The sequence below is a fragment of the Arachis stenosperma genome, chromosome 7 (genome assembly GCF_014773155.1).
Source record: "Arachis stenosperma cultivar V10309 chromosome 7, arast.V10309.gnm1.PFL2, whole genome shotgun sequence".
NCBI classification, from domain to species: Eukaryota; Viridiplantae; Streptophyta; class Magnoliopsida; order Fabales; family Fabaceae; genus Arachis; species Arachis stenosperma.
The window spans coordinates 79,693,839-79,765,927 of record NC_080383.1 but is presented as its reverse complement, the minus strand read 5'-3'; the positions used below and the strand labels follow the sequence as shown (position 1 = coordinate 79,765,927).

At 36.7% G+C, this 72,089-nt stretch overlaps 1 protein-coding gene and 1 non-coding gene across 2 annotated transcripts; one reads left to right on the top strand and one right to left on the bottom strand.

The window, feature by feature from the left end:
• Positions 1–25,071: 25,071 nt before the first annotated feature.
• Positions 25,072–41,301, bottom strand: LOC130939980 (uncharacterized). The gene is made up of 6 exons (XM_057868042.1): positions 40,653–41,301; positions 26,515–26,756; positions 26,218–26,421; positions 25,810–25,917; positions 25,242–25,583; positions 25,072–25,107 (listed from the first exon to the last, which is right to left on the bottom strand). Exons 1-6 carry the CDS (start codon positions 41,299–41,301, stop codon positions 25,072–25,074), a joined length of 1,581 nt encoding a protein of 526 aa, XP_057724025.1.
• Positions 41,302–48,208: 6,907 nt separating this feature from the next.
• On the top strand, positions 48,209–48,312 carry LOC130943081 (small nucleolar RNA R71). Its single transcript, XR_009071616.1, has one exon. It is a non-coding gene; the product is annotated as a small nucleolar RNA R71 (small nucleolar RNA).
• Positions 48,313–72,089: the final 23,777 nt, after the last annotated feature.

Below are 72,089 nucleotides of genomic sequence, written 5' to 3'. Positions count from 1 at the left end.
TTATTATCGATTTAGTGCGAGAGGGTCAGGCTAGACAACTTTAACAGTTCCTTCAAGTTCTTGTATTCCTTCCACTTTGCATGCTTCCTTTCCATCCTCTAAGCCATTCCTGCCCTGTAGTCTCTGAAAATACTTAACACACATATCAAGGTATCGAATGGTAATAAGAGATGATTAAAATACACAAATAAAAAATTCTAGGAAGCAAGTTTTCAATCATAGAATAAATTCTACGAAGGAATTGTAAAACCATGCAAATAGTATGAATAAGTGTGCAAAGGTTTGATAAAAACCACTCAATTAAACACAATATAAACCATGAAATAGTGGTTTATCAGTTTCATAAATGGTTATGGAAACACAAAAAGCAATGCTTTTTCCACACCAAACTTAAAAGGTTTGCTCGTCCTCAAGCAAAAGAAGAAAGAAGGACGAAGAAGAAGAAGAAATGGAGGAGATGGAGAGTTGGGAGTAGTTCGGCCAAGGGGGAGAAGAAGTGTTTGTGATTTGTGAATTTGAAGGATGGATGAGGGGTTTATATAGGAGTGGAAAGAGAGGGTAGGATTCGTGTATTAGAGGTTGGGTTTGGGAGGGAAAAGGTTTGAATTTGAATGGTGAGGTGGGTGGGGATTTTTTGGGGAAGAGTGGGTAGAGGTGATTGGTGAAGAGGTGATGGGGAAGAGAAATGGAGGTGATTGGTGAGGGGTATTTGGGGAAGGGTGTTATGGGAAGGTGTAAAGAAGAGAGAGAGTGAGTTAAGGTAGGTGGGGATCCTGTGGGGTCCACAGATCCTGAGGTGTCAAGGGTTTCGCATCCCTGCACCGTTTTGGCGTGTAAACGCCTATTTGAGTGCCAATCCTGGCGTTAAACGCCAGGTTACTGCCCATTTATGGGGTTTAACGCCAACTTTTCTTCCATTTCTAGCGTTAAACGCCAGCTTGGTGCCCTTTTCTGGCGTTAAACGCCAGTCTGGTGCCCTTTCTGACATTAACGCCCAGAATGGTGCTAGACTGGGCGTTTAACGCACATTCTTCTACCCTTACTGGGGTTTAAACGCCAGTAAGCTCATCCTCTAAGGTGTGCTATTTTAATGCTGTTTTTGATTTTTGCTTTTGTTTTTGTGACTCCACATGATCATCATCCTAAAGAAAACATAAAATAACAATGGAAAATAGAAATTCAACATAGATAAGTAAAAATTGGGTTGCCTCCCAACAAGCGCTTCTTTAATGTCAATAGCTTGATAGTGAGCTCTCATGGAGCCTCACAGATAATCAGAGCATGATGAGGGCCTTTCAACACCAAACTTAGAGTTTGAATGTGGGGGCTCTGTTTGACTCTGTATTAAGAGAAGCTTTTCATGCTTCTTCTCCATGTGTACAGAAGGAGATCTTTGAGCCTTAAACACAAGGGAGTCCTCATTCACTTGAAGGACCAACTCTCCTCTGTCAACATCAATCACAGCTTTTGCTGTGGCTAGGAAGGGTCTGCCAAGGATGATGGATTCATCCTTATTCTTCCCAATGTCCAGGATTATGAAGTCAATAGGGATGTAAAGGCCCTCAACCTTCACTAAAACATCCTCTACAAGTCCATAAGCCTGTTTCATGGATTTGTCTGCTATCTCTAGTGAGATTCTTGCAGCTTGTACCTCAAAGATTCCCAATTTCTCCATTACAGAGAGTGGCATAAGGTTTATGCCTAACCCCAGGTCACACAGAGCCTTCTCAAAGGTCATGGTGCCTATGGTACAGGGTATTAAGAATTTTTCGGGATCCGATTTCTTCAGAGGTAATGTCTGCCTAATCAAGTCATTCAGTTCATTGGTGAGCAAGGGGGGTTTATCCTCCCAAGTCTCATTACCAAATAACTTGGCATTCAGCTTTATGATTGCTCCAAGGTACTTAGCAACTTGCTCTTCAGTAATATCTTCATCCTCTTCAGAGGAAGAATACTCATCAGAGCTCATGAATGGCAAAAGTAGGTTTAATAGAATCTCTATGGTCTCTAGATGAGCCTCAGATTCCTTTGGTTCCTCAATAGGGAACTCCTTAATGGTAAGTAGACGTCCCTTGAGGTCTTCCTCATTGGGAATCACTGCCTTTTCACTCTCTCCGGGTTCGGCCAAGTTGGACGTGTAGATGGCCTTGCACTCTCTTTTTGGGTTCTCTTCTGTATTGCTTGGGATAGTGCTAGGAGGAGTTTCAGTAACTCTTTTACTCAGCTGACCCACTTGTCCCTCCAAATTTCTGATGGAGGACCATGTTTCAGTCATGAAACTGAGAGTGGCCTTAGATAGATCAGAGACTATATTTGCTAAGTCAAAGGGGCTCTGCTCAGAATTCTCTGTCTGTTGCTGAGAGGATGATGGAAAAGGCTTGCTATTGATAAACCTATTTCTTCCACCATTATTATTGTTGAAGCCTTGTTGAGGCTTCTGATGGTCCTTCTATGAGAGATTTGGATGATTTCTCTATGAAGGATTATAGGTGTTTTCATAGGGTTCTCCCATGTAATTCACCTCTTCCATTGTAGGGTTCTCAGGATCATAAACTTCTTCTTCAGAAGATACTTCTTTATTACTGCTGGATGCAGCTTGCAATCCAGTCAGATTCTGAAAAATCATATTGACTTGCTGAGTCAATAATTTGTTCTGAGCCAAAATGGCATTCGAAGTATCAATCCCAAGAACTTCTTTCTTCTGAGTTGTCCCATTGTTCACATAATTTCTTTCAGAAGTGTACATGAACTGGTTATTTACAACCATTTCAATGAGTTCCTGGGCTTCTGCATGCGTTTTCTTCAGATGAATAGATCCGCTTGCAGAATGGTCCAATGACATCTTGGATAACTCAGACAGACCATCATAGAAGATACCTATGATGTTCCATTCTGAAAGCATGTCAGAAGGACACCTTTTGATCAATTGGTTATATCTTTTCCAAGCTTCATAGAGGAATTCACCTTCCTTCTGTTTGAAGGTTTGAACTTCCACTCTAAGCTTACTCATTTTTTGAGGTGGAAAGAATTTAGCTAAGAAGGCATTGACCAGCTTTTTCCAAGAGTTTAGGCTGTCTCTAGGTTGTGATTTCAACCATATACTAGCTATGTCTCTTACAGCAAAAGGGAAAAGCATAAGTCTGTAGACCTCGGGATAAACTCCATTGGTCTTAACAATGTCACAGATTTGCAAAAATTCAGCCAAGAACTGATGAGGATCTTCCAATGAAAGTCCATGAAACATGCAATTCTGCTATATCAGAGAAACTAATTGAGGCTTAAGCTCAAAGTTGTTTGCTCTAATGGCAGGAATAGAGATGCTTCTCCCATAGAAGTTGAGAGTAGGTGCAGTAAAGTCACTGAGCACCTTCCTTGCATTGTTGTTGTTGGGTTCGGCCATGGCTATTTTGTTTGCTTGCTTTTCGAAATTTTCTGTCAGGTCCTCTTCAGAGTGTTGTGCTTTAGCTGCTCTTAGCTTCCTCTTCAAGGTCCTTTCAGGTTCAGGATCAGCTTCAACAAGAATGCCTTTGTCCTTGTTCCTGTTCATATGAAAGAGAAGAGAACAAGAAGGTATGGAATCCTCTATGTCACAGTATAGAGATTCCTTTAGGTGTCAGAGGAAAATAGGAATAGAGGGATGAGGTAGATAGAGAAGATTTCAAACATATAAAGAAGGATAGAGTCTGAATTGCTAATTGAGGAGAATTGTTAGTCCTTAAATAGAAGGAGGTGGGAGGGGGGATTTTCGAAAACAAATTAAAAAAAAAACTAAAAAAAATTTAAAATAATTAAAAAGAATTTTGAAGAAGTGGTTGATGGTTTTTCGAAAATTAAAAGAGAGAAAGTGGTTAGGTGGTTTTGAAAAAGATTTTGAAATAGTAAATTTTGAAAAGATAAGAAGTTAGAAAGAGATTTTGAAATTAGAATTTAAAAAGATGTGATTTGAAAAAGATATGTTTGAAAATATATGATTGAAAACCAATTTAAAAAAGATTTGATTTTTAAAATTGATGACTTGACTAACAAGAAATTAAAAGATATGACTCTAAAATTCAAATATTGAACCTTTCTTTAAAAGAAAGTAACAAACTTGAAATTTTTGAATCACAACATTAATTGTTAGCAAGGATTTTTGAAAATATTAAAAGAAAAATGAAGAAGATTTGATTTTGAAAAAGATATGATTGATAAGAGAGGATATGAAAAAGATAAGATTTTTAAAAATTAGTTTTAAAACTTGAAAAATTGAAAAAGATTTGAATTGAAAACAAAATTACCTCACTGGTGTTATCCTGGCGTTAAACTCATAGAATGGTATCTATTCTGGTGTTTAACACCCACTTGGCTACCTCCTTGGGCGTTAAACGCCCAGCCAGGTACCCTGACTGGCGTTTAAACGCCAGAAATCCTTCTTTACTGGGCGTTTTGAACGCCCAGCTTTTTCTCTGTGATTCCTCTGCTGTATGTTCTGAATCTTCAATTCTCTGTATTATTGACTTGAAAAGACATAATTTTGAATTTTTTTTTAATTTTTAATGATGAGAGAGAAAAATAACAAAATGAAATTAATCATGAAAAACTAAGATCAAAACAAAGAATGCATGCAAGAACACTTTGAATGTCAAGATGAACATCAAGAACACTAAGAAGATCATGATGAACATCAAGAACATATCTTTGAAAAATTTTTAAGAAAAGAAAGACATGCAAGACACCAAACATAGAAATTTTCATACTAGAGACACTAATAATTTGAGAATGCACATGAGAAACAACAAAAGACACAAAACAAGAGAATTTGAAGATCAGACAAAGAAAATCATCAAGAACAACTTGAAGATCAATGAAGAACACAAGAACACACTTTCGAAAAATGCAAGAAGAATAAAAATATGCAATTGACACCAAACTCAAGAATTGACACTAGAATCAAACAAGAAATATAAAATATTAATTTTTTTTGTTTTATGATTTTATAAATTTTTTTTGTATTTTTTCGAAAATTATTTTGAAAAAGAAAATAAGAAACTCAAAATTTTTAATAAGAATTCCAGGAATCATGCAATGTTAGTCTAAAGCTTCAGTCTAAAAAGATTAGACATGGCTAGCCAAGCTTTAGCAGAGCATTACATACAACAGCCAATTTGATGGGAATAAAAAAGGCTCCTATGATGATAAAAGCATCATTTGAAACTCTAGAATTCATTCTTAAAATTCTGAAGAAAAAAACATAAAAAAGAAAAATACCTAATCTAAGCAACAAGATGAACCGTCAGTTGTCCAAACTCGAACAATCCCCAGCAATGGTGCCAAAAACTTGGAGCACGAAATTCGGATCACACTTTTCACAACTCCGCACAACTAACCAGCAAGTGCACTGGGTCGTCCAAGTAATACCTTACATGAGTAAGGGTCGATCCCACGAAGATTGTCGGCTTGAAGCAAGCTATGGTCGTCTTGTAAATCTCAGTCAAGTGGATTCAAATGGTTATGAGGTTTTGATAATTAAAAGAGAAATAAAACATAAAATAAGATAGAGATACTTATGCAATTCATTGGTGGGAATTTCAGATAAGCGTATAGAGATGCTTTGTTCCCTCTGAGCCTCTACTTTCCCATTGTCCGCATCCAATCATGCTTACTCCCTTCCATGGCAAGCTGTATGTTGGTGGATCACCATTGTCAATGGCTACCATCCGTCCTCTCAGTGAAAACATGTCCGCTACGGTTTTCCGCATGGCTAATCAGCTGTTGATTCTCGATTGGGTCGGAATAAGATCCATCGATCCTTTTTCACACTGTCACTGCGCCAACAGTCACGAGTTTGAAGTGCGTCACAGTCATCCCATCCCAGATCCTACTCGGAATATCACAGACAAGGTTTAGACTTTCCGGATCTCAAGAATGCTGCCAATTGATTCTAGCTTATACCACGAAGACTTTGATCTCACAGAATGGAAGGCTCTGTTGTCAGGAGAGAAAACCATGTGTTGTGAACCAGGAGGCCAAGAGATACACACTCAAGCTCTTGCAGATAGAACGAAGGTGGTTGTCAGGCACGCGTTCATAGGGGAGGATGATGATGAGTGTCACGGATCATCACATCCATCAGGTTGAAGTACGAGTGAATATCTTAGAATAAGAATAAGCGTGAATTGAATAGAGAAACAATAGTACTTTGCATTAATTCATGAGGAACAGCAGAGCTCCACACCTTAATCTCTGAGGTGTAGAAACTCCACCGTTGAAAATACATAAGTGATGAAGGTCCAAGCATGGATGAATGGCCAGCCCCCTAAGCGTGATCAAGAGATCAACAGTGATACAAAGATAGTCTCAAAAATGATCTAAAGATCTCTCTATGTAAATACAATAGCAAAAGGTCCTATTTATAATGAACTAGTAACCTAGGGTTTATAGAAATAAGTAAATGATGCAGAAATCGACTTCTGGGGCCCACTTGGTGTGAGCTTAGGCTGAGAATTGAAGCTTTCACGTGCATAGGCTTTTCTTGGAGTTAAATGCCAGCTCTGGTGCCAGTTTGGGCATTTAACTCCAGCTTTTATGCCAGTTCTGGCGTTTAACGCCAGAAAAGGGTAGAAAGTTGGCATTAAAACGCCAGTTTGCATTATCAAAACTAGTGCAAAGTATAAACTATTATATATTGATGGAAAGCCCAAGATGTCTATGTTCCAACGCAATTGAGAGCGCACCAATTGGGCTTTTGTAGCTACAGAAAATCCATTTCGAGTGCAGGGAGGTCAGAATCCAACAGCATCTGCAGTCCTTTTTCAGCCTCTGAATCAAATTTTGCTCAGGTCCCTTAATTTCAGCCAGAAAATACCTGAAATCACAGAAAAACACACAAACTTATAGTAAAGTCTAGAAATGTTATTTTTGCATAAAAACTAATAATTATATACTAAAAACTAACTAAATCATACTAAAAACTACCTAAAAACAATGCCAAAAAGTGTATAAATTATCCGCTCATCAGCGTGGCACGCTAATAATGATTTCCAGAAAGGATCCTGAAAGTTTTTACATGGGCGTGGCACGCCAGTATCGTTTTCCAGTGAGCAATGTTGAAGGTCACAAAAGGGGCATGGCATGCCAAGTTTTGCGTGGCACGCCAATTCCATCACAACCACTTGGGCGTGCCACTTGTTATCGAAGGAGTGGCACGCCAGCTCTAACCCATCACTTGGGCATGCCACTTGAAGACCCAGGCGTGGCACACCAAGCTAAAAGAACCACCTTAAGGTGGGCGTGCTACTTGAGCATCAAGGCATGGCACGCCAGTTCAAGTTTCCAGAAGAGAGATTGAAGACCCATACACTTTGGGCGTGCCACTTGATGTCGAAGGCTTGGTATGCCAACTCTAATCCAACACTTGGGTGTGCCACTTGTGGACCCAAGCGTGGCATGCCTAGCTTGAAGGGACACACCAATATGGGCGTGCCACTTGAATGCTAGGGCATGGCACGCCTGTACAAGAAGAAGGCCATGGGCGTGCCACTTGAGTTTTGGGCATGGCACACCAATGAAGGAACCAAGCACACGTAATGGGTGTGGCACGCCAGACCCTGGGCATGGCACGCTAGTTCAACTTTCCAGAGAAGAGAAGAAGAAGGAAAAAGCCTGGGCGTGCCACTTGGGCTCGAAGGCATGGCACGCTAGGGAGTTTAGCACATGGAGCGTGCCACTTGGGGAGCTGGGCGTGGCACACCAAGCCAAAACCAGTGGCTAGGCGTGGCACGCCACTCAAGCGCCAGTTACACGCCAAGCCTAGAGTGTCACGTTTTTGGAGTTTCTCTTTCCCTCCAGTTGTAATTTTCTTTTCACTTTTGTATATTTTTAATTCTAGTGCTAGGAGTAGTATAAATAACCCCTGAAAGTACTGAAAAGTGGTTATTGAGTAGTAGTTTTGTTGAAGCATAGTCAGATTTACTTTTCACATCATCTCTTCCATCTCTCGGACTTTTCTCTTAAGCTATGAGTAGCTAAATTCCTTCTCATTGAAGAGAGAGCTCTGTTGTACTTGATGGATTAATGATAGTGAATTTCTTCTTTTCTTCATCTTCTCTTTGATTTTCTAGAAGGAATTTCGTTTTAATTTTAGTGTTCAATCATCTTGGGAAAGAGGTTGAATGCAAAATGGGTTTCATGGGAACCTTGGAAAAGCAAACATGAAACCATGCTTGAAATCCCTTCTCACACTTGAGTAGAATCTGGGTTTTGGTGATTGGATATGGTGACATATAATCCACCCACTATTTGGATCTATGAGGATGTGTGGTATAATCAAGAACCAAGCATGGTGAGAATTTCAGATAAGCGTTTGGAGATGCTTTGTTGCCTCTGAACCTCTTCTTTCCTACTGTCCTCATCCAATCATGCCTACTCCCTTCCATGGCAAGCTGTATGTTGGTGGATCACCGTTGTCAATGGCTACCATCCGTCCTCTCAGTGAAAACATGTCCTCTACGGTTTCTCTCATGGCTAATCAGCTGTCAATTCTCGACCGTGTCGGAATAGAATACATTTATTCTTTTGCACACTGTCACTGCACCCAACAGTCCTGAGTTTAAAACTCGTCACAGTCATCCCATCCTAAATCATACTCGGAATACCACAGACAAAGTTTAGACTTTTCGGATCTCAAGAATGCTACCAATTGGTTCTAGCTTATACCACGAAGGTTCTAACGTCATGGATTCGAATGCTCTGTTGTCTGGAGAGGTGATTCAAATCCGTGGGTCAGAGACCAAAGAGAATATACTCCAGCTGTCATCCAATGACTACGTTGAACATCATGTAGACTGCTTTGTGGTTGTCAGGCACGCAGATCTTGGCTAAGTGAGTAACGAAGATTGAGTGATTGTCACGGGTCACCCCTTTATTCTGACTTAACTAAATTATGTACAAGATTATATCTTGGAGGAGTAGGCGTGAATTGAATAGAAAAATAATAATACTTGCATTAATACTCGAGGAACAGCAGAGCTCCTCACCTTAATCTATGAGGTGTAAAAACTCCACCGTTGAAAATACATAAGAACAAAAGGTTTAGGCATGGCCGAATGGCTAGCCTCCAAAAAGGGTTCGAAGAACTCCCAAAAGGTCAAAAGACTCCAATACAATAGTAAAAGGTGCTATTTATACTAAACTAGTAAAGTAGGTTTACAGAAAATGAGTAGATAGTGCAAAAATCCACTTCCAGAGCCCACTTGGTGTGTGTTTGGGCTGAGCCTTGAAGCTTTCACGTGTATAGGCCATCCTTGGAGTTAAATGCCAGCTTTGGTGCCAGTTCTGGCATTTTACTCCATAAAATAGTCTCTGGTGGGCGTTTTGATGCCAGTTTGGGCCATCAAATCTCGGGCAAAGTATGGACTATTATACATTTCTGAAAAGCCCAAGATGTCTACCTTCTAACGCAATTGAGTGCGCGCCAATTGGGCTTCTGTAGCCCCAGAAAATCTACTTCTAGTGTAGGGAGGTCAGAATCCAACAGCATCTGCAGTCCTTTTTCAACCTCTGAATCAGATTTTTGCTCAGGTCCCTCAATTTCAGCCAGAAAATACCTGAAATCACAGAAAAAATAACAAACTCATAGTAAAGTCTAGAAATGTGATTTTTGCATAAAAACTAATAAAAATATATTAAAAAGTAACTAAAACATACTAAAAACTACCTAAAAACAATCTAAAAAGCATATAAATTATCCGCTCATCACCTATCTATCTATCTATAGTTTCCTATGAATTTGGTGAAAACAAACAATCAAATTTCCAAGCAAGAGTATAGACATATAGGCCTAAGCAAAGAAAGAATCCAACGTAATCAAAATCTAGAGAATTGATTAAAGTTTCGCAATGAAGCAACTTGCAAGAATGCATGATAAGAGAGGTGGAGACATAGAATTGAGTGATCGAACCCTCACTAGATGTGTATACACTCTCATCACTCGGTGTTTAGGGTTTAATCAATCAAGTCTCCTCTAATCATGTTTTCAAGGATTTTCTTTTCATCTAACAATCAACAAGTATTTGATGCACGTATGTAAGTATCATAAAGTCTTTAGAAGGTTGTAACGGGGTTGGGGCAATGGTAAGATGAATATATGGCTAAGTGGACTAATCATGCTTTAGTTAGTTTCTAGAGTGAGAAGCTCTCTTTTCTCTCTAGAATTAGGATTAGGTTTAGATCTAGATCTACTTTTTCTACTTCTTCTCTTTTGCTTTAATTTTCCTTTTTCATCTTTAATTGTTCTCTTGTAGGTGTAGCATTCTACTCCTCTTGTAATTCTCTTGTATTATTAGTTGTAGTTTATGAATTCTTTTGTACATCTACATTTCCTTTCAATGCAATTTATTGTTTTCATGTTTTCTAATGCTTACTTTAGTTTTCTATTGTTGATCTCTTGCCTTGATTAGTTGTAATTCCTTTAATTCTTGCAATTTATGATGTTTTCCTTTATTGCCTTTTATGTGTTTGATGAAATACTTCTTTTAGTTATGAGTTGGGTTTTTCTTCCCTTGGCCTAGGTTAAGTAATTGGAGGCACTTGAATTTTCAAACTCTCTTGTTGATTGATAATTGGAAGTTGCTATTTGACTTGAATTATCAGTAAAGCTAGTCTTTCATCATGATTAGACTAGAACTTGTGGTCTCAAGTTGATATCCACTTGAATTTCCTTCATTGTTAGAGGTTAACTAAGTGGAGCAATGGACAATTATTCTTGTCACACTTGAAGATGATAATTAGGATAGGATTTCTAATTCTCATACCTTGCCAAGAGCTTTCTCAATTGTTAGTTCGTTTCCTTTGCCATTTACATTTCTTGTCTCTTACCAGAAAAACCCCAAAATATACTTCATAGCCAATAACAAGAACATCTTATTGCAATTCCTAGGGAGAACGACTTGAGGTTTGAATACTTCGGTTATTTTATTGGGATTTGTTACTTGTGACAACCAAATTTTTTTATGAGAGGATTGTTTGTTGGTTTAGAAACTATACTTGGAATGAGAATTTATTGTGAAATTCTAAACCATCAATTTTTCCCTCATCAAAATGGCGCTGTTGCCGGGGAACTTGCAATTGTGTGCCTTGTTATTGGTTATTGTATATATGTGAATATTGTGAATAGGTTTGCCTTTTGTTTATTTGTTAATCCTTGTTAGCCTTAGGACTTTGTTAGTTTTGTTTTTGATTTCACTATGAATTCTCACCCTTTTGGCTATGAGTTTGGTTCAAAGCGTGTTGTAGAAAATGTGAACACTAATGACAACATGTACCAAGAATGGAACAATCAAAGATTGGAGGAGACTCAAGGAATTGATCACTCCTCTTAGCAACAACCTCCGGTTACTTATATGTATAATCCCCATCCTAATGCATGTCAATTCAATGGCTATGGTGAACCCCCTTGTGACTATCAACAACCACCATCATATGCCTATGAATTTCATCCTCAACATAACCCTCAACCATACTCTAAGCCCCTTTTTACCAAATACCTTCCTATAATTCATATTCATCATATAACCAATCACCCATACCATATCCTTGTGACATTATGAGCAAGAACCTTTAGAACCACCACAATCCCATCATGATTACTACCAAGAATCACCTCAATACACACCATCTCCATATCCATACCAAGAAGAACCACCTTCCTACTATGAACCCTTTCTCCAAAATGATGAACTCTCCTATCTATCCCAAGCCCCATTGGATGATTCTCTCACTTTGCTACTTCAAGGGCAAGCGGATATGCAAAGGAATACACTAGAGTTTGTGACTAACATGACCAAGGTAGTTCACACTTTAGCCTACCAATGCTTGAGCACTCAAGGTACTTCCATAGCCACATGTGAAGGATCAAAAGAAGAGTAAAGCATGAAGGAGAAATTGAAAAGTCCGGTGGAAAAGGAGGATTCGGGTTTTGTATTGGAACAATTAGAGAAACCTATGATCATTGAAGAAAAGGAAGAAGTGGTTGAAGATTTGGAAAATGCGTAACCACCATGCGAGTCTCAACAACCCCCGAAGCATAGCATAATTGAAGACTTTGAAAAGGTTCATCAAGAGATGGATTCAATCATCAATGACTTCTTATCAAAAATTGAATCCTCTCCCATTGGGTGTGAAACTGAAGTTATTGAAGACAACTTCACATCAAGTAACATTGATGACCTTGTTGAAGACTCTTCCAATGAATATGAAGTTGATGTTGAAGTAGACTTCACACAACCTCCAAAGTTTGAATTGATTGATGAAGAAGAGGATTTGGAAAAAGTCAACAAGCAAGGAAGAGTTGAATAAAGTTGTCAAGAGGTGGAAATAGCCAAGAAAGAGCATATGGGAGTAGACCTCGCATTGTCTAAGTGTGGGGAAGTTCCCCTTCCTAAGTCACCATCCAACATATCATTCAAGTGGGTAAAATTCTTAACCGTAAGCTTCATTATTCCCCTTGAATATGTTTGATTGAAACGGATGGGCAACTTAGAGCTCTTTGTGAAGTTAAGAGTAAAATGGAGTTGTGTAGTGGTTGGAAGTTTGATATTGCGCTCATTAAGGTCGAAGCTTCAAGGCGTAGGGACCATGATTGGATGAATTCTACTTTGTGTGGGTTTAGGAGGAGAATTTGGGGTGCTAAAGAGAATTCTATGTGTTAACCATCCGGATGGAAGAATTATGATGATCAACTTGAAGACAGGTCCGAAAATAAGATATAGGATCCCGGATCGCAGCATGAAGGCCAACTTTGGGACCTCATATCTTAGGTGGAACTCCACCCAAGTTTGGTGAAGACGGTTAGAATTTTTGACAACCATTTGCGCAGCAAGGATCCTTGGAGATTCCAGGATGAGTACAAGCATAAGCCACCTTGATGAGGAGTCTCCCAAATGTCCAACTTAAGGACAATAAATAAAAGTGCTAGGTGGGAGATACCCCACCATGGTAAACTCTTTCCATTCTCTTGTAGATATAATCAATAAATGAATTGGGTTGCCATTGTTAGGTAGTTTTCTTATTTTTATACTTTAGCATATTTTGCTTTGAAGGCTAGGTTGCTTATTAGATTTATGTTTTGATTAGAATAGTTGTTTTTGCATTGTATTTTGCTTGTAGTGCAAGTTTTGTTTGTTTTGTCTATGAAAATTTTCCAAAAACTTAAAGATTTTTGTTAAATTTGAATTTTGGTTGTTTTAGAGTGTTTATAGGTTAGGAGAGTGCTCCATTGCTGTTCTCTATATTTCTGAAAAAAAAAAAGGTCAATCCACGCGTACGCGTCGATTGCACTTCCGCAACTCTTGGTACAAAAACCCGAGAGTTGTGCGAGAATTGTGCTGGAGGTGTGCCTATAGCACAATCTAGACACACACGTACGCGTGGGTGACGCTTACGCATCGCTTGTCCCTGCTCCAATCCATGCGCACGCGTAAGCCTCGCCTCGCACCCTGTTTTTCTCTTTTCTTCTTCTTTCTTCTTCTCTCTTTCTTCTTTCCTTCTTCTTTCTTTCTACCTTTCCTCTTCTCTCCTCTTCCTTTTTTACTTTATTCTTTTCCCTCCCAAAAAAAAAAACAAAAAAAAAATAGTTTTTTTCTCATCTTTCATTTTCTTTTGTTTATTGCATTTGCATACTTTTATTCTTTGCATTTTAATTTTGTTCTTATAGCTTGTTCTTCTTTTCCTTTCTAAGTTTCCTATTTTAATAATGGTGTTGAATTCTCTTACTCAATTGTTGAGAATTTCTTAGATTGTCTTGGTGCTTCTTGACTTGTTTGATATTGTTGGGTGATAAAATTTTTAAATCAATGCTTAACCTATGATGACTCTTGCATCCTTCGTGCATTGATATGAACTTGCATGTCTTTCATGACCCACTCATTCCTACTTGAACTTGATGCTTCGGAGTGTTCTCCTTATGTCATTTACTTATGCCTTGATTTTACTCGTGCATCAAGTATTATTGATATGCCTTATCTTATATTGCTTTTTCTTCTATATGTTACAGCTAACATGTAGTGAGAACCTTACTCGTATTTGGCATTAGCCCTTGCCTATGTTCTATTGCTTTGCTATCTGTGTTGTAGGCTTACTTTTCTTTCTTTTCCTTTCCTTTTAGGTTGGCCACCAAAAGAGGAAAAGGAAAAGCTTCTAAATGGGGCGACAAACAAGTCCACTTGCACAATCCTTTGAGGAAGCTCATCAGTTGTAGCAACCCGTCCACCTTGCTCTTCTTTGCAAGCACCGAGGACGGTGCAATCTTCAAGTGTGGGGAGGTCGTCCGACCAATCTCCATGGGAAATAATTTTCTTCTTCCACACCAATTTTTAATTTTCTTTGTTAGATTAGTTATTGCATTGCATGATAGGTTGCATGTTAGTTAGAATTTATACATATTTTACCACTTCCTTCTTATTAGGACTACTTGGTTAGGGTGATAATTGATTTTCCAAGAAACTATTTTTAGGGCACCCTACCAATTTGGAAAAAAAAATTGTTGAACTTGCTTGAAAGAATTTATTTTGGAACATGGTTTCTGAGCTAAGAACACAAGCTTGTGAGTTTTGAGCCTATTGCGTGGTTACATCTTATAACCAATTATTTTCCCTTCTTGTGTGCAATTGTTCTCTTTCTATGATTGTGATCTTTGATTTGTTTGATTCTTTATGTCCATTATTCCATGTATACATGCATTTATATGATTGAGGTCATCATTTCATTTAGCTTACTTATCCAAATAGCCTACCTTTTACCTACCATTGTTAGCCAACTTTGAGCCTATGATTAACCCACTTTGTTCTTTAATTTAGCACATTACAAGCCTTAAAGCGAAAAATAATGAATGTCCTTTATTTGGATCTTTGATTAGCTTAGGCTAGTGAGTGTGAGTATCATTCAAGTGTGGAGAAACTTGAGACATTGGTTGGGATAAAAGGGCGTTGTGTATTCCTATCGGGAATTTAGGGAATTGGGTACATGCTCATGTATCAATTATATTTAAAACCATATACATTGATGCCTTCGTATATACTTTATTGTGAAAAATAAAAAAAAATTAATGATAAAGAAAAAGGAAAAAAATGTATATATGAATAAAAAATATATATAGAAAAAGAAAAGAAAAAAAAGAAAAGAAAAGCAATAAAAGGGGACCACCAAAGTAAAGATTAATAAAGATCAATGCATATGTGTGGTAATCAAAAGAAAATGCATGAGTATGTGAAAAAGTGAAGAATGGGTAGTTAGGTTAGCACTTAAATTGTATAGGTTGCCATAGGTTAGGTGGGAAGTTTAAGTTGATCAAAGATTCAAATTCTAGTCCACTTAACCATATACAATTTTACCTTGATCCTAGCCCCATTACAATCTATGAGAAGACCTCATGATGAATCTATGCATGCATTGAATAATTGTTGATTGTTAGATGAAAAACAAATCTTGGAAAGCATGATTAGGGGAGAATTGGAAGAATCGACCCCATACGCTTGAGCGACTAGAGTGCAAACACTTCCGGTGAGGGTTCGATGCTCAATTCCTTGATTCCCGGCTTTCATGAGCTTTCTTCTTGCAAGTCTATTTGTACTTCATTTTGATATTTGAATTGGTAGGATTCATGAATCATCATACTACTTGGCCCTACTTGTTCATGTATGTCTTGGAGATTGATTTACTTTTAACCAAGTAGGTAGAATCATTTTTGCATTTAGTTGCATTCATTTAGATAGGATGCATATAGATAGGTTGCATTGAATAAATGTCATAGCCCTTGTTTCCTTCTTGGTTTAGCATGAGGACATGCTATGGTTTAAGTGTAGGGAGGTTGATAAACCCCATTTTTAGGGTTTATCTTGTGTTGAATTTAGAGGGTTTTGTCAACTTTTCTCCCATTTATTCACTAAAATAGCATAGTTTTGTAAATTATCCTTTAATTGTGCTTAAGAGTTTTTACATGTTTTTTAGGTCTTAAAATATCTAAATTAATTCACCTTGATTCCATTAAATGCCTTGATATGTTTGATAAGTGATTTCAGATTTAGGAGGCGAAGATTGGATTGAGAGAATGAAGAAAAAGCATGTAGAAATGGAGAACTCATGAAGAAATAAAGGAATCGCAAAGCTGTAAATCCTGACCTCTTCGCACTTAATTGATCATAACTTGAGCTACAGAGGTCCAAATGAGGCGGTTCTAGTTGCAATGGAAAGCTAACATCTGGGGATTTAAAATGATATACGTTTTGCCATAGTTTCCTGGCATTTAAGGATACATACGCGTGATGTATGTGTACGCATGGGAAGCAACACGTGACTCACTAAAGGCAACTCGTGGCCAGCGATTTTTGAAGCATTTTGGGCCCAATCCAACTCATTTCTGATGCTATTTAACCCATGGATTAAAGGGGCATGAGTCACTTAGTCATTAGGTAGTTTAGAATTAGGTAGAGTTTAGTTTTCATCATGCTTTAGTTAGTTTCTAAAGAGAGAAGCTCTCTCTTCTCTCTAGAATTAGGATTAGGTTTAGATCTAGATCTACTTCTTCTACTTCTTCTCTTTTGCTTTAATTTTTCTTTTTCATCTTTAATTATTCTCTTGTAGTTGTAGCATTCTACTCCTCTTGTAATTCTCTTGTATTTTTAGTTGTAGTTTATGAATTCTTTTGTAGATCTACATTTCCATTCAATGCAATTTATAGTTTTCATGTCTTCTAATGCTTATTTTAGTTTCCTATTGTTGATCTTTTACCTTGATTAGTTGTAATTCCTTTAATTCTTGTAATGTATGATGTTTACCTTTATTGTCTTTTATGTGTTTGATGAAATACTTCTTCTAGTTATGAGTTAGGTTTTTCTTCTCTTGGCCTAGGTTGAGTAATTGGAGACACTTGAATTTTCAAACTCTCTTGTTGATTGATAATTGGAAGTTGCTATTTGACTTGAATTATTACTAAAGCTAGTCTTTCATCATGATTAGACTAGGACTTGTGGTCTCAAGTTGATATCCACTTGACTTTCCTTCATAGTTATAGGTTAACTAAGTGGAGCAATGGACAATTCTTCTTGTCACACTTGAAGATGATAATTAGGATAGGATTTCTAATTCTTATACCTTGCCAAGAACTTTCTCAATTGTTAGTTCATTTCCTTTTCCATTTACATTTCTTGTCTCTTACCACAAAAATCCCAAAATATACTTCATAGCCAATCACAAGAACATCTTATTGCAATTCCTAGGGAGAAAGACCCGAGGTTTGAATACTTCGGTTATTTTATTGGGGTTTGTTACTTGTGACAACTAAATTTTTGTATGAGAGGATTGTTTATTGGTTTAGAAACTATACTTGCAACGAGAATTTATTGTGAAATTCTAAACCATCAATTTTTCCCTATCAGTCGGGTACACCCTCCCCTTTAGTTGAAGGGGACCTTCAGAAATTCTAGGATGAGGGTGCTGTGTTGGGAGGAGGCAAGCCATAACAATAGTATGAGCTTGTGCTCGCTGATGAGAATTAGAGGGTGTGCTACCTAAATCTGGACTCCCCACAGGTTTTCGGCTGGATATGGGTGCACGAACCCTTGTTTACCAAGTTGGGGATTCGGCTGCCCTTCTCTGAGTTCATAATGGCCTTCTTTAATCTTGTATCCATGGTGCCATCTCAGCTATATCTAAATAGCTGGGCAGCTATACGAACCTTCGAGCTGGTGTGTGAATTTTTAGAGATTCTGGCTTGGGTTGAGGTCTTTCGATTCTTCTTCCTGTGTACCATCCCATGCAATGAGGGAAAAATTTGGAAGGGGTATATTTCTTCTCGGGCTCAACCAAATCGTTCAATCTTTGACTTGTTCGACCATTTGTTCCATGGTTTTAAAGCAAAGTACTTTAAGGTCCATCCGGTTCGAGGTCATCACCCATTTTGGTTATCTCAGGAGGAGGAGCATTGGTGCACGAAATTGTTATCCCTTGGCATGGCTCCAAAAACTTGGTGCACAATACCATGATTCACACGTCTCTTCACAACTTTGCACAGCTGACCAGCAAGTGCACTGGGTTGTCCAAGTAATACCTTACGTGAGTAAGGGTCGATCCCACGGAGATTGTCGGCTTGAAGCAAGCTATAGTCATCTTGTAAATCTCATTCAGGCGGATTCAAATGGTTATAGAGTTTTGATAATTAAAAGATAAATAAACATAAAATAAAGATAGAGATACTTATGTAATTCATTGGAGGGAATTTCAGATAAGCATATGGAGATGCATTATTCCTTCTGAATCTCTGCTTTCCTACTGTCTTCATTCAATCATTCATATTCCTTTCCATGGCAAGCTGTATGTTGGGGATCACTGTTGTCAATGGCTACCTCCCATCCTCTCAGTGAAAATGGTCCTCTACGATTTCTGTACGGCTAATCAACTGTCGGATTTCTCATCCATGATGAAAAATACTAGGCACAGCTACCGCATGGCTAATCAGCTGTTGGTTCTCACTTGTGTTGGAATAGGATCCAATGATCCTTTTGCGTCTGTCACTACGCCCAATAGTTATGAGTTTGAAGCTCATCACAATCATCCCTTCCCAGATCCTACTCGGAATACCGCAGACAAGGTTTAGACTTTCTGGATCTCAGGAATGCTGCCAATTGATTCTAGCATATACCACAAAGATTCTAATATCGGATTCAGATGCCCTATTGTCAGAGGGGAAACAATGTGAATCGTTGATTAGAGACCCAAGAGATATGCATTCAAGCTTATTTTCATGTAGAACGGAAGTGTTTGTCAGGCATGCATTCATAAGTGAGAATGGTGATGAGTGTCACTTGATCATCACATTCATCATGTTCTTGTGTGCAAATGAATATCTTGGAATAAGAATAAGCTTGAATTGAATAGAAGAACAATAGTACTTTGCATTAATACTCGAGGAACAGCAGAGCTCCACACCTTAATCTATGAGGTGTAGAAACTCCACCGTTGAAAATACATAAGTGAAAATAGGGTAGGCATGGCCGAATGGCCAGCCTTCCAAAACGTGAACAATGGTCCAAAAGATTTGATATACACTAGTAAAAGGTCCAATTTATAGAGAGCTAGTAACTAGGATTACAAAAATACGTAAATGATGCAGAAATTCACTTCCGGGCCCACTTGGAGTGTGCTTGGGCTGAGAATTGAAGCTTTCGTGTGTAGAAACTTTTCTTGGAGTTAAACTCCAGCTTTTATGCCAGTTTGGTGGTTTAACTCCAGCTTTTATCCTATTTCTGGCGTTTAACGCCAGAATAGGGCAGGAAGTTGGCATTTGAACGCCAGTTTGCGTCCTCAAAACTCAGGCAAAGTATGGACTATTATATATTGCTGGAAAGCCCAGGATGTCTACTTTCTAACACAGTTAAGAGTGCGCCAATTGAGCTTCTATTGCTCCAGAAAATCTATTTCGAGTGCAGGGAGGTCAGAATCCAATAGCATCTGCAGTCCTTTTTTAGCCTCTGAATCAGATTTTTGCTCAGGTCCCTCAATTTCAGCCAGAAAATACCTGAAATCACAGAAAAACACACAAACTCATAGTAAAGTCCAGAAATGTGAATTTTCTTAAAAACTAATAATTATTTACTAAAAACTAACTAAATCATACTAAAAATTACCTAAAAACAATGCCAAAAAGCGTATAAATTATCCGCTCATCACAACACCAAACATAAATTGTTGCTTGTTCCCAAGCAACTGAAAACAAAATAGAATAAAAAGAAGAGAATATACAATGAATCTCACAATATCAATGAAACTTAGTCCCAATTAGATGAGCGGGGCTAGTAGCTTTTTGCTTCTGAACAGTTTTGGCATCCCACTTTATCCTTTGAAATTCAGAATGATTGGCATCTATAGGAACTCAGAATTTTAGATAGTGTTATTGATTCTCCTAGTTCAGTATGTTGATTCTTGAACACAGCTACTTTATGAGTCTTGGCCGTGGCCCTAAGCACTTTGTTTTCCAGTATTACCACCGGATACATAAATGCCACAGACACATAACTGGGTGAACCTTTTCAGATTGTGACTTAGCTTTGCTAAAGTCCCCAATTAGAGGTGTCCAGAGTTCTTAAGCACACTCTTTTGCTTCGGATCACAACTTTAACTACTCAGTCTCAAGCTTTTCACTTGGACCTTCATGCCACAAGCACATGGTTAGGGACAGCTTGATTTAGCCACTTAGGCTAGGATTTTATTCCTTTGGGCCCTCCTTATCCATTAATTCTCAAACCCTTGGATCCTCTTTACCCTTGCCTTTTGGTTTAAAGGGCAATTGTCTTTTTCTGCTTGTTTTTTCTTTTTCTTTCTTTCTCTCTTTTTTTGCTGCTTTTTTTTTTCTTTTTCACTGCTTTTTCTTTCTTCAAGAATCAATTTCATAATTTTTCAGATTATCAATAACATTTCTCTTTGTTCATCATTCTTTCAAGAGCCAACAATTTTAACATTCATTCAGAAAATAAAAAGTATTGCCACCACATCAAAATAATTAAACTAATTTCAAGATAAAATTTAAAATTCAAGTACTTCTTGTTCTTTTATAATTAGGCACATTTTTTATTTAAGAGAGGTGAAGGATTCATGAAATTATTCATAGCTTTAAGACATAGACACTAGACACTAATGATCATGTAATGAAGACACAAACATAGATAACACATAAAGCCTAAAATCAAAAAACAAAAAAATAAGAACAAGGAAATTAAAGAACGGGTCCACCTTAGTGATGGCGTTTAGTTCTTCCTCTTGAAGATCCAATGGAACGCCTGAGCTCCTCTATGTCTCTTCCTTGCCTTTGTTGTTCTTCCCTCATGGCTATTTGATCCTCTCTAATTTCATGGAGAATAATGGAGTGCTCTTGGTGCTCCACCCTTAGTTGGTCCATGTTGTAACTTAAGCCTTCCAAAGAGGTGTTGAGTTGCTCCCAATAGTTGTGTGGAGAAAAATGCATCCCTTGATGTATCTTAGGGATTTCTTGATGAGAAACTTCCTCATGCTCTTGTTGAGGTCCATGGGTGGGCTCTCTTATTTGTTCCATCCTCTTTTTAGTGATGGGCTTGTCCTCTTCAATGAGGATATCTTCCTCTATGACAATTCCAGCTACATTGCATAGGTGACAAATGAGATGAGGAAAGGCTAACCTTGCCAAAGTGGAGGACTTGTCAGCCACCTTGTAGAATTCTAGAGGTATGATCTCATGAACTTTCACTTCCTCCCCAATCATGATACTATGGATCATGATGGCCCGATCCACAGTTACCTCGGATCGGTTGCTAGTAGGAATGATGGAGTGTTGGATGAACTCCAACCATCCTCTAGCCACAGGCTTAAGGTCCGGTCTTCTCAATTGAACCGGCTTGCCTCTTGAGTCTCTTTTCCATTGAGCTCCTTCTACACATATGTCCATGAGGACTTAGTCCAACCTTTGATCAAAGTTGACCCTTCTAGTGTAGGAGCGTGCATTTTCTTGCATCATTGGCAAGTTGAACGCCAACCTTACATTTTCCGGACTGAAATCTAAGTATTTTTCCCGAACCATTGTAAGCCAATTCTTTGGATTCGGGTTCATACTTTGATCATGGTTCCTAGTGATCCATGCATTTGCATAGAACTCTTGAACCATTAAGATTTTGACTTGTTGAATGAGGTTGGTGAGAACTTCCCAACCTCTTCTTCGGATCTCATGTCGGATCTCCGGATACTCATTCCTTTTGAGCATGAAAGGGACCTCAGGGATCACCTTTTTCTTGGCCACAACTTTATAGAAGTTGTCTTGATTGACCTTTGAGATGAATCTCTCCATCTCTCATGACTCGGAGGTGGAAGCTTTTGCCTTCCCTTTCCTCTTTCTAGAGGGTTCTCCAGCCTTAGGTGCCATAAATGGTTATGAAAAAACAAAAAGCAATACTTTTACCATACCAAACTTAAAAGATTTGCTCGTCCTCGAGCAAAAGAAGAAAGAAAGAAGGGGGAGAAGAATAAAAATGGAGGAGATGGAGGGAGATAGTGAATTTGGCTAAGGGGGTATAAGGTGTTTGTGATGTGTGAAATTGAAGGAGGGATGAGGGATTTATATAGGAGTGGGAGGAGGGTTGGTTTCGTATATTTTGGGTTGGGTTTGGGAGGGAAAAAATTTTGAATTTTTGGAGGTAGGTGGGGTTTTTGAGGAAGAGATATGGAGGTGATTGGTGAAGGGTATTTGGGAAAGAGTGTTATGAAAAGGTGTGTGAGAGAGAGAAAGAATGAGTTGAGGTTGGTGGGGATCCTGTGGGGTCCACAGATCCTGAGGGGTCAAGAACTTCTCATCACTGCTCTATTTAGGCATGCTAAAATGCCCTTAGAGTGCAATTCTGGCGTTTAACGCCAGACTGCTGCCTGTTTCTGGCATTAAATGCCAGCTTTTATACCTTTTCTGGCGTTTAACGCCAAGCTGTAGCCTGTTTCTGGCGTTAAACGCCAGTCTGGAGCTTCTTTCTGGCATTAAACGCCCAGATTGGTGCCAGAATGGGCGTTTAACGCCCATCCTGCTACCCTTACTGGAATTTAAATGCCAGAAGTTCTTCCTCCAGGGTGTGCTATTTTTAATGCTATTTTTGAATTTGCTTTGATTATTGCAGTTGTTTTTGTGACTCAACATGATCATCAATCCTAAAGAAAACATGAAATAATATTGGAAAATGGAAATTTATCATAGATAAATAAAAAATTTGGGTTGCCTCCCAATAAGCGCTTCTTTAATGTCAATAGCTTGACAATGGGCTCTCATGCAGCCTCACAGATAATCAGAGCATGGTTGTGGCCTCTCAACACTAAACTTTGAGTTTGGTTGTGGCCTCCCAACACCAAACTTAGAGTTTGAATGTGGGGGTTTTGTTTTACTCTGTATTGAGAGAAGCTTTTCATGCTTCTTCTCCATGTGTACAGAAGGAGAACCTTGCGTCTTGAATAAAATGTAGTCCTCATTCAATTTAAGGACCAACTCTCCTTTGTCAACATCAATCATAGCTTTTGCTGTGGCTAGGAAAGGTCTGCCAAGGATGATGGATTCATCTTCATCTTTTCTAGTGTCTAGAATTATGAAATCAGCAGGGATGTAAAGGCCTTCAACCTTCACTAGCACGTCCTCCACTAGTCCATAAGCTTGTTTCATTGATTTGTCTACCATCTCTAGTGAGATTCTTGCAGCTTGTACCTCAAAGATTCCTAGTTTCTCCATTACAGAGAGTGGCATGAGGTTAATACCTGACCCTAGGTCACACAGAGCCTTCTCAAAGGTCATGGTGCCTATGGTACAGGGTATTAAGAATTTACCAGGATCCTGTTTCTTTTGAGGTAAAGTGTGCTAAACCTAGGTATTCAGTTCATTAATTAGCGATGGAGATTCATCCTCCCAAGTCTCATTACCAAATAGCCTGGCATTCAGCTTCATGATTGCTCCTAAATACTGGGCAACTTGCCTTTCAGCAATGTCTTCATCTTCTTCAGAAGATGAATAGTCATCAGAGCTCATGAATGGTAAAAGAAAGTTCAATGGAATCTCTATGGTCTCTGTATGAGCCTCAGATTCCTTTGGTTCCTCATTGGGGTACTCCTTAATGGCCAGTGAACGTTCCCTGAGGTCTTCCTCACTGGGAATCACTACCTTTTCACTCTCTCCAGGTTTGGCCATGTTGGTCACGGTTATGGCCTTGCACTCCCTTTTGGGATTCTCTTCTGTATTGCTTGGGAGAGTGCTAGGAGGAGTTTTAGTAACCCTTTTACTCAGCTGACCCACTTGTACCTCCAAGTTTCTGATGGAGGACCTTGTTTCATTCATGAAACTGAGAGTGGCCTTAGATAGATCAGAGACTATATTTGCTAAGCTAGATGGGTTCTGCTCAGAATCCTCTTTCTGTTACTGAGAGGATGATGGAAAAGGCTTGCCATTGCTAAACCTGTTTCTTCTACCATTATTATTGTTATAGCCTTGTTGAGGCTTTTGTTGATCCTTCTATGAGAAATTTGGATAATTCACTACAACAAATAAGGCTTTTCGCAACGGTCAAAAACTGTTGCCGTAGACTGAAAAACCGTTCCCTAAACTTTAGGCAACGCTTTGGCAATGGTTTTTGACCTGTGGTATATGCGGCCGTTGCCAATGCTCAAAGGCAACGGTTTTTGACCTAAGGCAACGATAACCAAAAAACCGTTGCCAAAGTTACTGGTATAGGCAACGGTTTTGAACACAAATTTTAAACAACGGTTTCAAACCGTTACTCGGAAAGCAACGGTTTTAGACCGTTCTCTTTCTTGATACAATGGTTTAAAATCGTACCTAGATTGGCAACGGTTTTAAACTGTTGTAGTTTTGTTATCCACAACAGCAACGGTTTTAAAGCATTACCGTTGGTGTCGTTTTTTGGTAACGGTTTTTGTACTGTTGCCAATTTATAGTTGTCTAAGACAACGGTTTAAAACCGTTACCATTGGTTTTATGGCAACGGTTTTGAAACCATTGCCATTATATAGTCATCTAAGACAACGGTTTAAAAGCGTTACCATTAGTTTTTTTTGGCAACAGTTTTAAAATATTGCCATTTTATAGTAATCTAAGACAAACGGTTTTAAAGCGTTACCGTTGTTGTTATTTTTTGGCAACGGTTTTAACACCGTTGTCCTTTTTAACTTTTGACAACAGTTTTTTGTAATATATAATTCTTTATTTACAATAGTAGTTTTTTCGTGAATGAAATTAATTTCATTTTTTTAATTATTTATAGTCAATAAATAATCTAAACTATTTGAATAAAGTCACAAAAGAAAAATAATTGAACATTTTTCATCAAATTTGACTTACAAAGATTGTTGTAAGATCCACAATCACATTCAAGATACCACAATACTATCATGACAACCTCAACTATATCATCTAATGTTGCAAAAAATATAACAAAGAAGAGTTAAAATAGCTAAGTAGCAAATAGATTTATCATCAAGTCCGATCCACAAGTTCATGACTTTTACTCTGTAACACTTGCTCTTAAAAATTTGACCTTAACCAAGTTCGATTTCCCCTTCAACATAGTTTTCCTGTAAAAAAAGAAAAAAAATCAAATATAAAACTACACATCTTTAATACTAATAATGTCTACTAAAAATGTTTGAGAGAGAGAGGAGAAACATATATATCATAACAATATAGAAACTTTAACAATAAATAATACCTCCTCATGCGCATCATTGTTCGGATTGCCTAAAGTGCTTCCTAGTTGAGCAGCTAACATCTCAAGGTCCACTCCTGAACTTTTTTGTTGCAACATCATCTTAACAAGCGATTTTAGTTCATCTACTTCTTTTTGCATCACATCAACTTTACCCTCTAATGATGCTTTCTCAACCGCATGTTGCTGCTTAAGGGTGGCAATTTCTTCATTTTTCTTCAACAAAGTTGGTGTGGTAACTCTTCCGTGACATCGCACTCTCCCTGCCTTCTCTTTGCCAAATATGGATTGAAAAGCTCTAATTGCTGATTCTTTAGACTTTTTATTCTCAGCTTGCAGATGTGCCTATATTAATGTGAAAAAAAATAATAATAAAAAAAAAGAGTAACTACACACTTGGACTCAAAACATATATCATTTGATAACATCAAATCAAATAATAGCAATTAAGAATAGTATCAGCATTGTTTAACTCAACTGCAAGCATAAAGATAACCACAAATGATGGACAAATTACCAAGACACAAGAAATCCATAACCTATTTTAATCAAATTAACTCCCAATACTTACAATAACATCCAAAGTGTCTTCATCCAATGATTTTCCCTTTGTGCTTTGGCGAGTCTCAACAAACATTTCTGCTTGAGTAGGTGGTTCATTATTTTCCTTAGAAGCAGCCTATAAGTCCAGTTCAACAAGCATTTATATAGAGTTAAAAATGCACGTATTCTTGCACCCCACATACACATACAAATGCACAAAGAATAAAAATTTTTACCAATCTTGCACGTATTCTTGCAAAATTTATTGGTCCCTTTCGATGGCTAAATTTCTGTTATGCCCTATTTTTCTTATTCTGCGCAGACATTTTCTACATAGCAAGAGACAAGTATTATCAAAAAATTATCATATTTCACTCATAAATTTATATAACTCATAATTGCATAAACAGACTACAATAAGTTGCACATGTCTTACCTTAACTTTCTCAGTTCTCCAACAAGCAATCAACTTGCGAAAATGACTCTCAGGTATGCTTTTAGGACGATTTTTCAGCATTTCATTAACACATTTGTATGGCAGAAAATGATTTTGCTTGATTGTGGTCTTATACCGTCTCCAGTTGTCATTCATACGAGCAAGGACTATCCTCTTTCCTTCAGTTGGAATAATGAACTTAGCCTATAAAACACAAAAATTATTTGCTAGTAAGAATAAAATACATGTGTACATTTCCAAAAAGTTTCAAAAAAGAAACAATAATAATATTCTCACTTGAACATATTCCCAAATGGCTTCTTTATCTTTAATCCCCTTCCAATTTGTGTAAATTAATGGACAAAAATCTGAATTCCTTGCCACTGTGCCCAAAAATTTGCTTAAGTTATTTACAGCTTCATCAGTAGGACTAATTGCTTCTCCTTCATTATCTAGAGTAATTTCTTCTCTATCTTCCATCTGTAATGCATGAATCTTCAAGCATTGTGTAGGACCTCGTGTTTTCTTCACTGTTGTCTCTATACAAAGAGCTCAGAATAAGGCCATCAGCATCATTGCTCAATCAAAACAAGGCATGAAATCAGCCATTAACAAGGATAAAGCAGCACTAAACAGTAAAATCAACCCATATAAACTCACTAAAACCAAATTAGCACTAATAAAATAGCTCAGAATAAGGCCATCATCATCATCATTGCTCAAAGAAAAACAAGGCATGAAATCTGCCATTAACAAGGATAAAGCAGCACTAAACAGCTGGGATCAACCCATATGAACTCACTAAAACCAATTCAGCACTTATAAAATAGCTCAGAATAAGGCCATCATCATCATCATTGCTCAATCAAAACAAGGCATGAAATCAGCCATTAACAAGGATAAAGCAGCACTAAACAGTAAAATCAACCCATATGAACTCACTAAAACCAAATTAGCACTAATAAAATAGCTCAGAATAAGGCCATCATCATCATCATTGCTCAATAAAAACAAGGCATGAAATCTGCCATTAACAAGGATAAAGCAGCGCTAAAAGCTGGGATCAATCCATATGAACTCACTAAAACCAATTCAGCACTTATAAAATAGCTCAGAATAAGGCCATCATCATCATCATTGCTCAATTAAAACAAGGCATGAAATCAGCCATTAACAAGGATAAAGCAGCACTAAACAGTAAAATCAACCCATATGAACTCACTAAAACCAAATCAGCACTAATAAAATAGCTCAGAATAAGGCCATCATCATCATCATTGCTCAATAAAAACAAGGCATGAAATCTGCCATTAACAAGGATAAAGCAGTGCTAAACATCTGGGATCAACCCATATGAACTCACTAAAACCAATTCAGCACTTATAAAATAGCTCAGAATAAGGCCATTATCATCATCATTGCTCAATCAAAACAAGGCATGAAATCAGCCATTAACAAGGATAAAGCAGCACTAAACAGTAAAATCAACCCATATGAACTCACTGAAACCAAATTAGCACTAATAAAATAGCTCAGAATAAGGCCATCATCATCATCATTGCTCAATAAAAACAAGGCATGAAATCTGCCATTAACAAGGATAAAGCAGCACTAAACAGTAAAATCAACCCATATAAACTCACTAAAACCAATTCAGCACTTATAAAATAGCTCAGAATAAGGCCATCATCATCATCATTGCTCAATCAAAACAAGGCATGAAATCTGCCATTAACAAGGATAAAGCAGCGCTAAACAGCTGGGATCAACCCATATGAACTCACTAAAACCAATTCAGCACTTATAAAATAGCTCAGAATAAGGCCATCATCATCATCATTGCTCAATCAAAACAAGGCATGAAATCAGCCATTAACAAGGATAAAGCAGCACTAAACAGTAAAATCAACCCATATGAACTCACTAAAACCAAATCAGCACTAATAAAATAGCTCAGAATAAGGCCATCATCATCATCATTGCTCAATAAAAACAAGGCATGAAATCTGCCATTAACAAGGATAAAGCAGTGCTAAACAGCTGGGATCAACCCATATGAACTCACTAAAACCAATTCAGCACTTATAAAATAGCTCAGAATAAGGCCATCATCATCATCATTGCTCAATCAAAACAAGGCATGAAATCAGCCATTAACAAGGATAAAGCAGCACTAAACAGTAAAATCAACCCATATGAACTCACTAAAACCAAATTAGCACTAATAAAATAACTCAGAATAAGGCCATCATCATCATCATTGCTCAATAAAAACAAGGCATGAAATCTGCCATTAACAAGGATAAAGCAGCACTAAACAGTAAAATCAACCCATATGAACTCACTAAAACCAATTCAGCACTTATAAAATAGCTCAGAATAAGGCCATCATCATCATCATTGCTCAATCAAAACAAGGCATGAAATCAGCCATTAACAAGGATAAAGCAGCACTAAATAGTAAAATCAACCCATATGAACTCACTAAAACCAATTCAGCACTTATAAAATAGCTCAAAATAAGGCCATCATCATCATCATTGCTCAATCAAAACAAGGCATGAAATCAGCCATTAACAAGGATAAAGCAGTGCTAAACAGCAGGGATCAACCCATATGAACTCACTAAAACCAATTCAGCACTTATAAAATAGCTCAGAATAAGGCCATCATCATCATCATTGCTCAATCAAAACAAGGCATGAAATCAGCCATTAACAAGGATAAAGTAGCACTAAACAGTAAAATCAACCCATATGAACTCACTAAAACCAAATTAGCACTAATAAAATAGCTCAGAATAAGGCCATCATCATCATCATTGCTCAATCAAAACAAGGCATGAAATCAGCCATTATCACGGATAAAGCAGCACTAAACAGTAAAATCAACCCATATGAACTCACTAAAACCAAATTAGCACTAATAAAATAGCTCAGAATAAGGCCATCATCATCATCATTGCTCAATAAAAACAAGGCATGAAATCTGCCATTAACAAGGATAAAGCAGCACTAAACAGTAAAATCAACCCATATGAACTCACTAAAACAAATTCAGCACTTATAAAATAGCTCAGAATAAGGCCATCATCATCATCATTGCTCATTCAAAACAAGGCATGAAATCAGCCATTAACAAGGATAAAGCAGCACTAAACAGTGAAATCAACCCATATGAACTCACTAAAACCAATTCAGCACTTATAAAATAGCTCAGAATAAGGCCATCATCATCATCATTGCTCAATCAAAACAAGGCATGAAATCAGCCATTAACAAGGATAAAGCAGCACTAAACAGTAAAATCAACCCATATGAACTCACTAAAACCAAATTAGCACTAATAAAATAGCTCAGAATAAGTCCATCATCATCATCATTGCTCAATAAAAACAAGGCATGAAATCTACCATTAACAAGGATAAAGCAGCGTTAAACAGCTGGGATCAACCCATATGAACTCACTAAAACCAATTCAGCACTTATAAAATAGCTCAGAATAAGGCCATCATCATCATCATTGCTCAATCAAAACAAGGCATGAAATCAGCCATTAACAAGGATAAAGCAGCACTAAACAGTAAAATCAACCCATATGAACTCACTAAAACCAAATCAGCACTAATAAAATAGCTCAGAATAAGGCCATCATCATCATCATTGCTCAATAAAAACAAGGCATGAAATCTGCCATTAACAAGGATAAAGCAGTGCTAAACAGCAGGGATCAACCCATATGAACTCACTAAAACCAATTCAGCACTTATAAAATAGCTCAGAATAAGGCCATCATCATCATCATTGCTCAATCAAAACAAGGCCTGAAATCAGCCATTAACAAGGATAAAGCAGCACTAAACAGTAAAATCAACCCATATGAACTCACTAAAACCAAATTAGCACTAATAAAATAGCTCAGAATAAGGCCATCATCATCATCATTGCTCAATAAAAACAAGGCATGAAATCTGCCATTAACAAGGATAAAGCAGCATTAAACAGTAAAATCAACCCATAAGAACTCACTCAAACCAATTCAGCACTTATAAAATAGCTCAGAATAAGGCCATCATCATCATCATTGCTCAATCAAAACAAGGCATGAAATCAGCCATTAACAAGGATAAAGCAGCACTAAACAGTAAAATCAACCCATATGAACTCACTAAAACCAATTCAGCACTTATAAAATAGCTCAGAATAAGGCCATCAGCATCATCATTTCTCAATAAAAACAAGGCATGAAATCAGCCATTAACAAGGATAAAACAGCACTAAACAGTAAAATCAACCCATATGAACTCACTAAAACCAATTCAGCACTTATAAAATAGCTCAGAATAAGGCCATCATCATCATCATTGCTCAATCAAAACAAGGCATGAAATCAGCCATTAACAAGGATAAAGCAGCACTAAACAGTAAAATCAACCCATATGAACTCACTAAAACCAAATCAGCACTAATAAAATAGCTCAGAATAAGGCCATCATCATCATCATTGCTCAATAAAAACAAGGCATGAAATCAGCCATTAACAAGGATAAAGCAGTGCTAAACAGCAGGGATCAACCCATATGAACTCACTAAAACCAATTCAGCACTTATAAAATAGCTCAGAATAAGGCCATCATCATCATCATTGCTCACTCAAAACAAGGCATGAAATCAGCCATTAACAAGGATAAAGCAGCACTAAACAGTAAAATCAACCCATATGAACTCACTAAAACCAAATTAGCACTAATAAAATAGCTCAGAATAAGGCCATCATCATCATCATTGCTCAATAAAAACAAGGCATGAAATCTGCCATTAACAAGGATAAAGCAACACTAAACAGTAAAATCAACCCATATGAACTCACTAAAACAAATTCAGCACTTATAAAATAGCTCAGAATAAGGCCATCATCATCATCATTGCTCAATCAAAACAAGGCATGAAATCAGCCATTAACAAGGATAAAGCAGCACTAAACAGTGAAATCAACTCATATGAACTCACTAAAACCAATTCAGCACTTATAAAATAGCTCAGAATAAGGCCATCATCATCATTGCTCAATCAAAACAAGGCATGAAATCAGCCATTAACAAGGATAAAGCAGCACTAAACAGTAAAATCAACCCATATGAACTCACTAAAACCAAATTAGCACTAATAAAATAGCTCAGAATAAGGCCATCATCATCATCATTTCTCAATAAAAACAAGGCATGAAATCTGCCATTAACAAGGATAAAGCAGCGCTAAACAGCTGGGATCAACCCATATGAACTCACTAAAACCAATTCAGCACTAATAAAATAGCTCAGAATAAGGCCATCATCATCATCATTGCTCAATCAAAACAAGGCATGAAATCTGCCATTCACAAGGATAAAGCAGCACTAAACAGTAAAATCAACCCATATGAACTCACTAAAACCAATTCAGCACTTATAAATTAGCTCAGAATAAGGCCATCATCATCATCATTGCTCAATCAAAACAAGGCATGAAATCAGCCATTAACAGGGATAAACCAGCACTAAACAGTAAAATCAACCCATATGAACTCACTAAAACCAAATCAGCACTAATAAAATAGCTCAGAATAAGGCCATCATCATCATCATTGCTCAATAAGAACAAGGCATGAAATCTGCCATTAACAAGGATAAAGCAGCGCTAAACAGCTGGGATCAACCCATATGAACTCACTAAAACCAATTCAGCACTTATAAATTAGCTCAGAATAAGGCCATCATCATCATCATTGCTCAATCAAAACAAGGCCTGAAATAAGCCATTAACAAGGATAAAGCAGCACTAAACAGTAAAATAAACCCATATGAACTCACTAAAACCAAATTAGCACTAATAAAATAGCTCAGAATAAGGCCATCATCATCATCATTGCTCAATAAAAACAAGGCATGAAATCTGCCATTAACAAGGATAAAGCAGCATTAAACAGTAAAATCAACCCATAAGAACTCACTAAAACCAATTCAGCACTTATAAAATAGCTCAGAATAAGGCCATCATCATCATCATCATTGCTCAATCAAAACAAGGCATGAAATCAGCCATTAACAAGGATAAGGCAGCACTAAATAGTAAAATCAACCCATATGAACTCACTAAAACCAATTCAGCACTTATAAAATAGCTCAGAATAAGGCCATCATCATCATCATTGCTCAATCAAAACAAGGCATGAAATCAGCCATTAACAAGGATAAAGCAGCACTAAACAGTAAAATCAACCCATATGAACTCACTAAAACCAATTCAGCACTTATAAAATAGCTCAGAATAAGGCCATCATCATCATCATCATTGCTCAATCAAAACAAGGCATGAAATCAGCCATTAACAAGGATAAAGCAGCACTAAACAGTAAAATTAACCCATATGAACTCACTAAAACCAATTCAGCACTAATAAAATAGCTCAGAATAAGGCCATCATCATCATCATTGCTCAATAAAAACAAGGCATGAAATCTGCCATTAACAAGGATAAAGCAGCGCTAAACAGCTGGGATCAACCCATATGAACTCACTAAAACCAATTCAGCACTTATAAAATAGCTCAGAATAAGGCCATCATCATCATCATTGCTCAATAAAAACAAGGCATGAAATCTGCCATTAACAAGGATAAAGCAGCACCAAACAGTAAAATCAACCCATATGAACTCACTAAAACCAATTCAGCACTTATAAATTAGCTCAGAATAAGGCCATCATCATCATCATTGCTCAATCAAAACAAGGCATGAAATCAGCCATTAACAGGGATAAAGCAGCACTAAACAGTAAAATCAACCCATATGAACTCACTAAAACCAAATCAGCACTAATAAAATAGCTCAGAATAAGGCCATCATCATCATCATTGCTCAATAAAAACAAGGCATGAAATCTGCCATTAACAAGGATAAAGCAGCGCTAAACAGCTGGGATCAACCCATATGAACTCACTAAAACCAATTCAGCACTTATAAATTAGCTCAGAATAAGGCCATCATCATCATCATTGCTCAATCAAAACAAGGCCTGAAATCAGCCATTAACAAGGATAAAGCAGCACTAAACAGTAAATCAACCCATATGAACTCACTAAAACCAAATTAGCACTAATAAAATAGCTCAGAATAAGGCCATCATCATCATCATTGCTCAATAAAAACAAGGCATGAAATCTGCCATTAACAAGGATAAAGCAGCATTAAACAGTAAAATCAACCCATAAGAACTCACTAAAACCAATTCAGCACTTATAAAATAGCTCAGAATAAGGCCATCATCATCATCATTGCTCAATCAAAACAAGGCATGAAATCAGCCATTAACAAGGATAAAGCAGCACTAAACAGTAAAATCAACCCATATGAACTCACTAAAACCAATTCAGCACTTATAAAATAGCTCAGAATAAGGCCATCATCATCATCATTGCTCAATCAAACAAGGCATGAAATCAGCCATTAACAAGGATAAAGCAGCACTAAACAGTAAAATCAACCCATATGAACTCACTAAAACCAATTCAGCACTTATAAAATAGCTCAGAATAAGGCCATCATCATCATCATTGCTCAATCAAAACAAGGCATGAAATCAGCCATTAACAAGGATAAAGCAGCACTAAACAGTAAAATTAACCCATATGAACTCACTAAAACCAATTCAGCACTAATAAAATAGCTCAGAATAAGGCCATCATCATCATCATTGCTCAATAAAAACAAGGCAAGAAATCTGCCATTAACAAGGATAAAGCAGCGCTAAACAGCTGGGATCAACCCATATGAACTCACTAAAACCAATTCAGCACTTATAAAATAGCTCAAAATAAGGCCATCATCATCATCATTGCTCAATAAAAACAAGGCATGAAATCTGCCATTAACAAGGATAAAGCAGCACCAAACAGTAAAATCAACCTATATGAACTCACTAAAACCAATTCAGCACTTATAAAATAGCTCAGAATAAGGCCATCATCATCATCATTGCTCAATCAAAACAAGGCATGAAATCAGCCATTAACAAGGATAAAGCAGCACTAAACAGTAAAATCAACCCATATGAACTCACTAAAACCAATTCAGCACTTATAAAATAGCTCAGAATAAGGCCATCATCATCATCATTGCTCAATCAAAACAAGGCATGAAATCAGCCATTAACAAGGATAAAGCAGCACTAAACAGTAAAATCAACCCATATGAACTCATTAAAACCAATTCAGCACTTATAAAATAGCTCAGAATAAGGCCATCATCATCATCATTGCTCAATCAAAACAAGGCATGAAATCAGCCATTAACAAGGATAAAGCAGCACTAAACAGTAAAATCAACCCATATGAACTCACTAAAACCAAATCAGCACTAATAAAATAGCTCAGAATAAGGCCATCATCATCATCATTGCTCAATAAAAACAAGGCATGAAATCTGCCATTAACAAGGATAAAGCAGCGCTAAACAGCTGGGATCAACCCATATGAACTCACTAAAACCAATTCAGCACTTATAAATTAGCTCAGAATAAGGCCATCATCATCATCATTGCTCAATCAAAACAAGGCATGAAATCAGCCATTAACAAGGATAAAGCAGCACTAAACAGTAAAATCAACCCATATGAACTCACTAAAACCAAATCAGCACTAATAAAATAGCTCAGAATAAGGCAATCATCATCATCATTGCTCAATAAAAACAAGGCATGAAATCTGCCATTAACAAGGATAAAGCAGTGCTAAACAGCAGGGATCAACCCATATGAACTCACTAAAACCAAATTAGCACTAATAAAATAGCTCAGAATAAGGCCATCATCATCATCATTGCTCAATAAAAACAAGGCATGAAATCTGCCATTAACAAGGATAAAGCAGCATTAAACAGTAAAATCAACCCATAAGAACTCACTAAAACCAATTCAGCACTTATAAAATAGCTCAGAATAAGGCCATCATCATCATCATTGCTCAATCAAAACAAGGCATGAAATCAGCCATTAACAAGGATAAAGCAGCACTAAACAGTAAAATCAACCCATATGAACTCACTAAAACCAATTCAGCACTTATAAAATAGCTCAGAATAAGGCCATCATCATCATCGTTGCTCAATCAAAACTAGGCATGAAATCAGCCATTAACAAGGATAAAGCAGCACTAAACAGTAAAATCAACCCATATGAACTCATTAAAACCAATTCAGCACTTATAAAATAGCTCAGAATAAGGCCATCATCATCATCATTGCTCAATCAAAACAAGGCATGAAATTAGCCATTAACAAGGATAAAGCAGCACTAAACAGTAAAATTAACCCATATGAACTCACTAAAACCAAATCAGCACTAATAAAATAGCTCAGAATAAGGCCATCATCATCATCATTGCTCAATAAAAACAAGGCATGAAATCTGCCATTAACAAGGATAAAGCAGCGCTAAACAGCTGGGATCAACCCATATGAACTCACTAAAACCAATTCAGCACTTATAAAATAGCTCAGAATAAGGCCATCATCATCATCATTGCTCAATAAAAACAAGGCATGAAATCTGCCATTAACAAGGATAAAGCAGCACCAAACAGTAAAATCAACCTATATGAACTCACTAAAACCAATTCAGCACTTATAAAATAGCTCAGAATAAGGCCATCATCATCATCATTGCTCAATCAAAACAAGGCATGAAATCAGCCATTAACAAGGATAAAGCAGCACTAAACAGTAAAATCAACCTATATGAACTCACTAAAACCAAATTAGCACTAATAAAATAGCTCAGAATAAGGCCATCATCATCATCATTGCTCAATAAAAACAAGGCATGAAATCTGCCATTAACAAGGATAAAGCAGCGCTAAAAGCTGGGATCAATCCATATGAACTCACTAAAACCAATTCAGCACTTATAAAATAGCTCAGAATAAGGCCATCATCATCATCATTGCTCAATCAAAACAACGCATGAAATCAGCCATTAACAAGGATAAAGCAGCACTAAACAGTAAAATCAACCCATATGAACTCACTAAAACCAATTCAGCACTTATAAAATAGCTCAGAATAAGGCCATCATCATCATCATTGCTCAATCAAAACAACGCATGAAATCAGCCATTAACAAGGATAAAGCAGCACTAAACAGTAAAATCAACCCATATGAACTCACTAAAACCAAATCAGCACTTATAAAATAGCTCAGAATAAGGCCATCATCATCATCATTGCTCAATCAAAACAAGGCATGAAATCAGCCATTAACAAGGATAAAGCAGCACTAAACAGTAAAATCAACCCATATGAACTCACTAAACCAAATCAGCACTAATAAAATAGCTCAGAATAAGGCAATCATCATCATCATTGCTCAATAAAAACAAGGCATGAAATCTGCCATTAACAAGGATAAAGCAGCGCTAAACAGCTGGGATCAACCCATATGAACTCACTAAAACCAATTCAGCACTTATAAATTAGCTCAGAATAAGGCCATCATCATCATCATTGCTCAATCAAAACAAGCCATGAAATCAGCCATTAACAAGGATAAAGCAGCACTAAACAGTAAAATCAACCCATATGAACTCACTAAAACCAAATCAGCACTAATAAAATAGCTCAGAATAAGGCCATCATCATCATTATTGCTCAATAAAAACAAGGCATGAAATCTGCCATTAACAAGGATAAAGCAGCGCTAAACAGCTGGGATCAACCCATATGAACTCACTAAAACCAATTCAGCACTTATAAAATAGCTCAGAATAAGGCCATCATCATCATCATTGCTTAATCAAAACAAGGCATGAAATCAGCCATTAACAAGGATAAAGCAGCACTAAACATTAAAATCAACCCATATGAACTCACTAAAACCAAATCAGCACTAATAAAATAGCTCAGAATAAGGCCATCATCATCATTATTGCTCAATAAAAACAAGGCATGAAATCTGCCATTAACAAGGATAAAGCAGCGCTAAACAGCTGGGATCAACCCATATGAACTCACTAAAACCAATTCAGCACTTATAAATTAGCTCAGAATAAGGCCATCATCATCATCATTGCTCAATCAAAACAAGCCATGAAATCAGCCATTAACAAGGATAAAGCAGCACTAAGCAGTAAAATCAACCCATATGAACTCACTAAAACCAATTCAGCACTTATAAAATAGCTCAGAATAAGGCCATCATCATCATCATTGCTCAATCAAAACAAGGCATGAAATCAGCCATTAACAAGGATAAAGCAGCACTAAACAGTAAAATCAACCCATATGAACTCACTAAAACCAAATCAGCACTAATAAAATAGCTCAGAATAAGGCCATCATCATCATCATTGCTCAATAAAAACAAGGCATGAAATCTGCCATTAACAAGGATAAAGCAGCGCTAAACAGCTGGGATCAACCCATATGAACTCACTAAAACCAACTCAGCACTTATAAATTAGCTCAAAATAAGGCCATCATCATCATCATTGCTCAATCAAAACATGCCATGAAATCAGCCATTAACAAGGATAAAGCAGCACTAAACAGTAAAATCAACCCATATGAACTCACTAAAACCAAATCAGCACTAATAAAATAGCTCAGAATAAGGCCATCGTCATCATTATTGCTCAATAAAAACAAGGCATGAAATCTGCCATTAACAAGGATAAAGCAGCGCTAAACAGCTGGGATCAACCCATATGAACTCACTTAAACCAATTCAGCACTTATAAAATAGCTCAGAATAAGGCCATCATCATCATCATTGCTCAATTAAAACAAGGCTTGAAATCAGCCATTAACAAGGATAAAGCAGCACTAAACAGTAAAATCAACCCATATGAACTCACTAAAACCAAATCAGCACTAATAAAATAGCTCAGAATAAGGCCATCATCATCATCATTGCTCAATAAAAACAAGGCATGAAATCTGCCATTAACAAGGATAAAGCAGTGCTAAACAGCTGGGATCAACCCATATGAACTCACAAAAACCAATTCAGCACTTATAAAATAGCTCAGAATAAGGTCATCATCAACATCATTGCTCAATCAAAACAAGGCATGAAATCAGCCATTAACAAGGATAAAGCAGCGCTAAACAGCTGGGATCAACCCATATGAACTCACTAAAACCAAATTAGCACTAATAAAATAGCTCAGAATAAGGCCATCATCATCATCATTGCTCAATAAAAACAAGGCATGAAATCTGCCATTAACAAGGATAAAGCAGCACTAAATAGTAAAATCAACCCATATGAACTCACTAAAACCAATTCAGCACTTATAAAATAGCTCAGAATAAGGCCATCATCATCATCATTGCTCAATCAAAACAAGGCATGAAATCAGCCATTAACAAGGATAAAGCAGCACTAAACAGTAAAATCAACCCATATGAACTCACTAAAACCAATTCAGCACTTATGAAATAGCTCAGAATAAGGCCATCATCATCATGATTGCTCAATCAAAACAAGGCATGAAATCAGCCATTAACAAGGATAAAGCAGCACTAAACAGTAAAATCAACCCATATGAACTCACTAAAACCAAATCAGCACTAATAAAATAGCTCAGAATAAGGCCATCATCATCATCATTGCTCAATAAAAACAAGGCATGAAATCTGCCATTAACAAGGATAAAGCAGTGCTAAACAGCTGGGATCAACCCATATGAACTCACAAAAACCAATTCAGCACTTATAAAATAGCTCAGAATAAGGTCATCATCATCATCATTGCTCAATCAAAACAAGGCATGAAATCAGCCATTAACAAGGATAAAGCAGCGCTAAACAGCTGGGATCAACCCATATGAACTCACTAAAACCAAATTAGCACTAATAAAATAGCTCAGAATAAGGCCATCATCATCATCATTGCTCAATAAAAACAAGGCATGAAATCTGCCATTAATAAGGATAAAGCAGCACTAAACAGTAAAATCAACCCATATGAACTCACTAAAACCAATTCAGCACTTATGAAATAGCTCAGAATAAGGCCATCATCATCATGATTGCTCAATCAAAACAAGGCATGAAATCAGCCATTAACAAGGATAAAGCAGCACTAAACAGTAAAATCAACCCATATGAACTCACTAAAACCAATTCAGCACTTATAAAATAGCTCAAAATAAGGCCATCATCATCATCATTGCTCAATCAAAACAAGGCATGAAATCAGCCATTAACAAGGATAAAGCAGCACTAAACAGTAAAATCAACCCATATGAACTCACTAAAACCAAATCAGCACTAATAAAATAGCTCAGAATAAGGCCATCATCATCATCATTGCTCAATAAAAACAAGGCATGAAATCTGCCATTAACAAGGATAAAGCAGCGCTAAACAGCTGGGATCAACCCATATGAACTCACTAAGACCAATTCAGCACTTATAAAATAGCTCAGAATAAGGCCATCATCATCATCATTGCTCGATCAAAACAAGCCATGAAATCAGCCATTAACAAGGATAAAGCAGCACTAAACAGTAAAATCAACCCATATGAACTCACTAAAACCAAATCAGCACTAATAAAATAGCTCAGAATAAGGCCATCATCATCATCATTGCTCAATAAAAACAAGGCATGAAATCTGCCATTAACAAGGATAAAGCAGCGCTAAACAGCTGGGATCAACCCATATGAACTCACTAAAACCAATTCAGCACTTATAAAATAGCTCAGAATAAGGCCATCATCATCATCATTGCTCAATCAAAACAAGCCATGAAATCAGCCATTAACAAGGATAAAGCAGCACTAAACAGTAAAATCAACCCATATGAACTCACTAAAACCAAATTAGTACTAATAAAATAGCTCAGAATAAGGCCATCATCATCATCATTGCTCAATAAAAACAGGGCATGAAATCTGCCATTAACAAGGATAAAGCAGCGCTAAACAGCTGGGATCACCCAAATGAACTCACTAAAACTAATTCAGCACTTACAAAATAGCTCAGAATAAGGCCATCATCATCATCATTGCTCAATCAAAACAAGGCATAAAATCAGCCATTAACAAGGATAAAGCAGCACTAAACAGCCGGGATCAACCCATATGAAGTCACTAATACCGAATCAGCACTAATAAACCGGCTCAGAATAAGGCCATCAGCATCATTGCTCAATCAAAATAAGGCATGAAATCAGCCTTTTACAAGGATAAAGCAGCTCATAAAACCATTCATAAAAGGCATCAGCAGCAACCAAAAAGTTCAACCTAAATCCACTACAATTCAGATAAAACTTCCTAACCACCTATAATCCACTAAGCATGCATAACTAAACTGACTAATTTAACAAAAACTGAACAAACTAACTAAACTAAGAAAAAGTAAACAGGAAAAAAAATTGAGAACCTGCAAAAAGTTTACCTTTCAAAGTATTGTCTATGTTCTCAGCCTCAGTTGGATTAATATAATCCTTGTCCTGCTCCTCTATAATATCTCCTTCATTCTCATCCAATTGCTCTTCACCATCAGGTTCATTGTTAAGTTGAAGAAAAGTATCAATCGGCATTGAAGCAAATTGACGTGTTTTTCCCTTCTTAGTTTGCCTTTCTTGCAAGCTGCCACACTCTTCAATATCATCTTCATTTGTGGTCTCTTTTCTCTTCAAATCTTGAGTCATTCTAGAATCTACTTCATTAGTAATCTTGTGAGCCACAGCAGTAGATTTAGAAGGAAGTTCTTTTTCTTGTCTACATGTTGATCCTTGTGAGTGAGTCATACTTGCTTCCATCTGTACTTTACTTTTCTTCAAATTCTGCCCTTTTTCTTTTGCAATTTTTGGCTTTTCTACAAAATTCTGCTTATCATTTGGTTGGACACCAGTTTTTCTTAACTTCTGCTCCCTTTCCCTATTAGTAAGGGTTTTTATCCTCTTTAGTGGTGGTGGTGGTTGATGTTGTTGCTGACTAGAAGACATCTTTTCTCGCTTAACTTCTATATTCTTGAAGAACTTTGCACGCAATTCAGCACTTGACTTTGAATCAATCTCATTTTCAATGAAGTTTTTGAACATTTTCTGAAAAAGGAAATAAAATAATGAGATTAGTATACATCGTAAAAAATCTATTAACATAATATTAAAAAACCAAATCACATATTAAAAGAACCAAGAATCTATAAGAAATGCACCTGTTTATAAACAATTACACCAAAAATAAAAGTAAAAAAAATTATTCTATGTTGAGAAGAGAAATCTCTTTAAAGATCAGAATCATCATCATATTCAGCTTGTTGTAGAACAAGTGAAGGTTTCTCAATGATTGTATTTGGCATGTCTTCTCTAGTCCATTGAACTTCACAATTATCCTTTGGCACAAACAAATTATTCGCTTGATCAAAGGGGTCCTTCTGATTAGACTCTTCGGCTTCAACATCATACCCATCACACACATTGAATAAATCCCTTGGTACTGTGTCCATGACATAATGCTTGTCTTTGTTAAAAGGGTCTTGAATATAAAAACATTGGTGGACTTATGAAGCTAATACAAAAGGATCATCCCGAGAACATCTTTTATTAAAGTGAACTGAAGTTAGACCAAAATTCTCTTCCTCAACTTCAAACCAATCACAATTGAAAAGAACAAATTTGAAACATGCATAATAGTCTAACTCAATTATGTCTTTTATTGCACCAAAATATGTTACAGCTTTGGTCATTGGGTTGTTGTCCTTGGCACTAGCAAAGCTTGGTGTTTCGCACACCAAAGTCACACCACTGTTTTGAGTTGTGTGGCTTGCATCATGTTCTCTAGTTTGAAATTTGTAGCCATTGATTACATAACTAGAAAATCATTTTGCAACTGTGTTTGGGCTTCTAGACAAATCTTTAAGTTGTTTCGGAACACCTTCATGAGAAGCACGCTCTTTGAACCATTCACTAAAATCATGGCTTAGAGTTTTTGCCTTCTTCCATTTTCTACCTTTAGTTTGATTGTTGACATGTTCCTCATACTCTCTAAAGTAAGCAAAGAGCGAGTAAGTTAAATTTGCTAATAGAGAATTCGTAACTGGAAAATATATAAGAAAAATACCTAATGTAGTCTTTAACTTTATCACAATTGAATAAGATGTACCGATGAGCTTGTATTTTTGAGTTGGTATCTAGAGAAAAAGGTTGCCCTTTCCTCTTTCCACCAATTGGTCGCCCCAAGCATGCAAAATAGCTATCATGACATACGTCAGCTTCACTACAATTATCATAATTTTGTGTCCTCCTACTCAGCCTTGTATCCACATCAGGACTTAAATACCTTGAGCAAAATGTCAAGCATTCCTCAGCTAAATATCCTTCAGCAATTGAACCTTCGGGGCGGCTCTTATTGCGAACGTAGGACTTTAACCTACACAGATATCTCTCGATGGGGTACATCCACCTAAATTGAACTGGGCAACCCAACCTCAACTCATTTACCAGATGAATAGGCAAATGGACCATTATATCAAAGAAACTAGGAGGAAATATTCTTTCCAATTGGCACAAAATCTCTCTAATATCTACTTCCAAATGATCTATTGTATCATTTTCAACAACTTTTTGGCACAAGGAACGAAAGAATGAACCCAGATAAATTAAAGGGCCAGCTACTTGATTCTGCATTGTGCATTTTATAGCTACTTGCAATAAATAATGCAACATAAAATGAGCATCATGACTTTTGTAGCCTGATATCTTTTTTTCAGCAACATGAACACACCGAGAAATATTTGAGGCACTACCAAACGGCAATTTTACTGACTTCAAAATATCACAAAAAAATGGTTTTTTCTTGATTAGTAAGGTTAAAACAAGCCTTAGCAATTTTGGCTTTCTTCCCACCATCTATCTCCTTTGGTTGAAGTTTTTTTCTTATGCCCATATCTTTGAGATCGTAACGAGCATTTGCATGATCTTTAGACTTTCCTGGAATGTCTAATAAAGTTCCAATTATGTTATCACATACGTTTTTCTCGATGTGCATAACATCAAGACAATGGCGCAATGTGTTTTGCTTCTAATATGGCAACTCAAAGAAAATGGACCTTTTCTTCCATGGACCATCAATTTTATTTTTTTGCTTCTTTCCAAATACATTTTCAAAATCTTTCAAATCTTCAAAAATTTGTTCCCCATCTAATAAAGCTGGTGTTGACCTCAATTCAACATCGCCATTGAAAGATCTTTTGTCCATCCTATATGGATGATCTATAGCCAAAAATTTACGGTGATCCATGTAGCACATCTTCCGACTATGTTTTAAATAACAAGAGGAGGTGTCATAATTACAGCAAGGACATGCTAGCTTTCCCTTTGTGCTCCAACCGGATAACATAGCATAAGCTGGAAAGTCACTTATGGTCCATAAAAGTGCTGCATGTAGTTGAAAAGTTTGATTCTTTGAAGCATCATATGTTTCCATTCCAACTTCCCATAAAACCTTCAACTCTTCAATTAATGGCTGAAGATACACATCAATGCTTTTTCCAGGCGAACACGGACCAGGGATGAGCAAGGACATCATGACATATTCTGGTTTCGTGCAACACCATGGAGGAAGATTGTATGCGACCAAAACTACCGGCCATGTACTATGGGAGATGCTCATGGTTCTAAATGGATTAAATCCATCGCTAGCTAGCCCTAATCTTATGTTACGAGATTCTTTAGCAAAATCGGGATGAAGCCTGTCAAAGTCTTTCCATGATTGGCCATCAGCTGGGTGTCTTAACTTTCCATCCTTTGAACGATGTTCATCGTGCCACCTTAATGATTCAGCTGTTTTGGAACACAGGAACAGCTTCTTAAGCCTTGGAATCAAGGGAAAATGCCTCAAAACCTTCGCAGGCACAGGTTTTCTCTTCAACTTATCAACTTCTATATCTACCTCAACATTTTCTATGTACCTGGAAGCTCCACAAATTGGACAAAATTCATCATCTTCATATGTATCCCGGAACAGAACACAATCGTTGGGACAAGCATGAATTTTATTATAACCAAGTCCTAAATCTTTTACCATGACCTTGATTTTATTGAAAGAATCAGGAATATTCAAATGAGGAATCGCTTCTTTCAGTAATTCAAGTAGAGTAGTAAAGGATGCGTTGCTCTAACCATTAAGAGTCTTCAACAAATACAAACGGATAACGAATGATAATGTCGAAAATTTTTTACAGCCAGGATATAACTCTTGTTTTCCTTCTTCAAGCAAGTTATAAAACTTTTTTGCATCTTCGTTTGGCCCATCAGCATCTTTATCTCCTTCCAGCACATGCCTAAACGTCTCGTTTAGCAGCCCATCAATGTCGTCGACAAATCCTTCATGGACTTCACTCTTGTCGGATTCACTATCCATGTTACTTATCCTTTCGCCGTGATGAACCCACACAGTGTAACCTTTTTGAAATCCCTTACTTATTAAATGATCATAAACTTCATCCCTTCGCCCCCAACTAAAGTTATTACATATAGAACAAGGACAAAGAATTTCTTGTCCTTGTGGTCTACCTTTAGAAAAGGCAAAATCCAAAAATGAATTAACACCATGTTGGTAACCCTCAGTATGTCTTGGTAAACTAGTCCACCCTTTGTCCATTACTTTGTCAACTAAAATAAAAGAACACGAGCATATGTTTTAGACTAACTATAAGTGATTTTTTCTAATCAAGAGCTTATTGCCTCTAAAAAATTTCTAGAATTCAACCACACATATTCAAAAGAGAACATCTCAACCAATCAAGAGACTAACAATTTGTATCTAACAAACTATGCAAAGAAGCTTAAGCAAACAATTAATCAGTAAATATTCTTAACAATTAAATGTTCAAACAAAATTAAAAAAATAATATATTAAGTGATTTACCTGTAGTGTAGCTCAATGTCTAAGGTAGTCGCAGCTACAGAGAGATCCGCTATTTGATTCTCTTTTTCTGGTTTTAAAGAGACAAACTAAAACAGCAACAAAGAATAAAAATATAAGTAATTTATAACCAGATTTTTTAACAAAAAATTCACTTTTAAAACCAGTTTTTAGAAATCTTATTTTTAAAAGTGATATATAACTAAAAAATCAAACAATAGAATTATCAAGAGCAGAATAATATTATCATTACTCTTTAAATATTAGTTCACAAACTAACACATCATAATTTCAATTGTGGTTGATAAGAAGATTTTAGAAAAGAAAGAGAGGAAGGTGGGGTTCCTAATGTGTGATGAGTCACAAGTGACACTTGTTGAAAATGAAAGGCTGATATTGGTGTGGGGTTCCCTTCACAAGACATGCATCAGGCACCATAATTAATTATTAAGAAAAGTATATAAAACGGTTGGAACTTCATTATTTGTTAACAACAATTTAAAGAAAAATGAAATAGCTCAAATGAAATGATGCTGTTTTTGGTTTTTTGCTAAAGCTTAGCTTGTAATAAGATTCAGGCTTATAAAATTGATTTATCCATTGATATGCTTAAGAAAAGAAGAGCAGAAATCGGAGAAGCAGCAAGCCAGATTGTCATTAAAACCAGTATTATATACATATATTCAAAGGGGTCATCGATTGGTATTTGGTCATTGTAACTGCGAATCAAGAATGGGGAGCATCTACAAGCATCACATTTTCCATCAAATATTTAACATAATAAATATTTATCCTGATTAATTGAGGTATGTAGGAAGAAGAGCAGAATTTATGCTAATCTCTAAGTCGAATAGTTGGAATAAGCATGAAATTCCTCTGTTATCCTAGATGAAACCAACCAACATGAAAAGCAGTCCACAACTCACTCAAATAATAACATTATACAACAAGGCTAAAATAAACAAAGCAGATAAATAAAATAAAAAATAAACAATTGAGAAACAGCAATATAGAAATTACTCTATAATCCTCAATAAAGAGTTATTGGGAATCCACCATAGAATACCTCAGAGAGCAGAGAAACAGAACCATAATGCCATTGAACACACTACTCGCATATAATAAAAGTTTTGCTATCTTAAATAACAGATTAACCTAAGCCCCAGGTTCATTTCACAAGTACGCAGTCCAAATTCAAACCAGAACAAAAGCTCAGTCAACATTCAACCCTCATCTTGCTCATGTTCACAAATTTCACCACTTTTCACAGCCAACAAAAATACCAAACAACCAATCAAGCCCTAACTAAAAAACAGAAAATCAGAGAAGAAAACCCCTTACCACAGATGACAACCCACAAACAGCCAATGCAGCAAACCAGCAGCAGCGAAGCAACAACAGCAAAGCACAATCCACAATCAGCTAAGACACTGAAGCAGAAATAGCAAAGTAGAAGCAGCGAACCAGAAGCAGAACAGGGGAGATCAAGGACGCTGTGGAGAAGCAGTGAAGCCTCGGAGAGGGGAGAAGCACCGACTCCACAGAGAGGAGAGACTCAGCGACGCCGGGAAGAAGGAGGCAGCGACGATTCGGGAAGAACGCAGCGTAGCGACGATTTCGGAAGAACGCAGCGCAGCGACGATGTTGGTGCGACGATTGTGAGATGCGCTTTGGGGCTTCCTTGTGATTCTGATGATGGTGCGATTTATGCCTTCATGGAGAGCTGTGGTGCGATGCGTCTCTGATTCTGATGGGTGGGTTAGGGCTCGGTACGGTGGAAGGAGGAAGAGCGTTCTTCGCTCTTTGCTGCTTTTGAAGAGAAGATGAGGGCTTAGCTCTTGTTTTTTATTCGCTGTGTATGTATTGGTTTATTACTTAGGGAAAAATTATTATTTTAATTTTATTTCTTTATATTAAATATTTATTATATATTTATAATAAAATTATATAATATTTATTATAAATTTATTTTAGCTTTATGTGTTCAAAATATAATATGTTTTATATATTTATAATAATATATAATATTTATAATAAATTTATTTTAATTTTATTTTTTTAAAATAATATTTGTTATTTTTTATAACAATAGATTTTGAATATTTTATAAATTCAATATTTATAAAAAAAATAGTTTTAATTTATATAATTATCTTCAATTATTTTTATTAGTATTGTTTAATTTGTATAATTATTTAAATAATATTAGAAAATGGTTGTTTCATAAATAATTGTTGTAATGGTTGTAAAACCGTTCTTTAAAATAGTCAACGAGAACGGTTTTATTTTATTACTATAGCATAATGAAAAAATGAACTTCAACAGCAACACTGTAAAAACCGTTGTCACAGACAATCTAATGGAACGGTTTTAAAGTGTAGCATTTCGGCAACGGTTTTAATGCGTTTCTTTTGTGCAATTCTTTAAACAACAATCGAAAACCGTTGCTTAAAGCCAAATCATGGTAACGGTTATAAAACCGTTCTTTAAAATAGTCAAACAGAACGGTTTTACTGTGTTGCTAGAAATTGATGAAAAATGAAATTCAACAGTAACACTTTAAAAAACCGTTGTCTAAACCTATCTAAGAGAACGGTTTTAAGACGTTGCAAAATTTGGCGTTGCTAAAGGCCATATTTGTTGTAGTGATTTCTCCATGAGGGATTATAGGTGTTTCTATAGGCTTCACCCATGTAATTTACCTCTGCCATTGCCGGGTTCTCAGGATCATAAGCTTCTTCTTCAGAAGATGCTTCTTTAGTACTGTTGGATGCATTTTGCAATCCATTCAGACTCTGAAAAATCATATTGACTTGCTGAGTCAACATTTTGTTCTGAGCCAATATGGCATTCAGAGCATCAATTTCAAGAACTCCCTTCCTCTGAGGTGTTTCATTACTCAAAGGATTCCTTTCAGAGGTGTACATGAACTGGTTATTTGCAACCATTTCAATGAGTTCCTGAGCTTCTACAGGCATTTTCTTTAGGTAAATAGATCCACCTACAGAATGGTCCAATGACATCTTAGACAATTCAGACAGACCATCATAGAATATATCCAGGATGGTCTATTCTGAGAGCATGTCAGAAGGACACTTTTTGGTCAGTTGCTTGTATCTTTCCCAAGCTTCATAGAGGGATTCACCTTCTTTCTGTCTGAAGGTTTGAATATCCACTCTAAGTTTGCTCAGCTTTTGAGGAGGAAAAAATTTGGCTAAGAAAGCCGTGACCAGCTTATCCCAAGAGTTCAGGCTATCTCTAGGTTGAGAGTCCAACCATATTCTAGCTCTGTCTCTTACAGCAAAAGGGAAAAGCATAAGCTTATAGACCTCGGGATCAACTCCATTGGTCTTAACAGTATCACAGATCTGCAAGAATTCAGTTAAGAACTAAAAAGTATCTTCTGATGGAAGTCCATAAAACTTGTAATTCTGTTGCATCAGAGAAACTAATTGAGGCTTAAGCTCAAAATTGTTTACTCCAATGGCAGGGATTGAGATGCTTCTTCCATGGAAGTTGGAAGTTGGTGTAGTAAAATCACTAAGCACCTTCCTTGCATTGTTATTGTTGTTGGGTTCGGCCATTACTTCTTTTTCGAGATTCTCTGTAAGGTTTTCTCTGGATTGTTGTGCTTTAGCTTCTCTTAGCTTCTTCTTCAGAGTCCTTTCAGGTTCAAGGTCCTTCAACAAGAATGTTCTTGTCCTTACTCCTGCTCATATGAAAAAGAAGAGGACAGAAAAGAAGAGGAATCCTCTATGTCATAGTATAGAGATTCCTTTATGTGAGTAAAAGAGAAGAAGAATAGAGGAGGAAAAATTAGAACATAGAGAGAGAAGAGAAGAGGGTTCGAATTATGAGTAGAAGAGAAGTGTTAGTAGATAAATAAAATAATTAGAAAGAGATGAGAGAGAGAAATTCGAAAATTATTTTGAAAAATGGGTTAGCAATTTTTGAAAAAGTTAGAAGAGATAAAATTAGAATTTAAATCAATTAGTTAATTAAAAAGATTTTTTGAAAAAGAGGGAGGTGATTTTCGAAAATTAGAAGAGAGAGAATTAGTTAGGTAATTTTGAAAAATATTTTGAAATTAATTTTGAAAAGATAAGAAGTTAGAAAAAGATATTTTGAAATTAAAGTTTGAAAAAGATATGATTTGAAAAAGATATGTTTGAAAAGATATCATTGAAAAGATATCATTGAAATTTATTTTGAAAAAGATTTAATTTTTAAAATCAGAATTAATGACTTGACTCACAAGAAATCAAAAGATATGATTCTAAAATTTAAAGTTTGAATCTTTCTTAACAAGAAAGTAACAAACTTGAAATTTTTGAATCAAAACATTAATTGTTAGTATTAATTTCGAAAAATATGAGGTAAAAATAGGAAAAAGATTTTGAAAAGTTTTGAAAAAGATTTTTGAAAATTTTCGAAAAACAAAGGAAAAAAATGAAAAAGATTTGATTTTGAAAAAGATTTTGAAAACATAAATTTTTGAAATTGAAATCTTGACTTGACTAACAAGAAACAACTTATTTTAAAAAATTTTTGACTAAGTCAACCCAAAGATTTCGAAATTTATGAGTGAAATAAGGAAAAGATATTTTTTTGATTTTTTGAATTTAATGAGGAAAGAGAAAAATCACAAAATGACTCAACACATAAAAATTTTGTATTAAAACAAATGATACATGCAAGAACACTATAAATGTCAAGATGAACACCAAGAACACTTTGAAGATCATAATGAACATCAAGAACTTATTTTTGAAAAAATTTCAAGAAAGGAAAAACATGCAAGAAACCAAACTTAGAGATTTTTCATATTTAGACACTATGAATTCAAAAATTCATATGAAAAACAACAAAAGACACAAAACAAGAAAATATGAAGATCAAACAAGGAGACTCATCAAGAACAACTTGAAGATCATGAAGAATGCAATGCATGAATTTTCGAAAATTTTTTTAGAAAAATTAAAACATGCAATTGATACCAAACTTAAAAATAGACACTAGACTCAAACAAGAAACACAAAATATTTTTTTGGTTTTTTATGATTTTATTAAAAAATTTTTTTGGATTTTTCAAAAATTATTTTGGAAAAACGAAACAGAAGAAAAAAATTTTGAAAGATTTTTGAAAACTTTTTGAAAATAAAATAAAGGTTGAAACAAGAAGAAAATTACCTAATCTGAGCAACAAGATGAACCGTCAGTTGTCCAAACTCGAACACCCCGGCAACGGCGCCAAAAACTTGGTGCACGAAATTGTTATCCCTTGGCATGGCTCCAAAAACTTGGTGCACAATACCATGATTCACACATCTCTTCACAACTTCGCACAGCTGACCAGCAAGTGCACTCAGTCGTCCAAGTAATTCCTTACGTGAGTAAGGGTCGATCCCATGGAGATTGTCGGCTTGAAGCAAGCTGTGGTCATCTTGTAAATCTCAGTCAGGCGGATTCAAATGGTTATAGAGTTTTGATAATTAAAAGATAAATAAACATAAAATAAAGATAGAAATACTTATGTAATTCATTGGTGGGAATTTCAGATAAGCGTATGGAGATGCATTATTCCTTCTGAATCTCTGCTTTCCTACTGTCTTCATTCAATCATTCATACTCCTTTCCATGGCAAGCTGTATATTGGAGATCACCATTGTCAATGGCTACCTCCCGTCCTCTCAGTGAAAATGGTCCTCTAAGGTTTCTGTACGGCTAATCAATTGTCGAATTTCTCGTCTCGGATGAAAAATACCAGGCACAACTACCGCATGGCTAATCAGCTGTTGGTTCTCACTTGTGTTGGAATAGGATCCAATGAACCTTTTGCGTCTGTCAATACCCCCAACAGTCATGAGTTTGAAGCTCGTCACAGTCATCCCTTTCCAGATCCTACTCGGAATACCACATACAAGGTTTAGACTTTCCGGATCTCAAGAATGCTGCCAATTGATTCTAGCCTATACCACGAAGATTCTAATCTCGGATTCAGATGCCCCATTGTCAGAGGGGAAACGATGTGAATCGTTGATTAGAGACCCAAGAGATATGCATTCAAGCTTGTTTTCATGTAGAACGGAAGTGTTTGTCAGGCACGCGTTCATAAGCGAGAATGGTGATGAGTGTCACTTGATCATCAATTCATCATGTTCTTGTGTGCGAATGAATATCTTGGAATAAGAATAAGCTTGAATTGAATAGAAGAACAATAGTACTTTGCATTAATACTCGAGGAACAGCAGAGCTCCATACCTTAATCTATGAGGTGTAGAAACTCCACCGTTGAAAATACATAAGTAAAAATAGGATAGGCATGGCCGAATGGCCAGCCTCCCAAAATGTGAACAATGGTCCAAAAGATTCGATATACACTAGTAAAAGGTCCTATTTATAGAGAACTAGTAACTAGGATTACAAAAATACGTAAATGATGCAGAAATCCACTTCCGGGCCCACTTGGTGTGTGCTTGGGCTGAGCATTGAAGCTTTTATGTGTAGAGACTTTTTTTGGAGTTAAACGCCAACTTTTATGCCAGTTTGGGAGTTTAACTCCAGCTTTTATCCTGTTTCTAGCGTTTAACGCCAGAATAAGACAGGAAGTTGGCGTTTGAACGCCAGTTTGCGTCGCCAAAACTCGGGAAAAGTATGGACTATTATATATTTCCGGAAAGCCCAGGATGTCTACTTTCCAACGCAATTGAGAGCGCGCCAATTGGGCTTTTGTAGCTCTAGAAAATCCATTTCGAGTGCAGGGAGGTCAGAATCCAACAACATCTGCAGTCCTTTTTTAGCCTTTGAATCAGATTTTTGCTCAGGTCCCTCAATTTTTCAGCCAGAAAATATCTGAAATCACAGAAAAACACAAACTCGTAGTAAAGTCCAGAAATGTAAATTTTGCTTAAAAACTAATAATTATTTACTAAAAACTAACTAAATCATACTAAAAACTACCTAAAAACAATGCCAGAAAGCGTATAAATTATCCGCTCATCAAGCATCGGGTTCGCCCATACTGGAATTTTGGGGCATGGCTTCCTACCTCATGAGGATAACTTATGATGGCCTTTCGTCCAAAAATAAGGATATCGTTGATGTGTTGATGGTGATATTTGAGGATAGACCATTAAACCCTGGGGATATATTGGGAGGTCTTGAGGCAGGCAGGATGTATATTGGTAGTTTCTTGTTAGTCTTTTGAGTTTGTGTATCTGCCTTTCAATTTCGTAACTTACGCTCTTTGACTTCTTTGTGTTTCATACTTGGGATGGTTGATGGGATGACAATATTGCAGTGGTTGAAGGCTGCTTTCGTTCATTCTTTAGAGGATGGGCGTGAGGGATCTTCTCAATCGATGCCTTTGGCAGCTTCTATCCCTAATTCCTAGTTAGTCTTGCAACAGATTGTTCAAAAGAGGCCTGTCAGGGACAATGATATCCAGGAGATTCCGGTCCCCAAATCCAATAGGAAGCATAAAAGGTCTGGGGGAAATCAGGAAGGTGTTAGTACAGGGGTGGTTACCCCCTATGTGATGGACCGTCCTTTTGATGCTCCTGGTTTTATTGATTGACATTTGTTTCCCAGCACTAATGAGTTCTTCAGGGATTGTGATCTTTCTGGTCAGGCTAAGTTAGTGTACCTTACTCTGCTTCGATCGGCCGCTATCATCCAGAGGGCCGAACCAATACTTTTGCAGACTTTCCTTCTAGATAGGAAACTTCGTCAAGCTTAAGTGAAGCTTAGCACTCTAAAGGAACAGCTAGAGATGTCTGAAACTGCAAGGGCAAAGGCGGCTATAGCTGCCGTGGATGCGAGTTCTGAGATTTTGCAATTGTTGGAGAGGGAAACCGAGCTTACGTCCCAGGTGGCTAGGGCTTAGAAGTTTATGGCCAAAGCTAACAGTGCTGCTGCGGTGGCTCGTTCTGAGTCCAAGGCTACAAAGGCCGAGGTAGAGGGTTTGAAGAACCAAAATGCTGGTCTACTAGTTAATGCGAAAACGGCCTTCTCGGCTACTGAGGAATCTTTAAAAGCTCAGGTATAGGTGTTGGCTCCGGATGTACATGTGTCCATTGTGGGAGCTTTTCAGACTGTGAAGGACAGGCAGATCATGGACCTTGAGTAGCTAAGTTTATTTTATTTCTAAAGTTTGTTAGCCGTTTATTTGACATATATACATTGCTTGTTTTGTGAAACAGTTTCTTTTACATTTGTAAGCCGTCTCTTCGGCAATTTAAAACTGCTTTAGTGGCCTTTCCTGGCCATTTTGTTATGAACTATTTGTAGGCCCCTTGGTGGTCAGAATTTTATGCTTTGTTTTGTTTATTTGAATATTTGTTTCGTTGGCCTCGAGGGTGATTGGGCACTGGGGTAGCTATTTTGTTTGTACCATTTGCTCGGGTAAAAATACGAAAGCTTAAAAAGGAGTATTTGCATGAATAACCTTTATTAAAGGTTGGCCTCGTTAAAACTTCTCGTTGTTTTTTGGGTAAGAAAGAGTGCCCAAAAAAGCAATTTGAACATAAATATCAAAAAAGAGAAAAGGTAAAGCAAAGTAAAGGAAACACAAAAACTACAAATATACCTTAAATTGCTGAAGTTATCAACTCATTGGGGCTTGCCTATGAGTAGTAGCCTCGTATGTTCGCAGCATTCCATGATCTCGGTAGCTCAGTGCCACTAAGTCACACTCATCAAAGGACGTTGCTCCGGGTGTTGGGTTTGGAATGTTTGACTCGTGGAGGTGGCTTGACAACTGCTCCCCGAATTCTTCTGTCATGTCGCCAAGACTTGGCAAGTCCCCATAGACAGGGCCAATGTATAAGATATTACTAGTACGGGTTGTGAGGTGGATTAGGGACTCGCCAGCCTTAGGTGGTGACGGGATCGGATCTACTTGGAGCAGCGGGGGGTGGTACTTTCAAAAACACTTCAACACTCAAGTCAGAATGGATCTGAGAGGTACAGGTGAGGTTTAGAAGGTGTAACATACGTAAGGGAGCCTTTGCGGTTGTTATCTTATCTTATCATATTAATTAAAATAAGAGGGGTATTTGATTTTGAATGTTGGTTAGGAGTTTGGGATTACCGAGTTGGTTTAGGCCATGAAGAAGGCCTGGACCCGATTAATCAGGTTTAGAGACTGTTCCGGCAAGGGACCCAATTAACGAATATTAAAACAAAAATTGAGGATATAGACCCTAAAATAGCATAACAACAATACGAATAAAAATCTATTTATTACTTATTACGCATGCGAATATATTTTTCTTCGTTATCCTATGAGATCTCCGCAAATTCAAAAGTAATAACTTTTTGTTTAAATAAAAAATCATATAATACGATAACAAGAGAGTATTAATAGTAAGGTTCTGAAAATTGGTTCGAATCGGCTAGTCGAACTGGTTGAATTGTGAACCGATGAGAAAAGTGATTTGGTTGAAAGGTATAACCGCCTGTTTCCAAAATCGAAATTAAGTCGTTGAACCGAACGAAAACTGATTAGTCAGACCGAACCGAGATCTGGCCGATTTTCACATTTCATCCCAAAATGGCACCATTTTTAGTTTTAAATTAAAAAAATTAGAAAAAATAAAAGAACCCCACTATCACTCACCTTCATTCTGCTTTCCTCTGAAAGAAAAACCCTAACCTTCATCACTACTCTCTTCTTCAAGCTATGTCACCGCCACCATCCTACCACATTCGCCAAATCTGGTACAATCGTCATCCCACTGCTTTAGCATTGTTGTAGCTTGTCTCTATCGCCGCGTCAAATCGAGCACCTTCTCCTTCTCCTTCCTCTCATCAAGCTCGTCTCACACTCAGCCACTCTCCTTCTCCTTCCTCTCATCGAGCTCCTCCCTCACTCCCTCACTTTTGTCCAGCCACTGTTGCAACTTCCTTTCCCTCCATCGCGTAATCACCGTTGCAAATTCCTTCTCCTCCACCGGTGCCAACTCTGTTCCATTGCGCTCCTATCCGTTTAGCCGCGTCAGCCCTTCGGTTGTGCTCCATGTCCCTCTAGCTCAATCTACTCTGTTCTAGCTTCTAGGTATTAATTTTTTTGTAATTATAATTGACTAATTTTTGTTAGTTAATCTGTGAATGATGATATTTTATTACTGTGATTTAGGAATTTAGATACTTTTGAATAATTGTTATTATTTAATCTGTAAACTTTGTTGTCGTTACTTGTTACTGGGTTGCATAATTTTCAATAATTTTGACTGTTGAGATTACTGGTTGGAGTGGGTTGTTGTAGATTGCTGTGATATTGTAATTGAATTGTATTGTTTGCTCAGACTACTCAAAATGAAGACAATGGCTTCAATTGATTTTAATTTTTATTTTCTCTTCTTTTTCATTCTTTGCTCAAAGCATTTATTTTTGTTTGGGATTCTACTAGTAGTACTCAGATTAAAATTTGAATAATTGAATGGTTAGCTTTGCTCCTTTGATGTATTGTACATTTGTTATTTTATTTTCTTGTTTTGGATTGAATCATTGAAGGATTAGTTGATTTAGTTTACTGGTTAACTATTGTGTTACTGTTTTGTATTTTGTGATTTTTATTTATAGTGATGTGCTACTATTTTGTGTTTTGTGGCTCAATTATACTTAAATTGTGACTTAGTTAATGATTTAATTATATTTTAGATTTAAATTATTGAATGATTAATTAATTATTAATTTGCTATGACTACTCTATTGTAATGCTGTTGTATTTTGTGATTTTTATACAATAATAATGTGTTTAGATTGTATGATTATTGATTAATTGTACTTTCGTGTTTTGTGATTTTTATAATGATGTAATGTTTTATATTTTGTGATTCAATTATACTATCTATAATTATGAGATAAGGTATTTATTTATTATTTATTATTTATTATTTATTATTTAATTATAAAATAATTTTTTTGATTACATTACCATTAAATTAGTTAAATTAAGAAATCAATAATTAAAATACCGAATCGGACCGGCCGGTTTGACCAAAAAATCGACGAATCAAATTTTATACCGATTCGGTTTAATATACTGACCGCTTAAGAAAATGAACCGGTCAAAACCGGTACGAATCGATCAAATCGGTCAAAACTGACACGGTTTAGAATCAAACCGGTCCGGTCAACAACGGGGTCAATGGTCAACTTGCGTGCCGATGACGTTATGCTAACGTCAGCATGCGGGTTGTGAAATTAGAAAAAATGTATTGCAAGCAATGGAAGTCAAACTTGGCTCTTCTGAAATTAAGACAAAGTTGACAACCACTGCAATAACCCGTTTCTTTAGCTTTTTGAATGCTTTTTAAAATATATATATCAATTCTTTCTAACTAATACACACACACACACATATATATATGAAAATACTTAACTCATTTTTTAACTGAAGTACAAATTAATTAATTTTAAAATAAAAAATGATAATGAATAAAAAAATAAAATAAAAATTAGTTATTCTGAAAAAAATAAATTTATATAATTATTTAATTATATAAAAATATTTAGACCTTGAAATTATTCTTTTGATATAATTCATAAATTGTTATTCTTATTGTATTTAATCAAGATATTATATAGTAGTATGAATTAATTATATGTCTATCTTTGTATTAATTATTTATAGAATTTGATTTAACTGTTCTTAAAATATTAATAAAAATATGTATTTTAAATTTTAATTTTAAATTTTTAACTATTTTATATTTTTTATTTGTGTGAGAATGATTTTACCGATTGAATTAATAATTTATCGATTGAATTAATAAACTAGTAAATTAATAATCTGACCGGTTTGATTACCAATTCAGTTTTGACAACTATAACGATGAGTGATAGCAGGCCGCTGCAAAATGCAGATGCCTGTGGCGCGTGAAAAGCGGGGAGAGGGGAGAGTGCGTAACCGAAGCGGTGTGGGGCCAAAGAGATAGGTTAGGCGGAGTTGTCAAGAAGGTGGGTTTTTCCGTATGGACCGTACGCCCGTACAAAAGGACAGGCCACCGACCCACTTGCTTTCTTTAATGATTCACACCAAAGACACCATCAACGCTTTCTGACAAGGATTACCACCAAATTCTTCCTTGGCCCCACTAATAATTTTTTTTTTTTTTGTTTACGTTCAAAACCTTGAATCATTTACTATTCCTTTTATTAGTAGACTACTAGTAGTAGAAGTAGGCTAGTAGTTCTCAATTTCTCATCAGATATGAAAGACAATTATTTTCTTCCTTGCTTTTCCCTTTTTTTAAATATTTTTATCTTTTTAAAGGTTTTTATTATTTGTGATATATATTGAAACGTGAAACTGTATAATTTTTCATTCATTTAGTAATTTGAAGAAAATTTTCTAATCATTTTAGTAATAATAAAAGCTTTGATAGTAATATTTCTGGTAATAAAAACTAGATAATATCCACCATTAAATCAAAGAAAAAATGTTCGGCTTTCATTTAATTAGTCATTTTTTGTATTATTAAAATAAATACTCAAGACAATTTTTATTTATTCATTTTTTGAGAATTGAGACACACCCTTTTTTTAGCCAGACAACCATGGGATCTTTCATGAAAATGGAAAGAGGTGGGTTATGTATTTACTCTAGATATTGAATAAATAAAGCTGAATATGACACAAAAAATTAAATTAAAAGAATTATTGATTTATTTTTTATCTTTTGTTAAATGCATCGTGATTAAAACTGGCATTCTCATTTTTGCTAAACTGATTTTCAAGAAATAATTATGAGCACACTATCATGACGACAAGGTTGCAATTAAGATCAAGTTCCAACTCATCTGAGCAACATATTTTGATGGCAAACATGACCTACATGCTTTGGACTGGGCTTGGCCTATTAAATAAGCCCATCAATTTAAAACCAAAAAATTTGGTTTTGGTCGCCTACTTATTTTAGTATTCACAACCATCCGTTCCCTGTGTCTCATGCATGTCCATTGCCATTGCTACCACAACCACAATCAAGGAATCCTAATTAAGAGGATGGTCCCTATGTAGGACCATATGTATTATGGGGTTCTTAATTGTTTTCTTCAATGGCACGGATGAGTAGGTTTTTCATCTTTCAAATTCCACCATGGAATAATTGGCATTAATTCATAAGGGAAAATAAAGAAAGATGGGATTTCACTACCGTTTCAATAAGGGACAAATTAACATAGTGATTGAATGTGGGATATTTCTTCGAAGATTATGTGAACCAATTTATGGACAATGCAAAGCAACACTCACTAGTTCGGTTAAGTAAATGTCGAGATTTCGGATTTCATTTTGTGTATTGGTGCATGAAACTGGCTTCACAGAATTCGTACAGATAAACTGGCAAATATACCAGGTCATCCAAATAATACCTTAGGTGAGTCAGGGTCGATTCCATAGAGATTGTTGGTTTGAACAAGTAGTGAATATCTTGTAGATCTTAGTTAGGTGGATAGAAATTATAGTCTGTCACGAAAAGTATATAAAACAGATAAATAGAATGTTACTAGGTAGATAGGAATTCAATGGTGATAGAATGGTTGAGACTTCAGAGATGCTTTGTCTTTCCGGATTAACTTTTCTTACTGTCTTCTTCAATAACCTTCTGATTCATTCAATGGCAGTCGTAAGTAATTAACTCATGTCCTCTCATCAAGTTAACCTCCTCCACTGCAGCAATCCACCACGTTGAGATGACTCATGTCCTCTTATCAAGCCACCTTTAGGTTTCTCACTGTAGCAGAAGATGAAGCTCTAAGAAATCCACTCCCCTTCACGATCCTACTCAAGGTGCCACAGACAAGGCAGATCTTCCGGATCAGAAAGTGCTGCTTCTCTTACTCTAGCCTTAACGCCACAGAGACCTCACACACCCATAGTCAACGGGATTATATGTCACATATCCAATATTGCTCAGATACTCTATTGGAATCCGCAATGCAATCTCTAGCTTTAGTTCAACACAATCCGAGTGAGGAATCGCACGGAACCCATGTAGAACAAGGGTGATTGGTGCACGGATTTTGTGATCATCAACAATGGCTCCAATAATTTGGTAGCTCTCACACGTGAATTACACTTAGTCACAACTCCGCACAACTAACCAGCAAGTGCACTGGGTCGTCCAAGTAATACCTTACGTGAGTAAGGGTCGATCCCACGGAAATTGTTGGTATGAAGTAATCTATGGTCATCTTGTAAATCTCAGTCAGACTGATTCAAATATGATTGGATTAGATATTCAAAAGATAAATAAAATAAACAGGAAATAAAGATAAAGTTACTCATGTAATCCAATGGTGGGAATTTCAGATAGGTGCATGGAGGTGCTGTGTTCCTTCTGAATCTCTACTTTTTTATTACATTCATCTAATCCTTCTTACTCTTTTCCATGGCAAGCTGTATGTAGGGCATCACCATTGTCAATGGCTACATCCTATCCTCTCAGTAAAAAAGGTCCAAATGCTCTGTCATAGCACGGCTAATCATCTGTCGGTTCTCAATCAGGTTGGAGTAGAATCCAGTGATTCTTTTGCGTCTGTCACTAACGCCCAGCCTTCAGGAGTTTGAAGCTCGTCACAGTCATTCAATCCCGGAATCCTACTCGGAATACCACAGACAAGGTTAGACTTTTCGGATTCCCATGAATGCCGCCATCAATTCTAGCTTATACCACGAAGATTCTGATTAAGGAATACAAGAGATATGCGCCCGGTCTAAGGTAGAACGGAAGTGGTTGTCAGTCACGCGCGTTCATAGGTGAGAATGATGATGAGTGTCACAGATCATCACATTCATCAAGTTGAAGTGCAACGAATATCTTAGAATAGGAATAAATCGAATTGGATAGAAAATAATAGTAATTGCATTGAAACTTGAGGTACAGCAGAGTTCCACACCCTTAATCTATGATGTGTAGAAATTCCACCGTTGAAAATACATAAGTGAAAGGTCCAGGCATGGCCGAATGGCCAGCCCCCAAAACGTGATCAATAGTCTCCTAAGATGAATAAAATAAAACTGAGACCAAAGATGTAACGTGGTCAAAAAGGACGACTAATACACTAGTAAAAAGTCTTATTTATACTAAACTAGCTACTAGGGTTTACAGGAGTAAGTAATTGATGCATAAATCTACTTTCGGGGCCCACTTGGTGTGTGCTTGGGCTGAGCTTGATCTAGCCACGAGGTGAGGCTTCTCTTGGAGTTGAACGCCAAGTTGTAACGTGTTTTGGGCGTTCAACTCTGGTTCGTGACGTGTTTCTGGCGTTTGACTCCAGAATGCAGCATGGAACTGGCGTTGAGCGCCAGTTTACGTCGTCTAATCACGAATAAAGTATAGACTATTATATATTGATGGAAATCTCTGGATGTATACTTTCCAACGCCGTTGAGAGCACGCCATTTGGAGTTCTATAGCTCCAGAAAATCCATTTCGAGTGCAGGGATGTCAAATTCCAACAGCATCAGCAGTCCTTTGTCAGCCTTCTATCAGAGTTTTGCTCAGGTCCCTCAATTTCAGCCAGAAAATATCTGAAATCACAGAAAAACACACAAACTCATAGTAAACATCCCTAAAAGTAACTAGATCATACTAAAAACTACCTAAAAACAATGCCAAAAAGCGTATAAATTATCCGCTCATCACAACACCAAACTTAAATTGTTGCTTGTCCCCAAGCAACTGATAATCAATTAGGATAAAAAGAAGAGAATATACTATAAATTCCAAAATATCAATGAATATTAATTCTAATTAGATGAGCGGGACTTGTAGCTTTTTGCTTCTGAACAGTTTTGGCATCTCACTTTTTTATTTGAAGTTCAGAATGATTGGCTTCTCTAGGAACTTAGAATTTCGGATAGTGTTATTGATTCTCTTAGTTAAGTATGTTGATTCTTGAACACAGCTACTTTTATGAGTCTTGGCCGTGGCCCTAAGCACTTTGTTTTCCAGTATTACCACCGGATACATAAATGCCACAGACACATGATTGGGTGAACCTTTTCAGATTGTGACTTAGCTTTGCTAGAGTCTCTAGTTAGAGGTGTCCAAAGCTCTTAGGCACACTCTTTTTGCTTTGGATCATGACTTTAACCACTCAGTCTCAAGCTTTTCACTTGGACCTGCATGCCACAAGCACATGGTTAGGGACAGCTTGATTTAGCCGCTTAGGCCTGGATTTTATTTCCTTGGGCCCTCCTATCCATTGATGCTCAAAGCCTTGGATCCTTTTTACCCTTGCCTTTTGGTTTTAAAGGCTATTGGCTTTTTCTTTTTCTTTCTAAATTTTTTTTTGCCAATAATTTTTTTTCGCAAGCTTTTGTTTTTTCACTGCTTTTTCTTGCTTCAAGAATCAATTTCATGATTTTTTAGATCATCAATAATATTTCTCTTTGTTCATCATTCTTTCAAGAGCCAACAATTTTAACATTCATAAACAACAAGATAAAAAATATGCACTGTTTAAGCATTCATTCAGAAAACAAAAAGTATTGTCACCACATCAATATAATTAAATTAAATTCAAGGACAATTTTCAAAATTTATGTACTTCTTGTTCTTTTGAATTAAAAACATTTTTTATTTAAGAGAGGTGAAGGATTTATGGAATTTATTCATAGCTTTAAGACATAGTTACTACATATTAATGATCATGAAGTAGAGACACAAAACATAAATAGACATGAAGCATAAAAATCGAAAAACAGAGAAATAAGAACAAGGAATGAGTCCACCTTAGTGGCGTCTTCTTCTTGAAGGACCAATGATGTCCTTAAGCTCTTCTATGTCCCTTCCTTGCCTTTGTTGCTCCTCCCTCATTGCTCTTTGATCTTCTCTTATTTCATGGAGAATGATGGAGTGCTCTTGATTTTTCACCCTTAATTGTTCCACATTGTAACTCAAATCTTCTAAGGAAGTGTTGAGTTGTTCCCAATAGTTGTTGGGAGGAAAGTGCATCCCTTGAGGCATCTCCGGGATTTCTTAGTGATGAGCTTCCTCATGCGTCTCTTGGGTTCCATGAGTGGGCTCTCTTGTTTGCTCCATCCTTTTCTTAGTGATGGGCTTGTCCTCCTCAATGAGGATGTCTCCTTCTATGATAACTCCAGCTGAGTAACATAGATGGCAAATAAGATGAGAAAAAGCTAACCTTGCCAAAGTAGAGGATTTATCAGCTATTTTGTAGAATTCATGGGAGATGACTTCATGAACTTCTACTTCCTCTCCAATCATGATGCTATGAATCATGATGGCCCGATCCAAAGTAACTTCAGATCGATTTCTAGTGGGGATGATGGAGCGTTGAATGAACTCCAACCATCCTCTAGCCACAGGCTTGAGGTCCAGTCTTCTTAGTTGAACCGGCTTGCCTTTGGAGTCTCTTTTCCATTGAGCTCCTTCCACACATATGTCCATAAGGACTTGGTCCAATCTTTGATTAAAGTTGACCCTTCTAGTGTAGGGGCGTGCATCTCCTTGCATCATGGGTAAGTTGAACGCCAACCTCACATTTTCTGGACTAAAATCTAAGTATTTCCCCCGAACCATTGTAAGATAATTCTTTGGATTCGGGTTCACACTTTGATCATGGTTCCTAGTGATCCATGCATTGGCATAGAACTCTTGAGCCAATAAGATTCCGACTTGTTGCATGGGATTGGTTAGGACTTCCCAATCTCTTCTTCAGATTTCATGTCGGATCTCCGGATACTCATTTTTCTTGAGCTTGAAAGGGACCTCAGGGATCACCTTCTTTTTGGCCACAACATCATAGAAGTGGTCTTGATGGACTTTGGAGATGAATCTTTCCATCTTCCATGACTCGGAGGTGGAAGCTTTTGCCTTCCCTTTTCCTTTTCTAGAGGATTCTCCGGCCTTGGGTGCCATCAATGGTTATGGAAAAACAAAAAGCTTATGCTTTTACCACACCAAACTTAAAATATTGCTCACCCTCGAGCAAGAGAAGAAAGAAGAGAAGAAGAAGAAGAAGAAAATATGGAGGAGAAGGGGAGGTGTAGGTTTCGGCCAAGGTATAGAAGAAGGGGTTGTGTTGTGGGAAAATGAAGTAGAATGGAGGGGTATATATAGGGAGGGGGGAGAGGGTAGGTTCGGCCATTTAGGGTGGGTTTGGGGGGAAAGATTTTTGAATTTTGAAGGTAGGTGGGGTTTGTGGGGAAGAGTGGATAGATGTGAGTGGTGAATGGGGTAATTGGGAAGAGAGGTTGAGGTGATTGGTGAAGGGTTTTTGGGAAAGTGTGTTATAGGATTAATTAGGAGGTAAGGTGGGAATATGTTAGGTGGAGATCCTGTGGGGTCCACAGATCCTGAGATGATCCTGTGGGGTCCACAGATTCTGAGGTGTCAAGAATTTACATTCCTACACCAATTAGGCATGTAAAATGCCTTAGCATACCATTCTGGCGTTTAAACGCCGAAATGATACACGTTCTAGGCGTTCAACGCCCATGTGTAGCATGTTTCTGGCGTTGAACGCCAGTTTCATGCTTGTTACTGGCATTCAGCGCCAGCTTTCCTCAGGGCATATTCCTGGTGTCCAAACGCCAGGATGTTGCTTGTTTCTGGCGTTCAGCACCAGATTCATGCTCTGTTCTGGCGTTGAACGCCAGCCAGATGCACCTTACTGGCGTTTAAATGCCAGTAAGTCCTTCCTCCAGGGTGTGATTTTTCTTCTGCTATTTTTGATTCTGTTTTTAATTTTAATAATTTTTTCGTGACTCCATATGATCATGAACCTACTAAAACACAAAATAACAATTAAATAAAAATAAAATAAGATAAATAAAAATTGGGTTGCCTCCCAACAAGCGCTTCTTTAACGTCAATAGCTTGACAATGGGCTCTCATGGAGCCACAAAGGTGGTCAGGTCAATGTTGTGGACTCCCAACACCAAACTTAGAGTTTGGATATGGGGGTTCAACACCAAACTTAGAGTTTGGTTGTGGCCTCCCAACACCAAACTTAGAGTTTGATTGTGGGGGCTCTGTTTGACTCTGTATTGAGAGAAGCTCTGCATGCTTACTCTCCCTTATTACAGAAGGATAGCCGTGTGCCTTAAACACAAGGTAGTCCCCATTCAATTGAAGGACTAATTCTCCTCTGTTAACATCTATCATAGCTTCCACTGTGGCTAGGAAAGGTCTTCCAAGGATGATGCATTCATCCTCCTCCTTCCTAGTGTCTAAGATTATGAAATCAGCAGGAATGTAAAGGCCTTTAACCTTTACCAACACGTCCTCTACTAATCTATAAGCTTGTCTTACTGACTTGTCTGCCAATTGTAATGAGAATAAGGCAGGCTGTACCTCAATGATCCCCAGTTTCTCCATTACAGAGAGTGGCATAAGATTTATGCCTGACCCCAGGTCACACAGAGCCTTGTTAAAGGTCATGGTGCCTATGGTACAGGGTATTAAGAATTTACCAGGATCTTGTCTCTTTTAAGGTAAAATTTTCTGAACCCATGTATCTAGTTCACTAATGAGCAAGGGAGGTTCACCTTCCCAAGTCTCATTACCAAACAACTTGGCATTCAGCTTCATGATGGCTCCTAGATATTGAGCAACTTGCTCTCCAGTTACATCTTCATCCTCTTCAGAGGAAGAATAATCTTCAGAGCTCATGAATGGCAGAAGGAGATTTAATGGAATCTCTATGGTCTCTATATGAGCCTCAGATTCCTTTAGGTCCTCAATAGGGAACTCCTTCTTGTTTGAGAGACGTCCCAGGAGGTCTTCCTCACTAGAATTTTTGTCCTTCTCCTCCCTTGTGCATTCGGCCATATTGATTACATCAATGGCCTTGCACTCTCCTCTTGGATTTTCTTCTGTATTGCTTAGGAGAGTAATGGGAGGAGTTTCAGTGACTTTCTTACTTAGCTGGCCCACTTGTGCCTCCAAATTTCTGATGGAGGACCTTGTTTCACTCATGAAACTTAAAGTGGCCTTAGACAGATCAGAGACTAAATTTGCTAAATTAGAGGGGCTCTGCTCAGAATTCTCTATCTGTTGCTGAGAAGATGATGGAAAAGGCTTGTTACTGCTTAGCCTGTTTCTTTCACCATTATTAAAGCCTTGTTGAGGATTTTGTTGATCCTTCCATGAGAAATTTGGATGATTTCTCCATGATGAATTATAGGTGTTTCCATAAGGTTAACCCATGTAATTTACCTCTGCTATTGCAGGGTTCTCAGGATCATAAGCTTCTTCAGAAGCTGCTTCTTTAGTACTGTTGGATGCATTTTGCCATCCATTCAGACTTTGAGAAATCATGTTGACTTGTTGAGTCAACACTTTGTTCTGAGCCAATATGGCATTCAGAGCATCAATTTCAAGAACTCCCTTCCTCTGAGGCGTCCCATTATTCAGGAATTCCTCTCAGAAGTGTACATGAATTGGTTATTTACAACCATGTCAATAAGTTCTTGAGCTTCTGCAGGCGTTTTCTTTAAGTGAATGGATCCACCTGCAGAATGGTCCAATGACATTTTGGAAAACTCAGATAGACCATAATAGAATATATCTAATATGGTCCATTCTGAAAACATGTCAGAAGGACACTTTTTGGTCATCTGCTTGTATCTTTTCCAAGCTTCATAGAGGGATTCACCATCTTTTTGCTTGAAGGTCTGAACATCCACTCTAAGCTTGCTCTACTTTTGAGGAGGAAAGAATTTATCCAAGAAGGCTGTGACCATCTTATCCCAAGAGTCCAGGCTATCTTTAGGTTGTGAGTCCAACCATGTTCTAGCTCTGTCTCTTATAGAAAAAGGGAAAAGCATGAGCTTGTAGACTTCAGGATCTACTCCATTCATCTTAACAGTCTCACAAATCTTCAAGAACTCAGTTAATAACTGATAAGAATCTTCAGATGAAAGTCCATGAAACTTGCAGTTCTGTTGCATCAAAGCAACTAATTGAGGTTTTAGCTCAAAATTGTTTGCTCCAATGGCAGGAATTGAGATGCTTCTTCCATCAAACTTGGACGTTGGTTTAGTGAAATCACCAAGCATCCTCCTTGTATTATTGTTGTTGGGTTCAGCTGCGATCTCCTTCTCTTGTTCGAAAATTTCAGAAAGGTTGCCTCTGGATTGTTGTAATTTAGCTTCTCTTAGTTTCCTCTTCAGAGTCCTTTTAGGTTCTAGATCAGCTTCAACAAAGATGCCTTTTTCCTTATTCCTGCTCATATAGGAAAGAATAGAACAAGAAAAGAAAGAGGAATCCTTTATGTCACAGTAAAGAGGTTCCTTATTGTTAGTAGAAGAAGAAAGGAAATAAAGAAAAGAGAATGAATAGTCTGGATAAAGAGTAAAGGTAGGGGCAGTGAATTGAGATGAAGAAAGGTGAAGAGAAGTGTTAGTAAATAAATAAATAAATAAATAAATGGAATAAGATGAGAGATAGAAATTTTCGAAAATAATTTTTGAAAAGGAGTTAATGAATTTCGAAAATTAGGATAAGAAATAAAATTAAAATTAAAAGTTGAAACAATTAATTAATTAAAAAGAAATTTGAAAAAGGAGGAGATATTTTCGAAAATTAGAGAGGGAGAAGTAGTTAAGTTATTTTCAAAAAGATAAGAAACAAACAAGAAGTTAGTTAGTTGATTGAAAAAGATTTGAAAATTAATTTTGAAAAGATAAGAAGATAAGAAGATATTTTTGAAATTAAATTTTTGGATAAGATAAAATTTTTGAAAAAGATATGATAAAAAGATAAGATAAGAAGATATGATAAAAAGATAGGATTGAAAAAGCTTTAATTTTTAAAATTAAAATTAATTACTTAACTAACAAAAAACTAAAAGATAAGATTCTAGAATTTAAAGATTGAACCTTTCTTAACAAGAAAGTAACAAACTTCAAATTTTTGAATCAATCACATTAATTGTTAGTGTAATTTCGAAATTTTGAAATAAAATTAAGAAAAAAAATTTTGAAAAAATATTTTGAAATTTTCGAAATTAATAAGATAAAAATGAAAAAGATTTGATTTGAAAAAGTTTTGAAAAGATAAGATTTTTAAAATTGAAAATTTGACTTGACTTGTAGGAAACAACTAATTTTTAAAATTTTTTGACCAAGTCAACCCAAAATTTTGAAAATTTGGAGAGAAATAAGGAAAAGATATTTTTTTTTATTTTTGAATTTTTGATGATGAGAGAGAAAAACATAAAAATGACTCACAACATGAAAATTATGAATCAAAACTCATGATGCATGCAAGAACACTATGAATGTCAAGATGAACACCAAGAACACTTTGAAGATCATGATGAACATCAAGAACATAATTTTGAAAAATTTTTTGATGCAAAGAAAACATGCAAGACACTAAACTTAGAAATCTTTAATGCATGGACTCTAACAAACGAAAAATGCATATGAAAAATAACAAACAACACAAAACAAGAAAACATCAAGATCAAACAAGAAGACTTGTCAAGAACAACTTGAAGATCATGAAGAACACCATGAATGCATGAATTTTCGAAAAATGCAAGAAAAATTTTTAAAGCATGCAATTGACACCAAACTTAAAAATTGACTCAATACTCAAACAAGAAACACAAAATATTTTTTGTTTTTATTTTTTTCTAATTTTTTGTATTTTCTTTTATTTTTTTCGAAAAACATATGGAAAAAGAAAATAAGAAATTCAAAATCTTTAAGAAGAATTCCAGGAATCTTTCAATGTTAGCCCAAAGTTCCAATCAAAGGGTTTGACATGGCTTAATAGCCAGTCAGATTTAGGATGGAATTACATGCATTATAGTGATTAGTTGAAGACCAATTCCAAAGGAGTTTGAATATGGCTTTGTAGCCAGCTAGGATTCATCATGTTACCATGAAACTCTAGAATTCATTCTTGAAAGTTTTGAAGCCATAGAATAATTTAAAATTTTTTTTCGAAAATAATAAATTTTTTTGGAAAAACGAAAACAAAGAAAAATTTTGAAAAATTTTTGAAAACTTTTTGAAAAAAAAATTACCTAATCTGAGCAACAAGATGAACCGTCAGTTGTCCATACTCGAACAATCCCCGGCAACAGCGCCAAAAACTTGGTGCACGGATTTTGTGATCATCAACAATGGCTCCAATAATTTGGTAGCTCTCACACGTGAATTACACTTAGTCACAACTCCGCACAACTAACCAGCAAGTGCACTGGGTCGTCCAAGTAATACCTTACGTGAGTAAAGGTCGATCCCACGAAGATTGTTGGTATGAAGCAATCTATGGTCATCTTGTAAATCTCAATCAGGCTGATTCAAATATGATTGGATTAGATATTCAAAAGATAAATAAAATAAACAGGAAATAAAGATAAAGTTACTCATGTAATCCAATGGTGGGAATTTCAGATAGGTGCATGGAGGTGCTGTGTTCCTTCCGAATCTCTACTTTCTTATTACATTCATCCAATCCTTCTTACTCCTTTCCATGGCAAGCTGTATGTAGGGCATCACCGTTGTCAATGGCTACATCCCATCCTCTCAGTGAAAAAGGCCCAAATGCTCTGTCACAGCACGGCTAATCATCTGTCGGTTTTCAATCAGGTTGGAGTAGAATCCAGTGATTCTTTTGCGTCTGTCACTAACGCCCAGCCTTCAGGAGTTTGAAGCTCGTCACAGTCATTCAATCCCGGAATCCTACTCGGAATACCATAGACAAGGTTAGACTTTTCGGATTCCCATGAATGCCGCCATCAATTCTAGCTTATACCACGAAGATTCTGATTAAGGAATCCAAGAGATATGCGCCCAGTCTAAGGTAGAACGGAAGTAGTTGTCAGTCACGTGCGTTCATAGGTGAGAATGATGATGAGTGTCACGGATCATCACATTCATCAAGTTGAAGTACAACGAATATCTTAGAACAGGAATAAATCGAATTGGATAGAAAATAATAGTAATTGCATTGAAACTTGAGGTACAGCAGAGCTCCACACCCTTAATCTATGGTGTGTAGAAACTCCACCGTTGAAAATACATAAGTGAAAGGTCCAGGCTTGGCCGAATGGCCAGCCCCCAAAATGTGATCAATAGTCTCCTAAGATGAATAAAATAAAACTGAGACCAAAGATGTAACGTGGTCAAAAAGGACGACTAATACACTAGTAAAAAGTCTTATTTATACTAAACTAGCTACTAGGGTTTACAGGAGTAAGTAATTGATGCATAAATCTACTTTCGGGGCCCACTTGGTGTGTGCTTGGGCTGAGCTTGATCTATCCACGAGGTGAGGCTTCTCTTGGAGTTGAACGCCAAGTTGTAACGTGTTTTGGGCGTTCAACTCTGGTTCGTGACGTGTTTCTGGCGTTTGACTCCAGAATGCAGCATGGAACTGGCGTTGAGCGCCAGTTTAAGTCATCTAATCACGAATAAAGTATAGACTATTATATATTGATGGAAAGCTCTGGATGTCTGCTTTCCAACGCCGTTGAGAGCGCACCATTTGGAGTTCTGTAGCTCCAGAAAATCCATTTCGAGTGCAGGGAGGTCAGATTCCAACAGTGTCAGCAGTCCTTTGTCAGCCTCCTATCAGAGTTTTGCTCAGGTCCCTCAATTTCAGCCAAAAAATACCTGAAATCACAAAAAAACACACAAACTCATAGTAAAGTCCAGAAATTTGAATTTAGCATAAAAACTAATGAAAACATCCCTAAAAGTAACTAGATCATACTAAAAACTACCTAAAAACAATGCCAAAAAGCGTATAAATTATCCAGTCATCAGTGATTGTCACGGGTCACCCTCATTTCATAAGATGAAGAACGGGGTTGCAGAAGAGAATAGAATCAGACATATTGAATGAAAACAGTAATATTATTGATCCATGAAACTCAGTAGAGCTCCTAACCTTAACCTTGGGAGGTCAGTGACTCATGCTATACAAAAAATAATAATGAAAGGTTTGAATGGGGGAGAAGAAGATTCCGAACAAGGGTGATCTGCTCTTATAAATACTAAAATGCTAACTAAGAATTACAGAAATCAGATAAACTAGACTTGTAGTGCAAAAATCCACGTTCCGAGCCCACTTGGTGAGTGTTTGGGCTGAGCCAAGGGTGTCTCCACGTGCTAGTACCTCTTAGAAGCATTGAACGCTGGCTAGAGACTCCCTTTTTGGCGTTGGACGCCAGCTGCTCCCCTGTGGGCGCTGGACGCCAGGAATAGGGCTGGTGGCAGGCGTTGAATGCCAGTTTTGGGCCTTTATTTCCAAAGCAAAGTATGGACTATTATATATTTCGGAAAAGTCCTGGATGTTATCCTTCCAGGGCCATTAAGAGCACGCTATTTGGACTTCTGTAGCTCTAGAAAAGCTCCTTCGAGTGCATGGAGGTCAGATCTTGACAGCATCTGCAGTCCTTTGTCGGTCTCTGAATCAAACTTCTGCTCAAGCTCCTTAATTTCAGCCAGAAAATACCTGAAATCACCATAAAAAACACAAACTCAAAGTAGAATCCAGAAATATAAATTTTGCAATAAAACCTATGAAAACATAATAAAACTTTAACAAAACATAATGGAAACTATATGAAATTGATGCCAAAAAGCGTATAAAATATTCGCTCATCAGAACACCAAACTTAAACTGTTGCTTCTCCCCAAGCAACCAAAAACAAAGTTGGATAAAAAGAAATAGAAGGATGCAATAAATTTAAGTGTTCTCAATGAAGCTCAGTTTCAATTAGATGAGCGGGACTAGTAGCTTTTTGCTTCTGAATAGTTTTGGCATCTCACTTTCCATTGAAGCTTAGAATAGTTGGCATCTTTAGGAACATAGAATCTAGATGATACTATTGATTCTCTTAGTTATGTTCTTTTTTATTCTTGAACACAGCTTCTTTAGAGTCTTGGCCGTGACCCTAAGCACTTTGTTTTCCAGTATTACCACCGAATACATAAATGCCACAGACACTTAACTGGGTGAACCCTTTCGGATTGTGATTCAGCTTCGCTAGAATCCCCAACCAGTGGTGTCCAGAGTTCTTAAGCACACTCTTTGCTTTGGACCACGACTTTAACTGCTCAGTCTCAAGCTTTTCACTTGACACCTTCACACCACAAGCATATAGTTAGGGAAGCAGCTCATTTGAACTGCCTAGGCTATGATATTTCTTTTAGGTCTCCTAACCATTGATGTTCAAAGTCTTGGATCCTTGCTCTTGCCTTTTGGTTTAAAGAGCTATTGGTTTATTCTGCTTGCTATATTTTTTCGCATTTTTTCCGCATATATATATATATATATATATATATATATATATATATATATATATTGCTTTTTCCTGGTTTTTCTTGCTTCAAGAATTAATTTTAGAATTTTTCAGATCACCAGTAATACTTCACTTTTATCCTCATTCTTTCAAGAGCCAATATTCTTAACTCCAACATCAAATATTCACTGTTTATTCATACATTTAGAAAACAAAAGCAATGCCACCACATCAAATAATTGAACTATTCTTAATATAAAACTCGAAACTCATGCATCTTACTTTGCTTTTTCAATAAAATAATTTTTCTTTTAAGCAAGGTGAGACATTCATGGAATATTTCCTAGCTTTAAGACATAAAGACAGATGATCATGCACTAGAAACAGACAATAAAACAAAATACATAGAAAATAGAAAAATAACATAGGCAATAGGGGAGTAAAGGGAACAAATCCACCTTAGTGATGGTGGCTAATACTCCTTCTAAAAGATCCAATAGAGTGCTTGATCTCCTCTATGTCACGCCCCTGGCTCTGTTGTTCTTCCCTCATAGCTCTTTGTTCTTCCTTCATGGCTCTTTGATCTTCACTTATGTCATGGAGGATGGTGGAGTGTTCTTGATGTCCCATCCTTAGTTGATCCATGTTGGAGCTCAATTTTCCTTGAGAAGTGTGCAATTGGTCCCAATAACCTTGGGGAGGAAAATACATCCTTG

Excerpts from the sequence above, each read along its gene's own strand:
- LOC130939980 (XM_057868042.1), bottom strand. The coding sequence starts at position 41,301 with ATGTTCAAAAACTTCATTGAAAATGAGATTGATTCAAAGTCAAGTGCT. Across the intron at positions 26,422-26,514 it reads CCATTTGGGAATATGTTCAA|GCTAAGTTCATTATTCCAAC; the intron begins GTGAGAATATTA and ends TGTGTTTTATAG. Across the intron at positions 25,918-26,217 it reads GGAGAACTGAGAAAGTTAAG|GCTGCTTCTAAGGAAAATAA; the intron begins GTAAGACATGTG and ends CTGGACTTATAG.